This window comes from Ursus arctos, unplaced genomic scaffold (assembly GCF_023065955.2).
Source record: "Ursus arctos isolate Adak ecotype North America unplaced genomic scaffold, UrsArc2.0 scaffold_16, whole genome shotgun sequence".
NCBI lineage: Eukaryota > Metazoa > Chordata > Mammalia > Carnivora > Ursidae > Ursus > Ursus arctos.
In genome coordinates, this window is record NW_026622830.1 from 61,032,252 (window position 1) to 61,104,340 (window position 72,089).

General features: G+C 43.8%; 1 protein-coding gene and 2 long non-coding RNA genes across 3 annotated transcripts; 1 reads left to right on the plus strand and 2 right to left on the minus strand.

Annotated features, from left to right (window-relative positions):
* Window positions 1-265: 265 nt before the first annotated feature.
* Window positions 266-12,212, minus strand: NANP (N-acetylneuraminic acid phosphatase). Its single transcript, XM_026489767.4, has 2 exons — window positions 12,049-12,212; window positions 266-2,569 (listed from the first exon to the last, which is right to left on the minus strand). Exons 1-2 carry the CDS (start codon window positions 12,136-12,138, stop codon window positions 1,913-1,915), a joined length of 747 nt encoding a protein of 248 aa, XP_026345552.1. The 5' UTR covers window positions 12,139-12,212; the 3' UTR covers window positions 266-1,912.
* An 89-nt stretch (window positions 12,213-12,301) lies between these two features.
* LOC130543800 (uncharacterized) lies at window positions 12,302-38,141 on the plus strand. The gene is made up of 2 exons (XR_008959423.1): window positions 12,302-12,499; window positions 33,510-38,141. It is a non-coding gene; the product is annotated as an uncharacterized LOC130543800 (long non-coding RNA).
* On the minus strand, window positions 29,508-46,787 carry LOC130543799 (uncharacterized). The gene is made up of 3 exons (XR_008959422.1): window positions 46,702-46,787; window positions 44,603-44,704; window positions 29,508-29,746 (listed from the first exon to the last, which is right to left on the minus strand). It is a non-coding gene; the product is annotated as an uncharacterized LOC130543799 (long non-coding RNA).
* Window positions 46,788-72,089: the final 25,302 nt, after the last annotated feature.

Consider the following 72,089-nt stretch of genomic DNA (forward strand, 5'->3'; position numbering starts at 1 on the left):
TATTGCATTATTGCATATACCGAATGCAAACTGGAAGGACAAGGGAACAATCCACACACCCCCACCCCATAACTTTTGCTGAAGAACTGCTCACTTGACACCCTAGGAACTATCCTGCTGAGATTTGTCACTATGATCTAGAAGCAGTGAACCTTCTCCAGTTACCAGAGTAAATGTGACACTGCCCACATCCATCCTGTGGGACAGCTAAAAGGACAAACCCTCAGCATCGCATATCAATCTATTAGAGAGACCACACACATTATTGTTTTTCTGCCTAGATCCTCCAATTTAATAATTTTTAAATAGCTAAAATATACTCAAGGTCACATGGGCACCATACCTGGAACCATACACAAACATACCCTGTTCACAAATGTTTAGGTTCATAGCAACAACACCCTGGGACAGTCAAGGGCACAATCACAGTTTTAAAAATTACGAGTAAAAAGTAAACACAACAGGACATTTGCACAAAAGCAGAGAATCTGTTCTTGGCAATAGGCAGGAAATTACTAGCTACAGAAATAAGTCTAGGACAGGCGTACTCTAGAATCTAAGTACCATAATCATGGAATATTTCAAGGAGTCATAGCCACACATATTCTAACAAATATTTTACATTAGTAGCTTCTTATACAAAAGTTAAAAAAAAAACCTGCCAAAAATCAACCCAAATCATTATTTCTTTTTCCCTTAATTAACCATTTTACTCTAAGTTGGTGAAGACATGAGACTGTCTAGCTTAATGGCCTAGAAAAAGTTTTCTAGTTGCAAGATGCCTTAGTCATTAATTACTAAGCTCCAAGTGAACACTGAATTGGATATAGAAATTGTGAAACAGGATATATTTCCTAAAACTTGAAAAACAGGGGACGTAAGGCATATGGTTAACACCAAGAGCCACTTAAATTATATTAAAATGGCACCCTGACATTATTTCATAGCAAAACATAATTTTCTATTAGCTTTCATCATACAGGTGAAACTATTCGGTCAGTAGAGAATTTGTGGGACGGCTACATGGTTAGGTTGCACCTCTGAAGTATCCACAGAAGGAAGAGGACTGTTGGTGCTACGTGGCTTTTATTTATCCCCAGACAGGCAGTGTAGTCCCCTGAACCCCATTGTGTACCTGGGAAAAGATTGTAAAAATACTTCTGTGAGAGGTAAAGACTAATAAGAGCCTCCAAGTGCACTCTGGAGAGATGTGAAAATGTCATGGAAAAGGAGCACCACATGCTGATTTTAGCAGCTTTTTTACTGGAGAAATCTGTCATGTATACACCACAGGAAAATGACCTCTGCCCTCCAAAAAAGGTCGTGCAGAAAAACTGGATTCATAAAAGAATGTATATATTCAAAGTAGGCAAAAATACGATATATATGTTTTAAAAAAGAAAATATGCAAAATAATTTCACTATGGAATGCCTTCATTGGCATGTGATTTAGCACTTCCTATTAATCAGATCCGATTGTTCTGATAAATCTCTATTATATATGTTTTAGAATATCTATTTTAAAAAAATACCTATTTTTAAGACAGAACATAAAACCTGTATTTGTGCATCCATGTATAAGCTATCTTGCCTGTATCTTCATGGATCCAAGATGCTAAAAGATTAATAAAATAATTTTTTAAAAACCTCAAGTCACAGATTAACAGGTAATATATTCCCTCAAGCTTTCTGGATTACACTACTGAAAGTAACTTGTATTAATTAATGTACGCTCTGGATTTCCAGATATAAATACCAGTCAGTGGTTGGTTGGCTATTAAATCGTAAGTAAAATTATTCTTAGAACTGGGTCTTAATATATGGAATACCTTAACTTTTCTTAGTTCAAAACCTAAATTTGACCCTAAAATAATTTGACCCTAAAATACATAATCATGCCCTTTTATGGGCTTTAAGCTGACATACTGACTGTACAATCTATATTTTGTAAGAGAGAAGGTAACTCTAGTACAGAAGAAACTATATAATGTGGCATGGGGGATGACTTCAGTGGCATTATTCCATTTTTATTTATCCAGACTGTTGCTTTCAGCCCTGCATTGAGGCCTCCTTGTATATCGGTTTCTAGTGTGTCACCAACCATCACACAGTCCCCAGGCTGTACTCCGAGGAGATCACAGCAGTAATAAAATATGGAAGGTGCTGGTTTTTCTTCTTTCTGCTCCCCGCCTACAACGATAGCGTCAAAATAGGACTGGCAGGCACAAGCCTCGATCTTCTCCCTCTGGGTCTGTCGGTCTCCATTTGTTAATAAAAGTAGGCGGACCTCCTTCCGAAGTTCAGTGAGCATGGCTTTGACATCTTCTGCTAGTATCATATGCTGTAAACGTGTAGATTTCCACAGGAAATAACATTCTTCAGCCAATTTCCTATTGGCTGCACCACCCTTTGTTTCCTGGATTGCTTCTTCCCAGTGTAAAGTCCTTAGGTCAGTAATGCATGTACTGGAAGGATGAAAACATTCCTTGCTGAGTTTAACTTGAACTTTGTCACAAATGGTTTCAGCCTCTTCTTTGTAATGGTATTTTGATTGTAAGAGCTTTATCACCTAAATAAAGAAAAACAACTCCATTAACACACTTCAGGCCTTTTACAGTCATGCCCTGAGAGGCCATCTTCCTATAATCCCAGAGTAGAGATTCCAACTCTAAATGCCTGCCTTAAGGCAGCTCTATTACCACACCATTTCTGGGGGGAATTGGTCTCATTTTTAAAGAATATAACAGGGAAGATCTCCCAATCTTTCTACACAACTCATTCATATTTTTGACCAATTTCTATTTTAAGAAGTGTCTTCAGATACAGGTAATAAAAACCCTTCATTTGGTAGTCCACCACCTTCCATTCTGGTTATGAAGAAATAGAAATAAAACTTAGGTTTAAATTTACCAAAACATTTTAAATTCCTCACAACCATTATATAGACTCTTCCCAGAAATAACGCTGGTTCATCCAACCTTTCTTATCTACATCCATTTTACGTTTTGAAGGCCTAAACTGACCACCATATAAAATGGTACCTAATTCTGTACTTTTAAAAACATGTATTCAGGGGCGCCTGGGTGGCTCAGTCGTTGAGTGTCTGCCTTCGGCTCAGGGCGTGATCCCGGCGTTATGGGATCGAGCCCCACATCAGGCTTCTCCACTGGGAGCCTGCTTCTTCCTCTCCCACTCCCCCTGCTTGTGCTCCCTCTCTGTTGGCTGTCTCTATCTCTGTCAAATAAATAAAATTAAAAAAATAAAAAATAAAAAAACCAAACACGTATTCAGTTCTAATAGAATCAAGCATGTTCCGTGATTTCAGAAGTTTAATGACCCAGTGCTTCTTCCAAAACTAGTTTTCCAGATAAAACATTTCAAGGAGCTCTGAGTCAGCTTCCGTTACATTGGTTCTGACTCCCTCATCAGAATTACACGCTCTCTCTCTCATGCTCCCCCGACTTTTTATCTTGGCTTTTATTACATTAGGTTCTTTTCCATTTGGCCTCTTTTAACATTTACTGAGACCCTACTGGGGCAAGCACTGTGCCTAATGCTCACATATATTATTTCTGACCTTGTCCACAACTCTGCAAGGGACTCCCCTTTTTGAGATGAGGAAAAGGAAATTTAGAACTGTTAAGTAACTTGCCCAAGCTGGGATTTTATTCACACTTGCCTACTTCCAAAGCACACGTGCTTGCCTTTACACTATTGTATTAGGCAGTGGAGACTGGGTCCATTGCCCTCATGACATTATCTGGTGGGAAAAAAAAGCAGGTATGCAACCATCATAAATGCTGGGTCGAGTCCTATGACAGTCATGTAAACAACGGTGGAAATAAAATGTAAGAAGTCATTCCACAGGGTTATTGGACAAGACTCGGCAGAGGGGCTCCTGAGTGGCTCAGTCCTTAAGCGTCTGCCTTCGGCTCAGGTCATGATCCCAGAGTCCTGGGATCCAGCCCTGCATTGGGCTCCCTGCTCCACTGGGAGTCTGCTTCTTCCTCTCCCACTCCCCCTGCTTGTGTACCCTCTCTCACTGGCTGTCTCTCTCTGTCAAATAAATAAAATAAAATCTTAAAAAAAAAAAAAAAGACTTGGCAGAGAAAGTAACATTTAAACCAAGGTGTTACCAAGCCTATAAAGTGGGCATGAGAGGAGAATGAAATCATTCTAGACGGAAGGAATAGCAAGAACAAAGATACAGAGCTTGGAATTTTGAGAACTGGGAAAGGTGAGATGATTTCAAGCTGAAACGGAAGGCATGTGAGGGTGGATCCTAAAAGATGAGGGTGGAGAGCCTGTTTGCAACTGGTTAGCAAAGAGCCCTCAATCCCAGGCTGCTAAAGATGTTACCCAAGCCCCCTTGGCACACACTGTCCCCTACATGCCAATGGCTTCATACTGTAAGTGAAACTGTAATGCCAATTGGGGTTCATACGGTAAGTAACTAAGGGCTTTATCTGATCACGGGAGCAACGACGCATACAAGCTGGGGCTGAAGTACTGCCCTGGAAGCGTGTCTCAACCAATGAGGGGCAGAAATTTGTAGATCACTACCCCAGCTTTCTTATCCCTTGGGAGGGACAGCTGAAGCATGCTCCGCATGTTGTCTCCCGTAGTTCCCCAACTGCTCACACCATGAACCTACTCGTTTACTGGATTCCCTCCCTTCCTAGCATGACTCCACCGCTCCTCTACAGCGCTTGCAAGGGTCACCTCCCAAACGGACTACCTGCATTTGAAGTCCTACCTTAGGGACATCTGAGGAAGGCTGACAGTGCCAAGACAATTTTGGATCTTTGGACAGTGAGTGCAATGCACATAGCTGGGACTAAAAACTGTCTGCTATTGGAGCAAAGAGGTCAAACGAGTTAAAATGTGTTGCCCTAAACTATACAGGGAACAAGCAGTATGCTACTTATACCAGACAATTCACCTACTGAAAAGAGGAAAGATTAATAAACACATTTTTCTTCCTTCAAAGTATAAGAATCACATCAAAAGTAAATATCGTTCAGGCTATTTGTGCTCTTCAAAACAATGCAGTAGTTAAGAAAAGTCTTATTACTTTAAGAAAAATACACCATTAGGAAGAATTTGAGGGGAATGCAAAGTTAAATTTCAATGAACAAACCAAGCTTTTACAGCCTCCATGCTAATGTCACCACCTTTTCTGACAATGTCAGTTGAATTACTCTTGAGCAATGATGGAAGGTCACCTAAAGTTGTAGCAAACCTATTGCTACCTACACAGTAAAAGAACCAGGCCTCTAGAAATCCACAGGGCTTAAGCTTAAATAGGCGCTGGCTCATAGCAAACAGAAAGCTCCCAGTAAACGTCCAATTTCCTGTTACTGCAATCGGTAATTCATTTTGCATGTTCTTAAGGGCTCTGAAAAAACAGAATTAGCTCACCTTAAAGGGCAGAGTCTTGTAAAGGTATAGCATACCACTTTCAAGTTTTGAAATTTCTTCCCATTATGTTCTCTGAATTAACTTTCCCATTTTTTCACACGACTAATTACAGATTCATTTGGGATCACAAATAGCATTTAAAAAAAAGATTTTATTTATTTATTTGACAGAGAGAGTGAGCGAGCACACAAGCAGGGGAAGCAGCAGAGGGAGCCTGAGCGGGGCTCGATACCAGGACACTGGGATCATGATCTAAGCTGAAGGCAGACGCTTAACCGACTAAGCCACCCAGGCACCCCCAAGTAGCATTTTAATATTAACATATTTGGGGAAAAAGCTTATCAGCCATTTACATATTATTAAAACAGAAATAACACTTGTTGAATCATTGTTGTACACCTGAAGCTAATGTAACATTGTGTATCAACTATATTTCAATAAAAACAAAAAACACCTAACTTGAATTAGTTCATATTATTACTAGTATAAACAATCCTAACCTCTGCACTGAGAAAACAGGAATTTTGATTGAATTGGGAGTGGAGGAAAACAATCTCTAACTTGGAGGTGTGATGATATTTTGTGCAAGAGATAAGGCAGGCTTGAAAAGGATTCTGAGTACAATTAAGCCCACCAGGTACCTAGGGGCCTGAAGAAAAGGGCCCTAGGACCCTGTAGCGGGGAGGGGAAGATTAATTTGTAGATAAGGTAAACTCAAGCATACTTCAAAACTGTATTTAAAAGTCTCATCTTAACCCATACAGAAAGGAAATCCTTCTAACCTGCTCTCTGGACCCAGAATTAAAGTTACTATCATCAGTACTAGTTTTTAGCTAATTGTGATTTAAACACTCTTTGAGGGATAGTGTGGGAACTATATAATACTATAACACTATGATATTGTATGAAGTGGATGAATTCCAAATAAAACTGTGTTAAAAACACATGCTCACAGGGGCACCTGGGTGGCTCAGTTGGTTGGGCGTCTGACTCTTGATTCAGCTCAGGTTGTGACCTTGGAGTCCTGGGATGGAGCCCCATGTCAGGCTCTGTGCTCAGTGTGGGGTCTGCTTGGGATTCTCTCTCTCCCTCTGCCCCTCCCCACGCTTGCACTCACTCTCTCTAAAATAAATAAATAATAAAATCTATAAAAAAAATACATGCTCACAGAATACGACTGCCTACATACAGCCTAACAATTCAAGCAGCCCTCGCGTTATTTTTAGTCCAAGTCTTTCTTCAAACATCATTTTCTCTATGTGACCTACCTGACCAACCTATTTAAAACTGTAATTCATTCTCCTCTCCACTTTCCCAAACATACTTATAAATAAATATACATTTGATGTATTCTGTCCACGGTCAACCACTAGAAAGTAGACTCATGAATGCAGAAATCTTTTCTGCTCTGCTCACTGAGAAACCCCGAACTTCTGTGGGCAGCTTCCTCTTGGGTCGTGACCCTGAAAGAACGGCCTGAAGAGGGTAGAAAGAAATAACTTTTCCAGAAGATTAAAAAAAATTAAACGGAGATACAGAGTCAGAATATGGCTCCTTCTTCCCAAGCACAAGGCAACGACCAGACCTTTCCTCTCTTTCTCCTTCCACAAATCAGAGTATTGACGAAAGCTGGTATGTTACTTTTAAATAGGCCTGCACTTATGGATGGTGTTATATTCTTTTTTTTTTTTTTTTAAGATTTTATTTATTTGGGAGAGAGAGAGCATGAAAGAGGGAGGCGCAGAGGGAGAAGCAGGCTCCTCGCTGAACAGGGAGCCCAATGCAGGGCTCAATCCCAGGACCCCAAGATCATGACCTGAGCCACCCAGGCGCCCCAGATGGTGCTGTAATCTTATGTGATAAAGTAATCCTTGTACAGTCAAAAGCACACAACTCAATTCTGCTCGTTTAATAGAATTTTATAAAGGAGGTGGCAACAGAACCAAGTCTGAAGACCTGGATTTTTATCCATCCATCCATTATTCATTAAATATTTACCATGTGTCAAATGAATATGATCAAGATAGTTTGTTTCCTCTTAAGAAGCTATTAAGTTGCGGGCACCTGAGTTGCAAAAATTAATTGTAATATTCTTTGATAAGTATATCATAAGATACGTTGAACAAAATACAGTGTTGGTATAAGGGAGGGTGTAAAGATTAGGGAGAAATACAATCCGCCTTTTTTTCAGAAATTTCACTCTGGCAGGAACGTGGAGGATGAACTGGACACAGTAAGCTGGGAGACACCACCACGGCAATAGTCTAGGTGACAGACAAGCCCACCTTTAATTAAGATAAGGGGGAGGGGACGTGCGGGAGGGGACAGCATGGGTGACAAGGTGGACGGCACGGTTCATCAAGTGTGCACTGGAGGCTATATACTTCCCATGCATTCAATTAAACTTGGTAAGGACACTGAGGACGAATATCACCATTCACATTTTTTTTTTTTTTAAAGATTTTATTTATTCGACAGAGAGAGAGACAACCAGCGAGAGAGGGAACACAAGCAGGGGGAGTGGGAGAGGAAGAAGCAGGCCCATAGCAGAAGAGCCTGATGTGGGGCTCGATCCCAGATCGCCGGGATCACGCCCTGAGCCGAAGGCAGACGCTTCACCGCTGTGCCACCCAGGCGCCCCGACCATTCACATTTTTAAATAAGGATTTAAGATTTAGAGTGGTGAGGGAACTTATTCAGGCACTTTCAGCTACGTACTGGGAGAGTTGAGATTCAAACTCAAATGCCTGATTTTTACCCATGAACTCCAGGTTATAGCATGATTTGGCCTAAACCAAGATTTAATTGCAATATACTGGGCCTGACCTGCCAGGAACACACAAGGCAGCTAGAGAGACTGGAGGCAATACAGCACAAGGTGGTGCCCATGAGGTCAAGGTCAAGGGTATGCAAATAGAAGGGACAGTCAATAGTATGGAATGCGTCAGCAAAGTCACTAATACAGACTTAAAATGTCCATTGATTCTGGCAATTTGGGAAGTGCCTAATGACCTGGCAAGTCTATTTCATTAAATAGCACAAGGAGAAGCTATATGTCAAGGAATTAATGAATAAATAAAAGGTGGAGACATGGAGATAATGTATACAGATTTCTTTTGAAAAACATTGCCGTCAACACAAAAACAGACACACAGATCAATGGAACAGAATAGAGAATCCAGAAATGGACCCTCGACTCTATGGTCAATTAATCTTCCACAAAGCAGGAAAGAATATCCAATAGAAGGGCGCCTGGGTAGCGCAGTCGTTAGGCGTCTGCCTTCAGCTCAGGGCGTGATCCTGGCGTTCCGGGATCGAGTCCTACATCGGGCTCCTCTACTGGGAGCCTGCTTCTTCCTCTCCCACTCCCCCTGCTTGTGTTCCCTCTCTCGCTGGCTATATCTGTCAAATAAATAAATAAATAATCTTAAAAAAAAAAAAAAAGAATATCCAATAGAAAAAAGACTCTCTTCAACAAATGGTGTTGGGAAAATTGGACAGCCACATGCAGAAGAATGAAACTGGACCACTTTCTTACACCATACACAAAAATAAATTCAAAATGGATGAAAAACCTAAATGTGAGACAGGAATCCATCAAAATCCTAGAGGAGAACACGGGCAGCAACCTCTTTGACCTTAGCCTCTTTGACTTCTTGCTAGACACATCCCCAAAGGCAAGGGAAACAAAAGAAAAATGAACTACTGGGACTTCATCGAGATAAGCTTTTGTTTCAGCATGGTTATTTCATATTTTATTGGACTGATGTACATTACCATTCCTGAGATGTAAAGCTAACCTAGGACTAAGAATGTCGAATAGGAAAAGGAGAGAAGCAATCCACAAATTTGATTAAACTATTACGGTATATAAATTTTGGGGTTGGAATCGAGGGAAAAACACTGTTCAGAGCTTTGGTTTCTAACAAGAATCTCCTAAAGGCTCTAATACAAGGTCAGTTTATGGAAAAACTCTTGAATTGTACAAAACCCCATTAGGTAGGAGAAATGGGCAGGATAGAAGGACATGGGCTGTGGGGGCAGCCGGTCTGCAGCAGGGATGGCTGGGCTGGAGGCCACGGCTCAGGCCCAGGACCTAGAGGTAGGAGGCTAGAAGTCTAGAGGCAGAGTTCAGTGCATTCACCCAAAGCCCTTGCTTTCCAGTTGGTCTCTAGGGTGCTGATGCTTTCCTCAGACAAGGAAAAAGCTTTTTTTTTTTTTTTTTTTTTTAAAGATTTTACTTATTTGACACAGAGAGAGGGAGACAGCACTAAGTAGGGGGAGCAGCAGAGGGAGAAGGAGAAGCAGGCTCTCCACCGGGCAGGGAGCCCAACGCGGGGCTGGATCCCAGGACCCTGGGATCAATGACCTGACCATGACCGAAGGCAGATGTTTAACCAACTGAGCCACCCAGGCACCCCAAGATAAAAAGCTTTTGCACAGCAAAGGAAACCATTGACAAAACTAAAAGGCAACCTACAGAATGGGAGAAGATATTTGCAAATGTCTTATCAGATAAAGGGCTAGTATCCGAGATCTATAAAGAACTTACCAAACTCAACACCCCCCCCCCCCGCAAAATAATAATCCAGTTAAGAAATGGGCAGAAGACATGAACAGACTTTTCTCCAAAGAAAATGGCCAACAGACACATGAAAAAATGCTCCACACCACTTGGCATCAGGGAAATATAAATCGAAACCACAATAAGATACCACCTCACACCAGTCAGAATGGCTCAAGTTAACAAGTCAGGGAACAACAGATGTTGGCAAGGATGCTGAGAAAGGGGAACCCTCTTACACTGTTGGTGGGAATGCAAACTGGTGCAGCCACTCTGGAAGACAGTGTGGAGGTTCCTCAAAAAGTTGAAAATAGAGCTACCCTAAGACCCAGCAATTGCACTACTAGATATTTATCCAAAGGATACAACATAATGATTTGAAGGGGCATCTGCACCCCAATGTTTATAGCCGCGATGTCCATAATAGCCAAACTATGCAAAGAGCCCAGATGTCCATCAACCAATGAGCGGATCAAGAAGATGTGGTATATATGTACAATGGAGTATATTAGCCATCAAAAAGAATGAAATCTTGCCATTTGCAACAATATGGCTAGAACTAGAGGGTATTATGCTAATAAGTCAGTCAGAGAAAGACAAATAGCACATTTCACTCATAGGTGGAATTTAAGAAACAAAACAGATGAATACAGGGGAAGGGAAGGAAAAATAAGATAAAAACAGAGAGGGAGGCAAACCATAAGAGCCTCTTAACTCTAGGGAATAATCTTGAGGGTTGCTGGAGGGAAGGCAGTTGGGGGATGGGGTAATGGGTGATGGGCATGAAGAAGGGCACCTGATGTAATGAGCACTGGGTGTTATATGCAACTGATGATTCCCTGAAACCAATAACACTCCATGCTAACTAACTTGAATTTAAATTAGAAACAACAACAACAAAAAGCAAGGCCATCAAGAGAGATAGATATCATGTAGTGAAGGAAGAAGGGCTCAAGGGAGGCTTCTCTTTTATTTTTTTAAGTATGGGACAGACCTGAATATGCAGGAGTGGAATGCACCAAGAAAGAGGATGAAGATGCAGGAAGTCAAAACCTGGGGCACCTAGGTGGCTCAGTCAGGTAAGCATCAGACTCAACCTGGGCTCAGGTCTTGATCTCATGGTCTTGAGGTTGCCCTGGTCCAGCCCCACCTTCGGGCTTAAAAAAAAAAAAAAAATCCAGGGAGTCAAAACCTAACTAATGAGGCATGAAGACGTTGGGACTCCCAGGGTTGGAAGGATTAGCTTTTGAAAGTGGGTTTCTGCATCTGATAATCCTTGGTTCTCTCCCTAGAGCTGAGGCAGAAGCAAGCAAGCAGGGGTGGATTTGGGGCTTGAAGAGGTCTGATTCAGCATTTGTGGGTATGGAAAGGAGAGGATGCTGAATAATGAATGCCCCATGAAAGGAATGCTTTGTGCAAGCATGGACTGTGAATGTCACCTCAGAAATCTACGGCTCACACCCACAGCAGGAAGGCTGGAGGTCAATTTCTGCGGAGAAAATTTTCTGGAGTCAATTAAGTCCAGGCTCGCCACCGATAGTTGTGTAACTTCTTGGGTCTCTCAAAGATGTGCCGAAGACCACGCAGTGTGGAGAGGCCAACGGCGGAGAGCCTGTCGCCGCCACACTCGCCTAGCTGGTCCGAACCTGTCTTGGCAAAAAGCCACGTGACCGTGTATGTTTGTGGGCAACTCTGCCACCGTGGCAGTTTTAACGACATCCTTCCGGGTCCCACGGCCGGGAAACAACTTCTAGAACCCAGCTTCCCAGAACCTGGGCGTAGCCAGGCAGGTAACCCAAGGCGCTCGGCGTGAGGGAAGGCAGCCTTCCCAGCCAGATCCCCTTGCCCACTCGTCCTTCTTTCCCGCTCCTTCCTGCACGGGGTGGGTCTCAAAGGACGAGAAGCCAGTGCCTCCGGGATGACCCAGTCCCAAGCGCGCTGTCGATGGACTCCGCAGTGGGAAGGTCGGGGGTGGGAGGACACCAATGGGACAGGAAAGAGCGCGACACGGGTTGGGCGCGCTGACCCTGCCCAGAGGAGGACCGCGGGAGTCGGGACGTTACCTCCAACATGCCTTTTCTACTCGCCCCGGCCGTGTCGATGAGCGTGTTGTCCAGATCGAAAAAAACTGCCCGCACCCGGTTCAGCACCATCCCGCCGGCGAGCGCGTACCGCGCCAACTCGCCGCTGCCACTGCCGCCGCCGGCGCATGCGTGAAGCGGGGCCCGCGGGCTAGGAAGACGAGGGCGGAGCCGTGAGGTCACCTAACCATTCGGCGTTGCCCACGGACTCCCGCGAGATGTCTCAATCAATGTTGCAGCGTCTGAGAACAGCGAGATGCCGCGAGACTGCTGGATCGTGGTCTAATGGGTGCGATCGAGTCACGCCTTCGTCAGCGGGCGCGTGGTTATCTGAACAGCGTGAATGTGGAGGGCGATTAGTAGCGCTGTTTTCCTTCGTAGCCTCTTTCTGCTTATCTTTTTCCTCTTGCAGTCCTGATGTGAGGAGAATATCGTAAGTACCCCGGGAGGTTTTCTGCGCCATCTGCCGCCCGGGAAGGAGGCCGACAATCAGGTGGCTTTTCCGGTTAGACTGTGGATTATCCCATGGGGAGCTACCCGTGGCTCCAAAGCTCGCTGGTCCTTTGCTTGCCGTAAGCTGGGGTGTGAGTGCATGTGTCTACTGTCTTGAGTCTTCGGTTACGGAAGAAGTCATGTCGGTCGCAGGAATGCCAGTGGGGTGCAAAGGTGTAATATTTACGCTACTAGATACAGTAGCCATGTTAGAACTGGAGCCCTCACCAGTACATTTTTGAAAGATGTATGCTAGATTCCTTAAGACTTCTGTGTCGCGGCTGTTCCTGGGAAGACCGGGGACTCTGTAGGGTCTGCTGATGTTTTGTCTGCTTAGATTACTTTTCCTGAAGACTTGCATTTCCAGGTTTTGGGAGACCTCATAAATGGTTTTCAGGTGTAGCAAGGGGCTGAGGGACCTAAACAGTCTATTAATCTCCAGAAGGGCAGTAACAACTGCTTTCTACTCCAAGCGTGACAAAGATGTTGAAATTAATTTCTAAGCTTCTAAATTGTCTCTATTGGGTAACTTTACTGGAATTAGATGCGTGGTCATCAGTGACCAGAAATTTTCTAGCTGCAGATCAAATCTGCCACCAGAATTTTGTTGAATTTATGTTCAATGAATGGTTTACATTTTTAAAGTGATTGGAGGAAATCATCAGGGAAATACAGATCAAAACCACGATGAGAGACCACCTCACACCAGTCATAATGGCTCAAATTAACAAGTCAGGGAACAACAAATGTTGGCAAGGATGCTGAGAAGGGGGAACCCTTTTACACTGTTGGGAATGCAAACTGGTGCAGCCACTCTGGAAGACAGTGTGGAGGTTCCTCAAAAGTTGAAAATAGAGCTACCCTATGACCCAGCAGTTGCACTACTAGATATTTATCCAAAGGATACAAACATGATGATTTGAAGGGGCATCTGCACCCCAATGTTTATAGCAGCAGTGTCCACAATAGCCAAACTATGGAAAAATCCCAGATGTCCACTGACCCATGAATGGATCAAGAAGATGTGGTATATATGTACAATGGAGTATTAGCCATCAAAAGAATAATCTTGCCATTTGCAATGACGTGGATGGAACTAGAGGGTATTATGCTAAGCGAAATAAGTCAGAGAAAGACAAATGTCGTATGATTTCATTCATACGTGGAATTTAAGAAGGAAAACGGATGAGTATAGGGGAAGGGAAGGAAAAATAAGATAAAAAAAGAGGGAGGAAACCATAAGAGCCTTTTCACTCTAGGGAGCAAACTGAGGGTTGCCAGAGGGGAAGTGGAGGAGGGGGTATAACTGGGTGACGTGCGCAAAGCAGGGCACTTGATGTAATGAGCACTGGGTGTTATATGCAACTGATGAATCACTAAATTCTACCCCTCAAACTAATAATACAGTTTGTGTTAACTAAATTGAATTTAAAGAACTTTTTAAAAAATATTTTGTTTATTTGACAGAGAAAGAGAGCACAAGCAGGGGAAGCCGCGGGCAGAGGGAGAGGGAGAAGCAGGCTCCCCACCGAGCGGAGAGCCAACATGATGCTAAACAGCCGGCGCCATCCCAGGACCCAGGGATCATGACCCGAGCCAAAGGCAGATGCCCAACTAGGCCACCCAATGTACCCCTAAATAATTTTTTAAAACAAGGGGAAAAAAGTGATTGAAAGAAATCGAAGTTCACGACATGTGAGAATTATATGAAATGCAAACTTTAGTGTCCATAAATGTGTATATATATATATTTTAAGTAGGCTCCACACCCAGTGTGGAACCCAGAGCAGGGGCTTGAACTTTTTTTTTTAAAAGATTTTATTTATTTATTCGACAGAGATAGAGACAGCCAGCGAGAGAGGGAACACAAGCAGGGGGAGTGGGAGAGGAAGAAGCAGGCTCATAGCTGAAGAGCCTGATGTGGGGCTCCATCCCATAAGGCTGGGATCACGCCCTGAGCCCAAGGCAGACGCTTAACCGCTGTGCCACCAGGCACCCCTGGGGGCTTGAACTTCTGACCCTGAGATCAAGACCTGAGCTGATATCTAGTTAGAAGGCTAACCGGCTAGGCCACTCAGGTGCCCCATATATAGTTTTTTTTTTTTTATGGTATATATCAGTTTTACTTTTCATCTTGAAACCTTGTACATAATCCCCCCCTTTTTTTTTAATGTTTTTTTATTACATTATGTTAGTCACCATACAGTACATCCCTGGTTTCTGATGCAAGGTTTGATGATTCATTAGTTGCATATAACACCCAGTGCACCATGCAATACGTGCCCTCTTTACTACCCATCACCAGTCTATCCCATTCCCCCACCCCCCTCCCCTCTGAGGTCCTCAGTTTGTTTCTCACAGTCCATAGTCTCCCATGCTTCACTCCCCCTTCTGATTACCCCCCTTTCTTTATCCCTTTCTTCCCCTACCGATCTTCCTAGTTCTTATGTTCCATAGATGAGGGGAACCATATGATAATTGTCTTTCTGTGTTTGACTTATTTCACTTGGCATTATCTCCTCCAGGGCCGTCCATGTTGCAGCAAATGTTGAGAACTCGTTCTTTCTGATAGCTGAGTAATATTCCATTGTATATATGGACCACAGCTTCTTAATCCAGTCATCTGTTGAAGGGCATCTCGGTTCCTTCCACGACTTAGCTATTGTGGATAATGCTGCTATGAACATTGGGGTGCATATGGCCCTTCTCTTTACTATGTCTGTATCTTTGGGGTAAATACCCGGTATTGCAATGGCTGGGTCATAGGGTAGCTCAATTTTTAACTTTTTAAGGGACCTCCACACTGTTTTCCAGAGTGGCTGCATCAACCTGCATTCCCACCAACAATGTAGGAGGGATCCCCTTTCTCCACATCCTCTCCAGCAATTGCTGTTTCCTGCCTTGTTGATTTTTGCCATTCTAACTCGCGTAAGGTGGTATCTTAGTGTGGTTTTCATTTGAATTTCCCTGATGGCTAATGATTTTGAACATTTTTTCATGTGTCTATTAGCCATTTGTATGTCCTCATTGGAAAAGTGTTTGTTCATATCTTCTGCCCATTTTTTGATTTGTTTATTTGTTTCTCTTGTATTGAGTTTGAGAAATTCTTTGTAGATCTCGGATACCAGTCTTTTATCAGTACCATCATTTGCAAATATATTCTCCCATTCCGTGGGCTGCCTCTTAGTTTTTTTTATTGTTTCCTTGGCTGTGCAGAAGCTTTTTATTTTGATGAAGTCCCACAAGTTCATTTTATCTTTTGTTTCTCTTGCCTTTGGAGATGTGTCATGAAAAAGGTTGCTTTGGCCGATGTCGTAGAGGTTGTTACTTATGTTGTCCTCCAGGATTTTGATAGATTCCTGTCTCACATCGAGGTCTTTCATCCATTTGAAGTTTATCTTTGTGTATGGTGTGAGAGAGTGGTCAAGTTTCATTCTTTTGCATGTAGCTGTCCAATTTTCCCAGCACCATTTATTGAAGAGACTGTCTTTTTTCCACTGGATGTTTTTTCCTGCTTTATCAAAGATTAGTTGCCCAAAGAGCCGAGGGTCCATTTCTGGGTTCTTTATTCTGTTCCATTGGTCTATGTGTCTGTTTTTGTGCCGGTACCATGCTGTCTTTGTGATCACATCTTTGTAGTACAGCTCGAAATCCGGCATTGTGATGCCCCCAGCTTTGTTTTTCCTTTTCAATAGTTCCTTGGAGATTCGGGGTCTTTTCCGGTTCCATACAAATTTAAGGACTGTTCTAGTTCCTTGAAAAATGTCATTGGTATTTTGATCGGGATAGCATTGAAAGTGTAGATTGCTCTGGGTAGCATGGACATTTTAACTATGTTAATTCTTCCGATCCATGAGCATGGACTATTTTTCCATCTTTTTGTGTCTTCTTCAATGTCTTTCAAGAGTGATTTATAGTTTCTAGAATATAGACCCTTTACGTCTCTGGTTAAGTTAATGCCAAGGTAAAGTATGGTTTTTGGTGCTATTGTAAATGGGATGGATTCCCTAATTTCTCTTTCTTCAGTCTCATTATTCGTGTATAGAAATGCAACTGATTTCTGAGCATTGATTTTGTATCCCGCCACATTACCGAATTGCTCTATAACTTCTAGTAGTTTGGGAGTGGCTTCTTTTGGGTTTTCCATATAGAGTGTCACATCATCTGCGAAGAGAGACATTTTGACTTCTTCTTTGCCGATTTGAATACCTTTGATCCCTTTTTGTTGTCTGATTGCTGTTGCAAGGACTTCTAGTACTATGTTGAATAATAGTGGCGAGAGTGGGCATCCTTGTCGTGTTCCTGATCTTAAGGGAAAGGCTTCCAGCTTTTCCCCTTTGAGAATGATATTTGCTATAGGCTTTTCATAGATGGCTTTTATGAGCTTGAGAAATGAACCCTCTATCCCTACACTCTGAAGGGTTTTAATCAGGAAAGGATGCTGTATTTTGTCAAATGCTTTTTCTGCATCTATTGAGAGAATCATATGATTTCTGAATTTTTGTTTCTGAATAAAATCTAAGACACTGATAGATTTGTGAATGTTGGACCACCTTTGCATCCCAGGGATGAATCCCACTTGGTCATGATGGATAATCGTTTTAATGTACTGTTGGATCTATTAGCCAGGATCTTGTTGAGAATTTTGGCGTCCATATTCATTAGGGAAATCGGTCTGTCATTCTCCTTTTTGAGGGGGTCTTTGCCTGGTTTGGGGATCAAGGTAATATTGGCCTCATAGAATGAGTTTGGTAGCTTTCCTTCTGTTTCTATTTTTTGAAATAGCTTTAGGAGAATAGGTATTATTTCTTCTTTGAATGTTTGGTAGAATTCCCCAGGAAAACCGTCCGGGCCTGGGGTTTTATTTTTTGGAAGATTGTTTATCACTGACTCAATCTCTTCATAATTAATTGGCCTGTTTAAAAAATCAATTTCTGGGGTGCCTGGGTGGCACAGCGGTTAAGCGTCTGCCTTCGGCTCAGGGCATGATCTCTGCATTGTGGGATCGAGTCCCACATCAGGCTCCTCTGCTATGAGCCTGCTTCTTCCTCTCCCACTCCCCCTGCTTGTGTTCCCTCTCTTGCTGGCTGTCTATCTCTGTCAAATAAATAAATAAAATCTTTAAAAAAATCAATTTCTTCCTCTTTCAGTCTTGGTAGTTTATGGGTTTCCAGGAAGGCCTCCATCTCTTCCAGATTGCTTAATTTATTGGCATATAGATGTTGATAAAAGTTTCTAATAATCCTTTCAAATTCATTGTTGTTGGTTGTGACCTCTCCTTTTTCATTCATAATTTTATTAATTTGTGTCTTTTCTCTATTCTTTTGGATAAGTCTTGCCAGAGGTCTGTCAATGTTATTAATTCTCTCAAAGAACAAGCTTCTAGCTCTGTTGATCTGCTCTACTGTACTCCTGGTTTCTAATTCGTTAATTTCTGCTCTAATTTTGGTCAACTGCTTCCTCGTGCGTGGATTAGGCCTGTCCCTCTGTTGCTGTCCAGCTTCTTGAGGTGAGAATATAAAAACTGCATTTTAGATTTTTCTATTCTTTTGAGTGAGGCTTGGATGGCTATGTATTTTCCCTTAGGACCGCCTTTGCAGTGTCCCATAGGGTTTGGACCGTTGTGTTTTCATTCTCGTTGGTCTCCATAAATTATTTAAATTGATTTTTGATTTCCTGGTTTATCGAATCATTCCTGAGCAGGATGGTTCTTAGTCTCCAAGTGTTTCAGTTTCTTCCAAATGTTTCCTTGTGGTTGAGTTCCACTTTCAAAGCGTTGTGGTCTGAGAATATGCAGGGAATAATTTCAGTCTTTTGGTATCGGTTGAGACCTGTTTTGTGTCCCAGAACATGGTCTATTCTTGAGAATGTTCCATGGGCATTAGAATAGAATGAGTATTCTTTGGTCCTGGGGTGTAGTGTTCTGTATATATCTATGATATCCAACTCGTCGAGTATGGCATTCAAAGCCTTTGATTCTTTGCCTAGTTTTTGCAAGGGTGTTCGTTCTATTTCTGATAGTGGAGTGTTGAGGTCCCCTACTATTAATGTATTTTTATCTATATGTCTGTTTTTTCTGGTTAAGAGTTGGCTTGTGTATCTTGCTGCTCCCCTGTTGGGGGCATATATATTTATAATTGTCATATCCACTTGTTGGATACTTCCTTTAAGAATAATATAGTGCCCTTCTGCGTCTCCAACTATAGTCTTTAGTTTAAAATCCCATCTATCTGATATGAGAATTGCTACTCCAGCTTTCTTTTGAGGTCCATTTGTGTGAAAGATGGTACTCCATCCCTTTACTTTCAGTCTGAATGTATCTTTGGGTTTAAAATGAGTCTCTTGTAGACAGCAAATGGATGGGTCACGTCTTTTTATCCAATCTGCAACCCTGTGGCGTCTTATGGGAGCATTTAGGCCATTTACATTGAGCCTGATTATTGAGAGATATGATTTTAATGATGCCATGTTGCCAGTAAAGTCTTTGTTTCTATAGGTGTGACTTTGTGTTCTGTATCACTCTTGGGGGCTTTTTACCTTTATAGAACCCCCCCTTAATATCTCCTGTTGGGCTGGTTCCGTGGTTACAAAATTGGTCATTGACTGGCGATTCTGGAAGGTCTTTTTTTCTCCATCAATTCTGAATGACAGCCTTGCTGGATAAAGGATCCTTGGCTGCATGTTTTTCTCTGAAAGAGCTTTAAAAATGCCCCCCCAACCCTTTCTCCCATTCCAGATCTGTGTAGACAGGTCTGACGTAATTCTGATGCCTTTGCCTTGGTACGTGAGAAATTTCTTTGCCCTGGCCGCTTTCAATAGTGTATCCTTGGATCTAATATTTGCGAACTGCACTATGATGTGACGTGGCGTAGGTTTGTCATGCTTGATCTTGGGAGGGGTTCTCTCTGCCTCTTGGACATGAATGTTTGTTTCCCTTGCTAGATTAGGGAAGTTTTACAATTTGTTCAAATATCTCTTCTAGACCTCTGTTTTTCTTCACCCCCTCGGGGATGCCAAGGATTCTGACTTTGGATCGTCTGAGTCCGTAATCTCCCGTAACCTACATTCGTGGGTGTGGATTTTTTTAAGTCCAGCTTCTATTTTCGCTTTTTCTTCTACTAACCCATCCTCCATTCACTAATACGTTCCTCTGCCTCATTTACCCTGGCCGTCAGAGCCGCTAGTTTTGACTGCATTTGGCTCATAGAATTTTTAATTTCTGCCAGATTCACTCTCATTTCCGCCCTTAGAGATTCTATATTCTCATTAACATTTTCCTTAATACTTTTTTCAAGTCTACACATCATCTTGACCATTGTTATTCTGAATTCCACTTCTGATAATTTCATTACATCCATATCCATTAGTTCTGTGGCAGAGGCCACAGGCTCATTGTCTTTTCTTTGCTGGGGGGGACTTCTCCTTCTCGTCATTCTCATGAGGAGAGGTTGTGGGGTTGTCCAGAGCCCAAGTTACTGACCGGGACCCAGGCTGTGCACCCTTGTTTTATAGGGATCTTAGGGATGTGGGCTTTTTGATTTTTCAGCCTGCCTTCTGGGGGAGGGGCCAGCTGCGCTGATACTCAGGCAACCCTGTTTGGGTAGGGTCTCCGTGTCTCCTCAATACTTAGCGCTTGAGATGTTCATTTGTAGAGATCCAGATGTACCTTCCTGCGTCTCAGGCTGATTCCGTGGATGTTCAGGCTGGTCTGGTACCTGTCCAACTCGACTCAGGGGACCAGCTGAAAAAGGGGTCCCTTATTCCTCTGCCATCTTCAGCTCTCCCAATGCTGACATAATCCCCATGTATAGTTTTATGGGACACAACCACACTCATTCAGTTATATATCATCTTGCTGCTTTTGCCCTAAAAGCCAAGTTGAGTAGTTATACGCGAAACCATATGGCCTGCACAGCCCAGGATATTTACTATCTGGCACTTTATAGGTAAAATTTGCCCACTCCTGAAGCACATGAGTAACAGTCAAGCTGCTGGCATTCAGTAGAATTAGATCAGTTGTCTTATCTTTATGTTAGTTTTTTTCTTTTGCAGTGGCAGACTACAATTTCTGTATGTTTAGCAGCAGAATTTTACCGTTAATCTCTTTTTGATGTTGTGGAATTTAAAGATAATTTTATTCCTCAAAAACATGACTCTGGTTGCTCTGTTGATGTGCAGGGCCAGCCTATCAAGTTTGGTCATTTAGATTACCAGTCAGCTGAAATTATGAATTCATTCATTGGAGTTAACCTTTTTTTGTTGCCTGAAATGTCAGAATAAATTAGGCATAAAACTGCTTATGAGGCAGGGCACCTGGGTGGCTCCCTGGTTAAGTGTCTGTCTTTGGCTCAGGTCATGATCCTAGAGTCCCAGGATCAAGCCCCCACATTGGGCTACCTGCTCAGTGGGGAGTCTGCTTCTCCTTCTGCCCCTACCCCCATGAGAGCGCTCTTGCTCACTCTCTCTCAAATAAATAAAATCTTAAGAAAAACTGCTTGTGGGTAATGAAGCTTAGAGGATCGGAGCAGTTTTTCCCCTCTGGTGTGTATATAGAGTTTATCGACAGTCACCAATCCAAATCGGAACTCAGAGGAGATACAGTAGTCTGTATAATCCTCTCATTAGGTTGGGTGCTTGACAGGTTCCTCTGACAAGTAGTCTAAAGGCATTCCATGACCTGTCCAACTTTACTACTTAAAGAGAGGTGATGGCCAAAAACCGTATATCCTGACAACTTTAATTCCTTCTAATTACATATCTCAGGCTTTAGGGTGTTGCAGTTAAAATTTGTGAACCAGTTCTCCTGTAGCATTTTAAGATAGATGTACAGGCTCTTCATAGGTGGGCCTCAGGTACAATACTTAGTTGGTCAGCTTGACAGATTTAACACTAGTAGCTAGAGGAGGTCTTCATATTTGCAGAATGCAAGGTCTAAGTAAAAGATTGGTAATTGTGAGACTTTGGTAATTGTGCTATCAAATAAAGTGGAAACTAAACATTGCTTTTGCATTCTGCACTGTGCATAATGGCATCATCGTGCCATTGCTGTTGCCCAGCGTTGATCCTGGCCATACCTTTAGGAATCTCTGTCAGGCTCTTCCCACCCACCGCCCATGTATGAGTTCATTACAACTCCATGACCTCGGAAGAGAGGTTTGCCTTCTGGCTTAAAGTTTTGTTTTGTTTTCCCCAGAATGGGGCATTGCTATGTTGATAGGAATAAAATAGAAGCAACCAGAAGAGAATCACAGGTTCCCACTCTGTCTTCCCAGCTATCATCAGTTGTATCCATCCACACTACCTGTTATCCTTAAATGGACCATCTTCATTGCCTTCTGTGGCTAGCCTTTTCATTTGTTCCCTCTATCCCCACCCCAACTTGGGGAAATCTCCAGCATTTCTTTCCTCTTGTGCATCATCAGATCTTCCACATCTATTGAATCCACACAAGTTGGCCTCTCAGTCACAGTACTGCACTGAAAGTACTGCACTCTGCCCTCATGTCCCTGCCCTGTCAGCAGAGGGCACGTTCCAGTTGATAACGGTTCACCAGCAGTGCGCTCGGAGTATCGGAACACGGACAGTTATCATCCAGGTGCATGCACTCACATGCGTGCTTTCTCTACACGCACACACGCTCCTCCAGGGTTTACGTATATTTGGAATTCCGCAATCCTGCACTTCCTATGCTAAGTCATTCAGGAGACAATGACAGAAGTGTAAGAAAGCATCTGTCTTTCTCATAGTAAATACAGAATTGTTGTCTTAAAGCTTGGAATTGCAGTACCGAAACTGCTATTTTATTCTTTAGATTGATTCTTTAGGTTGATTTTATTCTTTTGTTAATTTCAATTCTGTATATTTTGTTAATCATTGAAATTGATTATTTAAGGATACATTATGTCTTTAACCTATGTTATCTTTTACTAGACTTCCCTCTTATTTTGTTACTGTTGGTTGGTTGGATCTAAGTCAAACATTTATTTGTCTGTGAAAAACAGAAGTTGAATTCTTTTACCTCTGTGGTCAAAATCCTGTGCATAGCAAAATGCTGGTGTGTCCCAGAGATCAGCAAGTTTTGTCATTCCTCACTTTGAAACATCGATACCCTTGACAAGAGAGGAGGTTTCACTGCCTGTGATAAGCCAGGTCCTGCCTTTCTTCAGCTTCATGCCTTTCCCTTCCTCAGCCCATCAGGTGTCCTGGCCTTGTCCTTCAGAGGTCTCCGTGTGCTGCACATAGCTCCTTCTGGTGAGCGGTTTGTATTAGCCTCTTGAGTACAGTGCCCGTCCTAGGATCCCAGAGTCTATTCCCCTACTAGGAGGAAGTGGCTACTTTTTTGCAGTTATAATTACAGTAGTTTCCTCTTATCCGTAGGATATGTTCCAAGACCTCCAGTGGATGCCTGAAACTTTGGACAGTACTGAACCATATATATACTATGTTTTTTCCTGTACATATATATCTATGATAAATTAGGCACGGTAAGAGATTAACAACAATAGCTCATAAAATAGAATAATTATAACAATATACTGTAATAAAAGTTACATAAATGTGGTGTCTCTCTCAAGTTCTCTTATTGTAGTATACTCACCCTTCTTGTGATGATAGGAGATGGAAAAATGGCCACATGATTAGATGAAGTGAGGTGAATGATGTAGGCGTTGTGATGTATAGTTAAGCTACTTTTGACCTGACGGTACTTCAGGAGGGGGATCATCTGCTTCCAGACTGTGGTTGACCATGGGTAACAAACCACGGAAAGTGAAGGTGGGGATGTATGTAATGATACGTAGCGACACACGGTGATCTGTGATTATGTACAGTTAACACTATGAGGGCAGAGACCTATGCGTTTTATTCACCATTGTATCCTCAGAACACTCTACAAAGCACAGTGTAGGTCCTCAATAAGTACATTTATTTAACTGAATTAATGGCAGTTTCACCAGCTCCCCTCAAGCCAGACGAGGACCTGACTAGAGATCCATTTCATCTTCTCTTCACCTTACTTGTGGAGAGAGACGAGCAAACTGGAGAGTACATAGGGGGAGAGGTTAAAAAGTGGAGTTGGGATAAAGAAGGGGGGGTAATCAGAAGGGGGAATGAAGCATGAGAGACTATGGACTCTGAGAAACAAACTGAGGGCTACAGAGGGGAGGGGGGTGGGGGAATGGGATGGGCTGGTGATGGGTAGTAAGGAGGGCACGTATTGCATGGTGCACTGGGTGTTATACGCAACTAATGAATCATCGAGCCTTACATCAGAAACCAGTGATGTACTGTATAGTGACTAACGTAATAAAAAAATACATATAATAAAAAAAATGGAGTTGGGGAAAGTTAAACTTTCAGAAGCTACAGTATAGAGAAAGGAGAAGAGTCTAAGAAACATACAAGCACAACGTCCTCCCATGCCAGATCACTGTGATTAGAAGAACTACCTCTTAACTTTTGTATTAGACTTCCAATATGTGTGGGTGTGTTTACCCATCTGCTTCCCCATCTAGACTGTAAACAAAGTGAGCTGTTACCTGCCACTGAAAACTCAGTGATGATGTGACCCAAACCCTAACCTGACTTAAAAAAAAATGTATGCTCGGGGCGCCTGGGTGGCACAGCGGTTGGGCGTCTGCCTTCGGCTCAGGGCGTGATCCCCGCATGATGGGATCGAGCCCCACATCAGGCTCTTCTGCTATGAGCCTGCTTCTTCCTCTCCCGCTCCCCCTGCTTGTGTTCCCTCTCTCGCTGGCTGTCTCTATCTCTGTCGAATAAATAAATAAAATCTTTAAAAAAAAAAATGTATGCTCTTGCTCAACGTCACCACCTCTATGTGCAACCACACTGACGTTCTCTGCACTTCTCCTACCTCACATTCTTGTCTCCTGCCCACAGCTGATACCCACCACTAGGGATACCTCTCTTTCCCCTTAATCCCTTCAGTTGACTACTTCCATCTCCTTCAAATCTGCACCTAGACTCCAGTAGCTGTGGGAGTCTCCTGACTGCTCCTCGTAAGCACAGAAACACACCCAGACTGTGGGTTAGGTGCCCCCCTCCCCTTACAGCGTTTGACACCCTGTCATTTATCTGCTTGTTTACTTGTTCTGTGAGTGAAGAGCTCCACCTTTAATTACTGTATCCCCCAGTCTCAGTCCAGAGCTCAAAAAACTTTTATTGAGTAAGATGAAAATTTTAAATTAAAATCTATATAACAAAGCTTAACCATTTTAGCCATTTTAAGGAGTATAGTTCTATGGTATTAAGCACATTCACATAGTTCTGCAACCATTCCTCTAACCATCTCCAAAACTTCTTGATCTTTCCTAACCCAAACTCTACGCAATGAACAAGAACTTCTCATTCCTTTCTCCCACCAGCTCCAGGCAACTACTTTTTGTCTCATGAATTCGACTAGATACCTCGTAGGAGTGGAATTGTCCAGTATTTGACCTTTTGTGACTGTCTTATTTTACTTAATGTCCTCGGGGTTCATTCATGTTGTAGCATGAGTCCAAATTTCCTTCCTTTTTAAGGCTGAATGATGTTCCATTGTATGTGTGTGCCACGTTTTCTTTATCCATTCCCCCATCAGTAGACATTTGGGCTACTTACAACTTTTGTCTGTTGTGAATAATGCTGGTATAAACACAGGTACAAAAATAACTTTTTGAGACCCTGTTTTCAATTCTTTTAGGTAGATATCCAAAGGTGGCATTGCTGGATCATATGGTAATTCTGTGTTTAATTTCTTGAGAATAACTTCACATCAGCTGTCCTGTACATCAGCTGCATGCATTTTACATCCCTTCCACCAGTGCACAAGGGTTCCAGCTTCTCCACATCCTCACCAACGCTTACTATTTTTTGCCCTTTTCCCTTTTTATTTATTTATTTATTTATTTATTTATTTCCTTATTTAAATTCAATTCAGTTAACTTATACTGTATTATTAGTTTCAGGGGTACAATTTAGTGATTGATCAGTTGCATATAATACCCAGTGCTCATTACTTCAAGTGCCCTCCTTAATGCCCATCACCCCGTTATCCCTTCCTAGCACCCACCTCCCATCCAGCAACTCACAGTTTCTTTCCTAGAGTTCAGCGTCTCTTGTGGTTTCCTCTCTATTTTCATCTTCTTTTATTTTGCCTTCCCTTGCCCTCTGTTCATCTCTTTTGTTTCTTACTTCCACATATGAGTGAAATCATATGGTATTTGTCTTTCTCTGACTGCCTGACTTCACTTAGCATGAAACCCCCTAGTTCCATCCACATCATTGCAAGTGGCAAGATTTCATTCATTGGGTTGGCTGGGTAATATTCCATTACAGAAATATATCCCACATCTTCTTCCTTTCTAAAAAATTAATTTATATTAGTTTCATTTGTCAAATTTAGTGATTCATCAGTTGCATATAACACCCAGTGCTCATTACATTCAGTGCCCTCCTTCATGCCCATCACCCAGTTATACCTTCCCCCAACCCACCTCCCCTCCAGCAAACCTTAATTTGTTCCCTAGAGTTAAGAGGCTCTTATGGATTCCCTCCCTCTAGTTTTTATCTTATTTCCCTTCCCTTCCCCTATATTCATCTGTTTTGTTTCTTAAATTCCACATAAGTGAAATCGTATGGTATTTGTCTTTCTCTGATTGACTTATTTCACTTAGCATAATACCCTCTACATTCATCCACATCATTGCAAATGGTAATATTTCATTTTTTGATGGCTGAGTAATATTCCAGTGTGTGTGTGTGTGTGTGTGTGTGTGTGTGTGTGTGTATCACTTCTTTATCCATTCATCTGTTGATGGACATGACGTCTGGGCTCTTTCTATACTTTAGCTATACTGTGGACATTGCTGCTATAAACATTGGGGTGCAGGTGCCTCTTCAAATCTGTATTGTTGTATCCTTTAGGCGAATATGTAGTGGTGCAATTGCTGGATTATAGCATAGTTCTATTTGTAACTTTTTGAGGTTACATTCCCACCAATAGTGTAAGAGGGTTCCCCTTTCTAGGCATCCTTGCCAACATCTGTTGTTCCCTGACTTGTTAACTTGAGCCATTCTGAGTGGTGTGAGGTGGTATCTCATTGTGGTTTTGATTTGTATTTCCCTGATTCCAAGGGATGTGGAGCATTTTTTCATGTGTCTGTTGGCCATTTGTATGCCTTCCTTGGAGAAATGTCTGTTCATGTCTTCTGCCCATTTCTTGACTGGATTATTATTTTTGGGGGGGAGTATTGAGTTTGATAAGTTCTTTATAGATCTTGGAGACTAGCCCTTTATCTGATAAGACATTTGCAAATATCTTCTCCCATCCTGTAGGTTGTCTTTTAGTTTTGTCAACTGTTTCCTTTGCTGTGCAAAAGCTTTTTATCTTGATGAAGTCCCGAGAGTTCATTTTTGCTTTTGTTTCCCTTGCCTTTAGAGACATGTCTAGCAAGAAGTTGCTGTGGCTGAGGTGGAAGAGGTTGCTGCCTGTGTTCTCTAGGATTTTGATGGATTCCTGTCTCACACTTAGGTCTTTCATCCATTTTGAATTTATTTTGTGTATGGTGTAAGAAAGTGGTCCAGTTTCATTCTTCTGCATGTGGCTGTCCAACTTTCCCAACACCATTTGTTGAAGAGAGTATCTTTTTTCCATTGGGTATTCTGTCCTGCTTTGTGGAAGATTAATTGACCATAGAGTCGAGGGTCCATTTCTGGATTCTCTGTTCTGTTCCATTGATCTGTGTGTCTGTTTTTGTGCCGGTACCATACTGTCTTGATGATTACAGCTTCGTAATATAGCTTGAAGTCTGGAATCATGATGCCTCCAGCTTTGTATTTCTTTTTCAATATTACTTTTGCTATTTGGGGTCTTTTCTGGTTCCATACAAGTTTTAGGATTGTTTGCTCTGGGTCTATGAAAAATGCTGATGGTATTTTGATAGGGATTGAGTTGAATGTGTAGATTGCTTTGGGTAACATAGACATTTTAACAATATTTGTTCTTCCAATGCAAGAGCATGGAACGTTTTTCCATTTCTTTGTGTCTTCCTCAATTTCTTTCAAAAGGTTCTATAATTTTCAGAGTACAGATCCTTTACCTCTTTGGTTCTGTTTATTCCTAGGTAATTTAATGGGTTTTTTGGGCAACTGTAAATGGGATCGATGCCTTCTCTTTCATCTGCCTCATTCTTAGTGTATCAAAATGCAACTGACTTCTGTGCACTGATTTTATATCCTGCCACTTTGCTGAATTCCTGTATGAGTCCTAGCAATTTTTGGGTGGAGTCTTTGGGACTTTCTCCATAGAGTACCTTGTTTGACTTCTTCTTTGCCAGTTTGGATGTCTTTTCTTTCTGTTGTCTGATTGCTGAGGCGAGGACTTCCAGTACTATGTGGAACAACAGCAGTGAGAGTGGACAGCCTTGTCATGTTCCTGACCTTACGGGAAAAGCTCTCAGATTTTCAGCGCTGAGGATGATATTTGCCATGGGTTTTTCATATGCAGCTTTTATGATGCTGAGGCATGTTCCCTCTATCCCTACACAGCAGAGAGTTTTTATCAAGAAAAGATTATGTATTTTCTTAAATGCTTTTTCTGCATCAATTGAGAGGATCATATGGTTCTTGACCTTTCTTTTATTAATGTGGTGTATCACATTGATTGATTTGTGGATGTTGAACCACGCTTGCAGCCCAGGAACAAATCCTAAATGGTCACGGTGAATTATCTTTTTAATGTACTGTTGGATCCTGTTAGCTAGTATCTTGGTGAGAATTTTTGCATCGATGTTCATCAGGAATATTGGTCTGTAATTTTCCTTTTTGGTGGGGTCTTTGGTTTGGGGATCAAGGTAGTGCTGGCCTCATAGAAAGAGTTTGGAAGTTTTCCTTCCATTTCTATTTTTTGAAACAGCTTCAGGAGAATAAGTTATTAATGCTTCTTTATATGTTTGGTTTCCGCTGGTAGGCCATCTGGTCCTGGACTCTTGTTTGTTGGGAGATTCTTAATTACTGCTTCAATTTCTTTGCTGATTATGGGTCTGTTCAGGTTTTCTATTTCTTCCTGTTTCAGTTTTGGTAGTTTATATGTTTCTGGGAATGCATCCATTTCTTCCAGATTGCCAAGTTTGTTGGCACATAATTGCTCATAGTATGTTCTTATAATTGTTTGTATTTCTTCAGTGTTGGTTGTGATCTCTCCTCTTTCGTTTGTGATTTTGAGTCTTTTTTCTTTTGGATAAGTCTGGCTAGGGTTTATCAATCTTATTCTTTCAAAGAATGAGCTCCTAGTTTTGTTGATCTGTTCTACTGTTCTTTTGATTTCTATAGCATTGATTTCTGTTCTAATCTTTGTTATTTCTCTTCTCCTACTGGCTTTAGGCTTTATTTGCTGGGTTTTTTCCCCGTCTCCTTTAGGTGTAAGGTTAGGGTGTGTATTTGAGAATTTTCTTGTTTCTTGAGAAAGACCGGTATTGCTATATACTTCCCTCTTAGGACTACCTTTGCTGCATTCCAAAGGTTCTGAACTGTCGTGTTTTCATTTTCATTTGCTTCCATGTTTTTTTTTTTTTAATTCTTTAATTTTCTGCTTGGCACCTTCATTCTTTAGTAAGATGTTCTTTAAGCTCCATGTATTTGTGGTCTTCCAAATTTTTTCTTGTGGTCGACTTTAAGTTTTACAGCATTGTGGGGGCGCCTGGGTGGCACAGCGGTTAAGCGTCTGTCTTCGGCTCAGGACGTGATCCCGGCATTATGGGATCGAGCCCCACATCAGGCTCCTCCGCTATGAGCCTGCTTCTTCCTCTCCCACTCCCCCTGCTTGTGTTCCCTCTCTCGCTGGCTGTCTCTCTGTCGAATAAATAAATAAAATCTTTTAAAAAAAAAAGAAAAAAGAAAAAAAAGTTTTACAGCATTGTGGTCTGAAAATATACAGGGAACCATCCCAGTCTTTTGGTACCTGTTGAGACCTGATTTGTGACGCAGTATGTGATCTGTTCTGGAGAATGTTCCACGTGCACTTGAGAAGAATGTGCATTCTGCTCCTTTAGGATGAAATGTCCTGAATATATCTCTAAAGTCCATCTGGTCCAGTGTGTCATCCAAAGCCCTTGTTTTTTTGATGCAAAGAGTGAGATCTTGTTGATTGTTGATCTTCTGCTTAGATCATCTGTCCATTGCTCTTTGCAAACTGAAGGGTAAGAAATCAGAGAAAGACAAACCTTATGAGACTCTTGACTCTGGGAAACAAACTGAGGGTTGCGGAAGGGGAGTTGGGTGGGCGAATGGGGTAACTGGGTGATGGGCATTAAGGAGGGCACGTGATGTAATGAGCACTGGGTATTATATGCAACTGATGAATCACTGAACTTTACCTCTGAAACATATACTATACATTAATTTAAAAAAAAAAAGCAGGTAGATAGAGCAATGGAACAGAAGAGAGAGCCCCCAAATAAATTCACACATACATGGATAAATGATCTTTGATGAGGGTGCCAAGAGTACACAATGAGGAAAGGATAGTCTCTTTAACAATCAACAGAATGAAAAGGCAGTCTATAGAATGGGAGAATCCAATTGCAAACCTTGTATCAGAAAAGAGACTAGGGGCCCTGGGTGGCTCAGTTGATTAAGCATCCAACTCTTGATTTCAGCTTAGGGCATGATCTCAGGGTTATGAGTTCAAGCCCTGCTTTGGGCTCCATACTCATTTTGGATTCTGCTTGAGATTCTCTACCTTGTCCTCTGCCCCACCTACTACTTGCTCACTTTCTCTCTAAAAAATAAAATCTTTAAAAAATAAAAAGGAGGCTAATATCCAAAATATATAAGAAACTGCTGCTAATCATTAAAAATAAAAGTGTTTAATCCAGGGGCGCCTGAATAACTCAGTTGGTTAAGCATCTGCTTTCTGCTCAGGTGATGATCCTGGAGTCTTGGAATCAAGTCCCACATCAGGCTCCCTGCTCAGCAGAGTCTTCTTCTCCCTCTGACCCTCCCTCCTCTTGTGCTTTCTCTCTCTCTCTCAAAATAAATGAATCTTTTAAAAAAGTGTTTAACCCAATATAAAAATGGGCTAAATATTTCAATAGACATTTTTCCAATGAAGAAATACAAATGGCTGACAGACATATGAAAAGCTCAGCATCATTAATCATCAGAGAAATCCAAATCAAAGGACAATATCATGTCACCTGTTAGGATGGTTTATATATACGTTGGTAAGAAAATGGAAATTTGAACATTCATATACTGTTAGTGAGAATGTAAAATGGTACAGCCATTATGGAAAACAGTACTGAGTTTCCTCAGATAATTGCAAATAGAACCACCATATGATCCAGTAATCACATATCTAGGGATACATCCAAAGGAAATGAAATCAGTAGATGACCCTAGTATTTGTTATGATAGTCACCAACTCCTGTATCATGCTGAATTCAGAGGAAATAATTTTATCTTCCATCACTATTATGTTAACTATAAATTGTAAGTGTCCTTCATCAAGTTGACAAAATCTTTCTTAATTCTTATTTTGCTGAGAGTTTTTAAAATCTTGAATGTATGTTGAATTGTCCTAAATGCTTTTTCTGTATCTGCTGAAATGATCAAGATTCTTCTTCTTCAGTCCATTGACTTGGGAATTACTGTATCAGTGTCCCATTGCTGTAACCAATTACCACAAATGTATTGCCTTCAAACCTCATAAATATACTGTCTTACACTTCTGCAGGTTAGAGTCTCATATGGGCCTCACTGGACTAAAATAAATATGTCTGTAGGGTGTTCCTTTTTGGAGGCGCTGGGAGAGAATCTGGTTCCTGGCTTTTTCTAGCTTCTAGAGGTTGTCTACACTCCCTGCTTAGTTGCCCCTTCCACCTCTAATGCCAGCAATAGCTGACTGACTTCCCCACATCCTAGTGGACTCTTCTGCTGCACTTCCACCTTTAATGACCTTGTGACCACTTGGATAATCCAGGATCATCTCCTGATTTTAATGTGAGCTGATTGGCAACCTAATTCCATCTGCAACTTTAATTCCCCTTCCCCATGAAAGGCAACATGTGGGCAGATTCCAAGGATTAGAACATGGACATTTGTGGGGGGCATCATTCTGCTAGAGCTGGTACCCAGGGCTGAGTGTCAAGGAGCAGGGACATATATGAATGCAGGAGCCCATCTCCCCATGGTGCCTAGGGAGAGAATAAGAGGGACTCAGGGTTGCCCCTTTCTGGAATCTCGGGGGGCAGAGCTCTTGAGCATCTATACATGACCTGTGCCCCTCTCATTGTGCTCCTCACTTTCTGCACAGATGAGAGCTGAACTTTTCTGGGTGGAAGATTTGTGGGGGGCCCCTCACTCGGCTCTGGTCCACTCCCTCATTCACCCAACTCACTGTTGTACTTGTCCCTCCGCCGTGCCAGGGTCTGTGGTCCAGGTGGGGTTGACTCAGCCACCCTCAGTGTCCAAGGGCCAAGGATAGATGGCCACCAGCACGTGCACTAGGGGAGCAGCTCAGCTTCAGCAACATCTGGGCTTTGTTGCCAAACTCCTGACCCCCAGATTTGCAATTGCCTCTCAGGAGAGATTCCTGGGCTCCAGGTCAGGCAGCCAGGCTTCTTGATCTCTGGGCTTCAGCCTGGAAAAGAGGCTGATTATTACTGCTTAGTGTGGGACAGTGGCTTGATGCCTACATTGTCCTCAAGGCCCACAGGGAAGTGAGATAAAAACCTGTTGGCTGTCTGTACCTTCTCACTGTCCAGAGTTATTGCTGTCATTTTGTGGGCAAGTGGCTGCTGCTGAGTTCTGGAGTAGTGTAATGGGGGCCGTCCTTTCTCCTCTGGTTCTGTGATACTGTGTGGTTGATGCACCCCCATTTCTAAGATCCTGGGTATGGTTTGCTGACCCAGCTCTCTACAATTTCTGGAGCTTTTGGTCAGATCACTCAGTTCTGCACTGGAAGTATTGGTGTGGATTATTATGTTAGTGACTGGAACCAGCTTTGCTCTGGGAAAAAAATGCAGAGTCCCTCTTCTTCCCTTGAAAGTTCTGCTTCCCTCCAATTTCCTGATACTATATGTGTACACCCAAACAACAGACCCAATCAACCCTTGGGTCCAATATCAGGCAGAGGTTAACTGGCGTGTGCCAAAGAGGGCTGGGTGGTCCCTCCCATTCCTCAGAGTGGAGCACCCACAAGATGTGCTTAGCTCTCTCTCCCTGTCCTTGAGGGCTTCCCTATTTTGTCCCCCAGTCAGGAATGATGGAGAGAGAGCAACACAGGATGAGGTGAAGGGGATCCCCCTGACTGCCACAGTGGAGAGTGGGTTGGTCTTGGCTGATCTGTCATGGTCTTTAGTCCTTCTGCTGTTCTGAATCTGGAACAAGTTCTCTCTGAGGTTGGGTTCCCTCTGGATCCCCCTCTACAGTGATCTACAATGGAGGAAGAAGCTGTGGAGGTCATTTCACTGAGTGCAAGGCTGTGGAAGAGGCTGCAGTCTTAAGAGGAGGCTCCTGGGCAGTGAAGAGACCCCCCTCTGGGAGGAGGGGATAGTGGACAGGTGGATGGGCATGCAACTCTCTCTCCAAGGTCCCCTTCTGTATGTACATCTGGCCCTAACACAGCAGGAGGAGTTGTGGGCCTGCCTTGCCACAAACCCCTGGGGTACATCAGCTGTGGGAGGCCATCAAGGGGAGGGGAAGGATCTGCATGACTTCCCTGTCCTCCCTTTGAGTGGGGTAAGTAGGTAAAATCGACTTTGGGCCCCGCAGGAAGCAGAACTTGAAGGGTCTTTCCATCACGGCCTCGTCCTCTTTCCTCGCCACTCCTCTCACTCTCTGCTCAGGTGATTTGCTGACAGTGGATTAGGGGAGGCCCTGCCACTTCCTTCTTATCATATAGACATCGTACTACCTCAGACTCACCATCCCTGTGTCTCTTTCCATTTCAGGGTCCTGGGCACAGTCTACACCGTCTCGGGAATCTCAGTGTCAGGGTCTCCTGGACAGAGAGGTGCTGTGTCTTGCACTGGGCTCGCAGTGCGTCATTGGACTTTGGCACAGGATGAATGCTGTCCTCAAAACTGTGACCCTCTGAAGCCCCCGCACTTAGCTCCCTCTGGTATTCTGGTGATGCATGCTGCTTCAGTTAGTCGTGAAAAGTCCTATTCAACGGAAAACTGAGTGTATTTAGAATGATATGTTCATTGAATAGATCGATGTAAGAAGTGACCTCTAAGGATTCATGTGTGAGTTCTTTTCTCTAGGAAATTGTCTTGATGACTCATCCCATGTCTTCCGTGATTGTAGGATTAACCATGCTTTTTTGCCTCAATTTGGACAAGTCACTTAACTCTTTTGCAGGTAGGCTGCATGCAGAGGTGACTAAACTTATTTTACAAGTTTGGACTAAATGAACAAATGCATTGACTGCTTAGGACATGTGGAAGACTCCTGAGGGTGGATCTTTAGAAAAGCCCTGAGAGACTGTGGTTAACCTGGCCGGGAGGGCAGTGACACCGCAGTGCTACTATGTATCCTACATCCTCTAGACTCCGGTAGAGACATCCAGCTGTAGCCACCCATGTTTTAAGAAAAAGTGGCAGGGAAAAAAGACAAATGTCAGACACAAAAGAAAGAACTGAGAAAATAATGCCCATAACATAGGTTGACTGGGGTTGACTGTGACAATGGAGAGAGACAGCTGTGACAAGACAAGGATCTCAGAGCTGCAGAGAGGTGCATGCCTCTCTGATCATGCTTTGCTCAGAGGACATGACCCAGTAATGTGAGACTAGGCTGTCAGTAGGCCACCAACCAACATTTAGTGAAGTGTAGCATGACAGATACATCCCAAGATCTTACATGAATACAACTTCTCTCTCTCCTCACAAATGCCCCCTTGAGGAATGACTGTTAGTCCTGTTTTCGACATGAGGAGACATCTCCTAGAAATGTTTTTTGATCCTGCTGTGTGTCATGTGGTGTGAATGGCAGAGCGAGGCATGGTGCAGACCATGCAGATTCAGATCCTGCACCCTCCCCACTGCAACGTGTTGTCCTCACTGCACTGTCTCTGGAGAATCTCTGTCCCGTTCACCAGGTGCAAGGAGGTATGTGCAGGATTACTGGTAAGAACTTCACATTCTCTCCCTCCATGGATCCTAATTATTCTTGGGAAGATATACATAAAATAACCACACAATAAAAAGGTCAACTAATAGGAGATCCCTGAAAAAGATGACCTGGGCACAGCTCTATTCAGGGAGATTTTGGGAGGTTCTCTGGAAGAGGGGCTGACTGAACCCCTATCTGGGGAATGCATTCGGGTAACTTGGGGTGCAGCCTGGGTAGTGGCTGGAGTGGGCAGTGGAGGAGGAGGTGATGCCTGCAGAAAGAACATCGTATGGATGGAATCAGGAGGCGATGAGGAAGGTTTGAGGATGAGGCGATGGGAGGTCAACGTGACTGGAGCTGTTTCGCAGTCAACAGACAACTTGTAACCAACCAAGCAAACCGCATGCTGCCTAGACACAGCTCAGTGCGGTCAACTCAAAGCCACAGTAATGCTGTCGTGAGGCTCAGACTCCACTGTGACATGAGGCCCAGCAAGAAGCCGAGTCCTTCCCAACCCGTCTGCTGCACACACATCAGTGTGATGTATGTGTCTGGAGTAGTCTCCAGGCAAACAGGATGATCAAAATCAGCTACTTCCTCTTGCCTGCTCTAGCGAGGCCTTGGGCAATTTGGAGCAATTTTACATGTTTTGTTTTTTATTTTTTGTTAAGATTTCATTTATTTATTTGACAGAGAGAGAGAGACAGCGAGAGAGGGAACACAAGCAGGAGGAGTGGGAGAGGAAGAAGCAGGCTTCCCGCCAAGCAGGGAGCCCGATGCGGGGCTCGATCCCAGGCCCCTGGGATAATGACCTGAGCTGAAGGCAGATGCTTAACGACTGAGCGACCCCGGTGCCCTGTACATATATTTTAAAGATACAGTGTGGATTTAGAATGATAGGCAGCTTTACACCATATCTTGGAATCTCTGTATATCTTCATGTTTTCTTTCTATATAGTACAAGCCTTATCAAGATAATATTTGGTAAAATATACATGGCCAAAGATAATTGATTTTATTCCCAAATAGCTTTCTCTATGACTGTGAAGATGAATTAAATAAATTTACAAGTTCAAGAAATCATACATATATTAAATATCCAAACTCTACCATTACAAAATTGTGCATATGATAAGCTTTAATTTTTTTTAAGTTGGAGGAAGAATAAAACAACAAAGCCCTGTTTAATGACCTAAATTCAACCTGAGGATCTGGTCACTATTATCCAGAGGTGCCAAGTCATATTATTCAGTATACGATTTTAAGAAAATTCCTTTATTTTTTAAAAATTTAATTCCTTTTATTTTTTAATGTTTTTTTAATTATACTATGTCACTCACCATACAGTACATCCCTGGTTTCTGATGTAAAGTTCGATGATTCATTAGTTGCGTATAACACCCAGTGCACCACGCAATACGTGCCCTCCTTACTACCCATCACCAGCCTACCCCATTCCCCCACCCCCTCCCCTCTGAAGCCCTCAGTTTGTTTCTCAGAGTCCATAGTCTCTCATGCTTCATTCCCCCTTCTGATTATCCCCCTTTCTTTATCCCTTTCTTCCCCTACCGATCTTCCTAGTTCTTATGTTCCATAGATGAGAGAAATCATATAATTGTCTTTCTGTGCTTGACTTATTTCACTTAGCATTATCTCCTCCAGTGCCGTGCATGTTGCAACAAATGTTGAGAAATCGATCTTTCTGATAGCGGAGTAATATTCCATTGTATATATGGACCACAACTTCTTAATCCAGTCATCTGTTGAAGGGCATCTCGGTTCCTTCCATGCCTTACCTATTGTGGACAATGCTGCTATGAACATTGGGGTGCATATGGCCCTTCTCTTAACTACGTCTGTGTCTTTGGGATAAATACCCAGTCGTGCAATGGCTGGGTCATAGGGTAGCTTAATTTTTAACTTTTTAAGGGACCTCCACACTGTTTTCCAGAGTGGCTGTACCAACTTGCATTCCCACCAACAATGTAGGAGGGATCCCCTTTCTCCACATCCTCTCCAGCAATTGTTGTTTCTTGCCTTGTCTATTTTTGCCATTCTAACTGGCATAAGGTGGTATCTTAGTGTGGTTTTCATTTGAATTTCCCTGATGACTGATGATTTTGAACATTTTTTCATGTGTCTTAGCCATTTGTATGTCCTCATTGGAAAAGTGTCTGTTCATATCTTCTGCCCATTTTATGATTTATTTGTTTCTCACGTAATGAGTTTGAGAAGTTCTTTGTAGATCTTAGATACCAGTCTTTTATCTGTAGCATCATTTGCAAATATATTCTCCCATTCCGTGGGCTGCCTCTTAGTTTTTTTGACTGTTTCTTTGGCTGTGCAGAAGCCTTTTATCTTGACGAAGTCCCACAAGTTCATTTTATCTTTTGTTTCTCTTGCCTTTGGAGATGTGTCATGAAAAAAGTTGCTTTGGCCGATGTCGTAGATGTTGCTAATTCTCCAGTCTGTATTCTTTGTCACGTGTGACCACTGTAGTCCCTGCTCAGCTCTATGGTGGTCAACAATTGGCCGGAGAGAGATTTCATGAACAGCCTAGAACTGAGAAGTCATTCGGTCTTTGTCGAAGGGCTTCGTGAGCATGTTGAATCGTATCTTCAAAATTCAGCTGGTAGCTGAAAACCTTCATTGTTGCTTGTGCAGAACATCCAGGTCAGGCAGGGGGAGAGCTAAGGGCCTTCTAGGGTCTCTCCTGGGTATGCTTACAGTGTTCTAGATTCGTAAGAATAAGTCAGAACTTTTCAAATCCCCTCATGGAAATCTCATTTTTTGGTGGTCCAATAAGCATGCCAACATATGCACAAAGAAGAGTCCCAGAAAAATAAAAGACAGGGAATGAAATATAAAATAAGTAAAAGATAAAATGGGTCTCTAATGAGCTCCAAGTTCCCAGACTTCTTTATTTAAAAGAAAGGGACAGTGAAGATATGTGAAGTAACAATAGCCAAAATCTCACAAAATTTCATGAGAAACATTAATAAAAATATTCAAGAAGTTCAAAAAAGTCCAAGCCGGATAAACCCACCTCATAATAAAATTGTTCAAGGCCAAAGACAAAGAGAAAATCATGAAAGCAACTAATCATTTACAAAGGCTCCTCAATTTTATGGCTAATTTTCATCAGAAACCAGAGGCCAGAAGGCAGTGGGATGACATGAAAAGTGCCAAAAGACAGAAACTGTCAACCAAGAGCTCTGCATCTAGCAGATGTCTTTCAGTAATAAAGGAGACGTTGAGACATTCCCAGATAACATTTGAGAGAACCCACTGCTTTCACAAGGCCTACAAAGAAATACTAAGGGTCCTTCAAGCTGAAATGAAAAGACAACAGAGTAACTTAATTCTACATGAAGAAATAAAGAGTTGCATAGGTTAATATACAAGAAAGTATAAATATATAAGTATGTATATGTTGGCTAATTGAATTTAAATAAAAAATATAAAAGTATGTAGGATGTGTATAATATAATTGTAAACAATGTATTATTTTCTCCTGATTTAAAAGGCACCACCTGAAGTCAATATTATAAACATGTTGACGAGCACACAGTGTATAAAGATATAATTTGTATGACCATGGCAATAAGGAGAGGGTGTGCATTGAATCTACATGAAGGTAGTTTCTATATGCCATGGAAATTAATCTGGTATTAATCCAATTAGAATGTTATAATTTAAGGTGTTAATTATAATCTGAGGGAAGCTACTAAGAATATAACCCAGAATATATAGCAAAAGAAGCACCATGGAAATGTATTCGGTACGCTAGAACATAACATAAAAAACCGGTAATGGAGGACTATTAGAAAAGAGATGACATATACAGCCAAAAAAACCAAACCAAAACAAAAAACAGATACCAATGCTAGCTGATTAGTAATTAAATATTCATGGATTATATACTCCAATTCAGAGGCAGATATTGGCAGAATGGATTTTAAAAAACCCTGTAATCTCTATTTGCTGCCTATGAGGGAGTCACGCTTTAAGTCTAAGACACAGAGAGGTTGAAAATAAAAGGAAAATAAATACTAAGCAAGTAGTAACCAAAAAAGAACTAGGCTGGCTTTGATAATATAAGACAAACTTTTATGACATTTTTCTTCTAGAAAAAAAAAAGGACATTTTATAATGACAAAAGGGCCCATCCTTCGAGGAGATTATGAACATTTTACAAGAGAACTCCAAAATACATAAAACTGACAAAAATGAAGAGAAACAGACCCCTCAACAATAACAATTGGAGACTTCAATATTCAACTTCCAATAATGAAAAGTCATTTCTTGTGATGCTCACAAGGTTGGGCAGAGTAGGGGCTGAGATCCATATTTCATGGTGCAGGTACTGAAATTTAGAGATTAAGTGACTTTCTCAGAGTTGCAGCACAACTGCAACTGAATGATGGTTCCGAGTCAGGGGATACAGACGGTTCCCTGGACATAGAGATCCCTGATCACCTGAATACGAGATCATGTCCTGGACACCTGAATTGAGCCATTTCCTCACTCCCTTGCTCATATCCTCTTGCCCCAAGGTTTCTGCAGGCAGACACCTGGTATGCCAAGGAGGTGCCTGCGCCAAGAGGATGGCTCAAATCCTGACCCAACTCCTGGCTCTGTGTTTCAATCCCTGACTCAAACTACACTGTCTTTCCTCCAAATGAAGAACAACCCCTGATGGAGTGGGGGGATCTGAGCATGTCTCCATCTCCCCTCACTTGCCCCCAGCACTTGATTCTATCTGCTGCCTTTCAGTGAGACTCCCTGGTGGTCAGGTGATCACCCTGAATGACCAGTAGTCTGCTTGCCTCCCAACTGGCTCAGAACCCAGGACATTCTAAACCAACTGCCCATGTGACAGTTGCCCAAAGAACTAGCTTCGTCTTCAACTGACCAAACTTGGATGATGAGCAGTTCATTAACTAGGAGAGGGGTCTGCCAGGCTGGACTTTTGTGGCTTAGTGGATGAAATCTACACACCTCCAGTGTCTCCCTGACTAACTATCTGACCCACCCTCTGAGCAGCCACTAAGGAAGGCATGGCTGAGAGCAGGAAGTAGCCACACTGGCCCTTGAGTATGCACCTTCCCTGCTCACTCCTTCCTTTCCAACATCCAGTGTCTTTTGTACAAACTACAGTCATTCTTCTTGAATCTAATTACTGATTTTACTCCCATGCCACCTTCAATGGAGTAGTTAGTGGGGGTGATATTTGTGGCCCTACCATGTTGTTTGGTCAGATGCCCATTTCAATGTGGCTGAACCACTGTGGGCACAGCCAGCAGAACAGTGGACAGCCAGCAGATTTTCTTAAACACAAATAGTTATATTATGAATCCCGTGTTTGAATCCCTTATGATCTTTTTCTTTTTATAACCTGAGCCACAATCCTAGAAAACATACTGAAAATAGAACTGTTGATATACAGCTGAGAGAAGACCCTGGGAGCACATTCATTCATTCCTGTGCTGCACTTCTGTTCTATGAGCGAAGAGGGGTATTATGATCTATGATGGGGCTGTGATTTTATGAGGATGAGACAATGTAGAAAGGCAGCACAGCACAGGGACGGAGAGAGAGAGAGAGCATGAAAGCTGGTGGCTGGTGGCTGGTATCAACTCATACTAGAAGACACATGTACCTGGGAAAGTTACTTAACCCCTTTGTCCTTGGTTCCCTGTTCTGCAGCATGAGGCCTATTTACTAGTATTCCCTTATGAAGCTTAATATAAGACAATCCAGATAGCACCTGAAGAAAATGACCGGTACTGCGTAAGTGCTATGTAAGTGTTCCAGCATTAACTGTCTGCAAGAATAAGCAAGAAATATAGGAGTGGCTGCCTCCAGAGAGGAAACTCGAATGGATACAGAGCAGGGGAGGGTGCAAGGTGACATTTCAGCCTTCACATGGGCATGATGCTTTACAGCTCATGGAGAGTATCTGTCATCATTTCCTGTCATTCCCCGTCATCCTCATGGGTTATGCAGGGTAGGTGCTGTGACCCCTGTTTTGTGATTCATGGCTCTAAATTGTAGAGATTTTAAATGACTTGCCTGGAGTCACAAGGCTGATGACAGATCTGAGATAGGAAAGTAGTTTCCTTGGGGACAGAGATCCCTGAACAACCCCCACCCCCTCCCCTGAGTCCTCCAGATCATGTGCTGGACTTCTGAACCAAGGGCTACCCATCCTCCATTCCCCAAATTTTCCTGCCCCAAAGTTGCTGCCAGGACATAGAAGGTGCTGGAGCCAAGAGAAGGGCACATGCCTCCACCCAAACATTTCAATCTCTGACTCAAAAGCTATGATATTTTCCTGAAAGGAAGTCCCTTAGCAGGTCGGGGGAAAATCCCTCCTCCTCCCACATCATCACACATCAGCTGCCTCAAGGCAGACCGATGGTCTGACCAGTGGTCTGCTTGACTCCTATGTGGCCCAGAGCCCAGGATTTTCCAAGCCAACTTGCACATATAACTCCTCTCTAATGAATCAGCTTGGCCTTCAAGAGCCAACCCTGGATGAACCACTAATTAATGAGGAAAGTGACCTGATGGACTGGTGCTTTGCTGGTTTAATAGATGAAGCTGACATGTCCTCCATTGTCTTCTGACCACTGATCTGAGCAATAGTCTGAGAAGGCAGAGCCTACACTCTGAGTATGCACTTTCCCGCTCCCCAAACTCTGAAGTCTCTGTAGACTCCTCACCCTTCTCTAGACCTTGCAGTTGCAGGGAGAGAGTTTCTTCCCTCTGTCACCAAATGTTCATTCCACCAACCCAATGGCATTGTCCCTTCTCACCACTGTCCCAGGCAGCACCCAAACACCCAGTAATTCTGTTCACATCAACCAATGGAAATCACTCCATGAAATCCCAGTTTCATTCCTTTATAAAAAATCTGTGGATTTATAGACTGCTGATGTTTGGTTTTGGATCTTGACATCTACATTCAGAAGAGTTAACCTGTGATTTCCCTTTACTGTGATGTCTATTGCTAGGTGGCATCCAAATTCTCCTGATCTGATGAAAGCAGTGTAGGTGTGTTCCCTCTGCATATGTTCTCTGGAAGAGGATGTCAGAGAGTGGCATCATTTCTAAAACACTTTCTAGAAATCAGAGGAAACTATCTGTGCCTGAAGTTTGCTTTGTAGAAAAAAATTGTTTTACGTTTGTTTTTTAATTGATGTTTACTTTACATGTTGTAAAGTCCCCAAATCTTAAGTGTCTAGCTTTATGGTTTCCTGTAATATAAATGCATCAGTTACCAACACCAATTTGACATACAGAACATCTCCAGGACCCTGGCAGCCTCCTATAGAAGGAGTTAATAATATCTAACTTATTAGGTTACATGAATAAAATCATCTATTCCATGTATAGTCTAGGCACAATGATTACACATAATTAGCTCAAAAATAGTGTGGCAGCAACCTTGGAAGGTAGTTATGTTGCCTGTACATATTATTACCACCACCCTGCCTCCACTTTTGTGGCCACATGCATTAGCAGTCACCCCAGTTTTTGGTTGGTTTTCCTGAAGTGCCAACAAGTTAGTTAGGGAAGCAATGGAGAACATGTGCACTCGTTTGCTTTACCATTTTCATCCCAAGCACCCTGCATTCACATTTCCTCTTCCTGTTCTTCTTTGCCCTAATTTGCTTTGTCTTTTCCTTCTTTTGAGTCCATTACAAAAAAATTTGTTAACAGCTGAAAGGAAGACAAGAATCAGGCATAACCAGAGCCACCCAGGGCAGGTAACCATTAAGTGGAGGATGCTGAGAGCAGATCCAGAATTCCTGGGGCCCCTCCAGCAGGGACCCTTGTGACTCCCAGCCCAGCTCCTGGCTGGGGCCATTCAGGGCTGCTCAGCAGGAGTCCGTGGTACAGACCCAGGGTAAGGGTCCAGAGCAACATTAAGAATGTGAATGAGGTAGGCTGCAGGGAAGTTTTATAGACATTGGTCCAAGGACCTTAAGTGCCTGTATGAGACCACATACTACAGGATGAGAATTATAAAAAGAGGGAATGGGGGAAGAGCTACAAAGAGGAGCTTATAGATAGCAAAAACAAAGTGAAAAGAGATGAAAGAGGAAATAAATTGCATGCACAGTTTTGCTCCCTGCATGTAATCCTGTGCATGGATAATTGTAGGAGTGGGGAGGAGGAAGCCTTGGGAAAGGACGGAGACAGTCAGGGTTGGGGTGAGAACTTGGACCCACTGCTCCTGGCAGGATAAAGGCCGACCTGGGGATGACTCTGTTTTCACCTCTGCAATGAGGGAATGGGTCTCTGTGATCTGCAACATATTTTTCCAGCCTTCAAATTTCATAACTGTGGCCATGAATGAACTCCTGTGTCATCTTGTCCTTAAAAGAAGGCAGTCACTATCTGCGTGCATTTCTGTGTGTGATGTTGCCTTCCTCAGTACTCATGACTCAGTACTCCCCTTCCACTTCTCTCCACTATTTAGTGTTCATCGTCCTTCTCCGTGTCAGCCTCTACCAGCCATATTATTTTAAAATATGGGAACACTGGAAGAATGATCATGGGTACACTGCCACCTTCCCTCATCAATCAATTGATCAATTAACCAATCCATCCAAACCCAGGGGGCACCTGTAATGGGACTGGAGTTTTGTTGGGCCCTATGGGAGAGAATGGCAATGAGTTCCACATACTACCTGTCCTGTGCCTGGGGTAATTGCAGTTACTTGAAGATCGTTCTCAAAAAATCCCATAGGTTTCCTAGCCCCCTAGAGAGCATGAACATGAAATTAGAAGTAAGCTAACTTGTCTAAATTCCCTTAGTCTATAAGTGGGGCAACAGGGGCTCTACAGCTGATGCGATCACATAAACACACAGTACCTGCCAGAGTTTGCCCTGAACCTTGGAAGGACTGGGAGGGTGGGTTTTAGGCAGGCCTGGGGTAGGCATGACCAAGGTGTGGGGGGCAGGGCCAATGTGTGGCTGAGGCAGTGGGTTCTGAGAGGAGCACTGACTCCCTGCCCTGCTGCCCAGAGAGAGGTCGTGTCCTGTGGTCGATGCCAGGTGACCGGGTCAGCAGGGCTGTAAAAGCGAGTGTGTGAAATAGGCCCAGCAGCTCCTCATACAGTCCTCTAGAATCCCTGCCGGCCATGGAGGGTCTCCAGGGCAGCTGCACATGGGCCTCTTTCAGATGGAAGCACATTCACAGTTCAGACTTGGGTGAGGTATGGAGGTTGGGATGAGCTAAAGCACATTGGAGCATATGCATAATTCCAGAGGAAAGATTCTTCAACTTACCTAGCTATGGAAGTGGCCTTTAAGGAGGAGCAAACAGGACAGGAACATAATGTTACTAGTCCTGTACGTTAAAAGGGAGAGAGTTGACCTCTCATCTACCTCCTGGCTCATGCTGGAACTTTGTATCCAGATTCAAGTGTCTGTTGGGTCGCACCAGATTACATCCATCAAAGTTAATAACAAGAAAGATACCAAAATCCCAAGAGGTGCTAATGAAACAGAACCTAAGCTTTGACATGTGGCAGTGGGAAAGAGAAGGAAGTACAGGTTTCATGGGAAAGAATTTTTAAATAGGAAAGCAAAAATGATTACAAACACAGCACACCTGATGCCTATGGACTCAATTCCTCTTACTAATATGTCATTAAAATCTGAAATGAACAAATTAGACTTGTACATATATTTCTCTACCCTTTCTGCTTTCTTATCCACCTTCCTCAGTCTTCAGAGCAGCAGGTGCAACCTAACTGTACCAGGAACCCTCTTGCATTGCTTCCTACCTGAGTGTTGTTCCCTACCTGGAGAGTCATCCTCCTCACTACTGGAATCTTGAATGCTCTCTACAAGAAAATCTATAGAAACACAAATATTATATATAGAAACACATAAATTAGAGGGGCTCACCCTTTCCTCCTCCTCTAGTTGAGGTTGTGTGGGTCATACAGCATCAACCTGATATTTCCTGTGGGTTCTCAGAAGTTCTCTATACTTGGTGGAGTCAGAGCCCTTCAACAAGAATTGATCACAGTTACAAAACTTCGAATGAGAGAGAGATGCTGAATGAATCACCTTTCACACTCTCAGTTCTACAGGCACATTGCAGCTCTTACTTCCAAACTTACCACCTGAGATTCAAATTATTATGGGCACATTTGAAATGTGGCTAGTGTGACTGAGCAATGTGATGTTATTTTAATTCACTGAATGTTGGTGTAAAATTAATTATAAGCAGACACATGTGGCTAGAGGCTAGCACCCTGGAGAGCACAGTTGTAGAATCCAAAGATGAAAAAGAGGTCACTTCCCCTCCCCTGGTTGTATCTTGGTTGTAGTTTGCTGGCCTGATCTGATCATTCATGTATAGGTATTTCTGGGCTCATGCACACATGACAGGCACAACTTAAGACTCTGGGACACTAAACAGTAAGGTCAAACCACCAGGTCCTAGAGGAAGCGACCTACAGAAATCCCAATGTCACTGTATAGAAACAAACAAACAAATCTAAAATATATATGGAACCACAAAGGACCCCTAATAACCAAAACAATCTTGAGAATGAAGAACAAAGATGGAGTCACCACACTTCCTGACGTTAAAGCATATTACAAAGCTACGGTAATCAAACAGAATGGTACTAGCATAAAAACAGGCTGATAGCAGAGAGCCCCCAAATAAACTCACACGTACATAGATAAATGATCTTTGACAAGGGTGCCAAGATTGCACAATGGGGAAAGTAAAGGAGGCATGGAATGAACACTGACACTCCCTAACCCAGCTGTTTAGGAGATTTGCAACAAGGGTGATGGGCACCAAGCTAAAAGCCAAATTTTACTTTAAATTCCTATGTACCACTGTATCTTGGGTATGTACTTACAGGATTTGAGCATTTCTCATGGTATGGTAATGTCATAAATTACATTAAATTATCTTCCTGATTCTTATCTGCTCTGGGCCATGTACAAGCAAGGACCTCAGCTATGACAGATGTTGGTCTGCACTGTCCTGCATGGGGCCTCTTACCTGTCAGAATCAGTGGACTGACCAGGAGCATGTGGACTTTCTATGTGAGTTTCACTCTAATGACTATGCCAGAGCTGGCTGTTAAATCCATCTATAGTTGTTCTGGGTTATGTGACCATTGAGGCCACCTTATAACGTTGTCAGTGTTTGGGACATGTGTACACTTTAGTACTTTGGGAGTGTACACGGATGCTGAAACCCCCCTGCTCTGTGACTAACGATCCCGTAGCTGAGTGATAAGTGCAGATCAGTAGCACAGAGCATCAGCAACGGGGATACAGGCCTAGGTCCACACTTTGACTTTCCTCCTTAGGAGGTCAAGACCTGGGACAGTCTTTTCTGCTCTATCTCCATCTGAGGAAGGGAATATTAAACAAACTTCCAGGCACAGTTGTGGTGACGGAGGAATTCGGGATTGTATGTGAAGTGTTCAGTGGTGAGGAGATTATTTTGCAAAGTTGACACTTGCATTGTTCTGTGTAAGTGGGAAATACCTCCTGAGGAAACACACACATACTCAATACACTCACATTTACATTTACACCACATAGACACCCCTTAGCCCTCACACATAAACCACACAACCTAAATGACCTAGTTGTTCTGGGGCCTGTAGAACATGGTCATAGTTCTTTACTGGACAGTTGGTTTCTCCCACTACACACTCAAGCTTCATTCCTAGCAAGAACCCAGAATCAGGGTGGCTCTCCAGACCAAAGCAGACAAGAAAGCCCCACCTTTTTCATCACGTAGATTATTTCTCAATGAGTGATTATTAAAAAAATGGAATGCTTTTATTTCCTGTTGAATTCATCTGCAATTAAAAAATGCAAAACACTATGAGGATGGCATCACCCTAAACACTGTTGGTACAAGGTTTTTGTTCTCTTTAAGAAACCTGATGGGCCAGTGGTTGAGTCAGGGGCCCCAAAACAAAGAAATGAAGCAAGGTTTCTATTTTGGATGAAGTCAAGCTTACCTGGGGGAGAGATGGGACCCCTTTCTCTGCCTTGTCACTGGAAAGGTCCTCCAATGGATACTCCAGGGGGCCTGGGGGACATGGAGTAACTGTCAGGACACTGATGGTACTGCTCAGAAATTACTCAGGGAGCTCTGATTGATGTGGACATGGGACAAGAGGGTATGGATGTGATTAAGAGGCAAGGTGAGCTGCTGATGTTCCATCCTCCTTGCTGTATGAATGAAAGCAAAAGAGAGGAGCAGGAAGGGAGTGAAAAACAGAGCTTTTGGCTTTCTAGCTAAGTGGAATCTAATTTATGTGAAATAATCCATCTAAACAGGGCAAACACTCAAAGATACAGACATAGTGAAGAGAAGGGCCATATGCACCGCAATGTTCATAGCAGCATTGTCCACAATAGCTAAATCGTGGAAGAAGCCGAGATGCCCTTCAACAGATGACTGGATTAAGAAGATGTCCATAAATTCAAATCAAAACCACACTGAGATACCACTTTACGCCAGTTAGAATGGCAAAAATAGACAAGGCAAGAAACAACAATTGTTGAAGAGGATGTAGAGAAAGGGAATCCCTCCTACATTGTTGGTGGGAATGCAAGTTGGTACAGCCACTCTGGAAAACAGTGTGGAGGTCCCTTAAAAAGTTAAAAATTGAGCTACCCTATGATCCAGCCATTGCACTACTGGGTGTTTACCCCAAAGATACAGACGTAGTGAAGAGAAGGGCCATATGCACCCCAATGTTCATAGCAGCATTGTCCACAATAGCTAAATCATGGAAGGAGCCGAGATACCCTTCAACAGATGACTGGATTAAGAAGTTGTGGTCCATATATACAATGAAATATTACTCAGGTATCAGAAAGAATGAATTCTCAACATTTGCTGCAACATGGACAGCACTGGAGGAGATAATGCTAAGTGAAATAAGTCAAGCAGAGAAAGAATTATCATATGATTTCTCTCATCTATGGAACATAAGAACTAGGAAGATCAGTAGGGGAAGAAAGGGATAAAGAAGGGGGGTAATCAGAAGGGGGAATGAAACATGAGAGACTATGGACTCTGAGAAACAAACTGAGGGCCTCAGAGGGGAGGGGGGTGGGGCAATGGGATAGACCAGTGATGGGTAGTAAGGAGGGCACGTATTGCATGGTGCACTGGGTGTTATACGCAACTAATGAATCATCGAACTTTACATCGGAAACCGGGGATGTACTGTATGGTGACTAACAATATAATAAAAAATCATAAAAAAAAAAGAAGATGTCCATATATACAATGGAATATTACTCAGCTATCAAAAAGAACAATTTCTCAACATTTGCTGCAACATGGACAGCACTGGAGGAGATAATGCTAAGTGAAATAAGTCAAGCAGAGAAAGACAATTATCATACGGTTTCTCTTATCTATGGAACATAAGAACTAGGAAAATCGGTAGGAGAAGAAAGGGATAAAGGGAGTAAACAGAAGGGGGAATGAAGCATGAGAGACTATGGACTCTGAGAAACAAACTGAGGGCTTCAGAGGGGAGGGGGTGGGGGAATGGGATAGGCTGGTGATGGGTAGTAAGGAGGGCACGTATTGCATGGTGCACTGGGTGTTATACGCAACTAATGAATCATTGAACTTTACATAAAAAACCAGGGATGTACTGCATGGTGACTAACATAATGTAATAAAAAATATTATTAAAATAAAAAATAAAATAAACAGGACAAACACTAAAATGTGTGCTATGTTTCAGTGATAGAGTCTCATGACTCCTCCTGGCTGTTTTGAAATCCAGTCAAATTCCCACTGTTTCACATGTTGCAGGACCATTTCAGCTTCCATGTCTTCATATATGCAGCTACTGTATTCATCATCTATTCTATTGAATTTTTTACTTTTTTTTACTGTCATGAAATTATATATATATATATATATATATTTTATCCTCCTAATCATTTGTAAGTGTACACTAAATGGCACTAATTACATTCACAATGCTGTGTACTCATCACTATAATTTATACCCCAAACCTTTTCATCATATCCCACATAACCTCTGAAAAAACCATGAAAAACAATCCACCTTCTCCCCTGCTTCTATCCCATGGTAATCTCTACTTTCTGTCTCTGTGATTTTGCCTGTTCTGGGTACCTCATCTATGTGGATTCATACATATATGCCTTTCTGTGCCTGCTTATTTCAGAAAGCATATTATTTTTTCAAGGTGCATCCATGTTTTAGCATATTTTAAAATTAACTCCTTTTTATGGCCAAATGGTCTTCTATCGTGTGTATGTATCACATTTTATTTATCTGTTCATCACTTGATGGATTTTTGGGTTGTTTCCTTTTTTGGCTAATGTGAATAAGGGTGCTCTGAACATTGATGTACAAATTCCTGTATGATACTGTAATGATGATACATGACATTATGCATTTGTCAAAACCCAAATGTCAAAGCACAAAGAGTGAATCTTAATGAAAACTATGAACTTTAATTAATAAAATGTATTGATGTTGTTTTGCTAATTGTAACAAATATGCCACACTCATAAGATATTAATAGGGAAAATGCGGATGGGGGATGAGGCTTTCTATATTATTTGCTCAATGTTTATGTTAATCTAAACCTATTCTCAATAATTCTACTAATTTTTAAAAATCCGGAAACACTTTCAGGGAGAGATCTATTATCAGTTAATTTTCAAAAATCAGCTAAATTTAAAAAAATTAGCTAGCGACATTGTTTATTATGAAATGTGAATCTAATTTTGAGTTAGAAATCCATTTTGATGGGGCGCCTGGGTGGCGCAGTCGTTAAGTGTCTGCCTTCGGCTCAGGGCATGATCCAGGCGTTCTGGGATCAAGCCCCACATCGGGCTCCTCCACTGGGAGCCTGCTTCTTCGTCTCCCACTCCCCTGGCTTGTGTTCCCTCTCTCACTGGCTGTCTTTCTCTGTCAAATAAATAAATAAAATATTTAAAAAAAAAAGATCCATTTTGACTTCTATAGTTTTAGTATGATCAATTGATGTAATAAATTTAAATTTGCACACATAAAATGAAGGAAAATGTGCCTTAGCATATTTATAGTTTTCACTTAAATATAGGACACTAAATACAATACAATAATTATTCTTGAATCAACTTAATGAGTAAATTTCCACAGTACCTTCATCTAGGTCGTTTATAGGGTGCACCCTCTTGTGTGGCCAAAAGCAGATTTCTGAACTGCTGACTGGGGCTGGAAGTTGGTATTCTCAACCTCACATGGATGTTTCTTCTTACATCCTTAATGCAAGATCCTGGAAAGTGTATTACAATAGAACTACTGGAATCTTGCAGGCAGAAGATCACAGGGAAATTAGTGATAATTTAATCATAGTTTAACCTTCTGCTCCCTTTATTCACCAGCTGCCCAGCAGAGCCTCTTGAATCAAAGTCAGACTTCAGAATATGTTGCAGTTTGCTGTGCACTTAAAAAACACCCAAAGACAAGTTTTGTGGGCAAATACCTTTATTTAGTTGAGATATTATAAGAAACAGCAAAGCACAGTGACCACACCTGATGGCCTGGTTCAAATCCCATTTAAAAGCTATACATACCTAAGAGAGTTATGAAGAGCCCTCTGTGACTCCGTTCACTGAGAAATAGAAATGTTAATGTGGCCTACTAATTAGTGTTCTGTTTTGAGGTCAAAAGTGATTTACTCTAAGTAAAGCCTTAAAAGAAGTAAAGGACTGATGCTAGATAATTGCTCTTAAGTGTTCAATTACTGGATGACTACAAGAATAAGGTAGACACCTGGTAGTAGCTGAATCCAGAGGGGAATTGGATGGTCCTACAGCAAGGGAGGATGGAAGCTTACTCTTCAGCCTTTACATGGGAATGATTCTTTACAGTTACGGAGAATATGTATTATTGTCTCTTGTGATCCCCACACCAGCCCTCTTGGGATGGAGGCAATGCAGGGGCTGTACCCCATATTTTATAGTAGAGGGCACTGAAATTGAGAGAGATGAAGTGACATGCCCCAAGTCATCACATTGATGAGTGATGGATCTGGGACAGGAATGTAGTTGGTTCCCTGGGGGAGAGAAATCCTGGACCACCTGAGTCCTTCCAAAGGCCCCTCCCTGAGAAAAATGCCCTGGACTCCAGAACAAAAAGCTACCCTCACTTTCTTCCTCAAGTCCTCCTGCCCCAAGGATTCTATGGGAGAGAGTTGATGCCCTAAAGATGGTGTCTGAGTTGAGAAAAATTCAATTCCTAATTCAACCTCCTGCCTCTGTGTTTCAATCCCTGACCCAAATTATTATGCAGAAACCTCCAAACCAGAGAAAGTCCAAATGTAACCATCTTCCACAGCCCTTGGTGAGGCAGACAGAAGTTAATGAAATAATCACAAAAGTAAATATAAATTTCCATGGGAAGGTGCAGGTAAGAAGGCAGAAGAGTAAGAGACCTTGTTTCATCTCGTCCCTTGAATTTAGCTGGGTATCTATCAAACACTTCTGAACACCCATGAATTCAGCCTGAGATGTAAGAAAATATATTTGGGACTCTACAAGTAGAAAAGTGACTGCTTTTTGCAAGGTAGGAGGTGCAGAGATGTGAATCTGCATGGAGATATCAGAAGATAAACAGAAGGGGGAGGGAGCCTCCATAAGCTGGCTACTAGAAAGTGATATACCCCAGAAAGCAAAATTGGAACCCTTAGAAATCTACTCCAGTGAGAGACATCCTTTTCTGAAAGGGGCTCAGGAGATGAAAACGGCAGAATTCTAGGTGGGTCATTGTGGTCTCAGGATCCCAGGAGTCACAGAACGAATGGTGGTGCCTGAACCGGTAGAGGGCCCAACCAGTGAAGCGGGGAAACTGGTTATGGTCAGCGAGCCCAGGAGGGGACTCTCAGCTCAAGTCTACATAAACTGAGCAGGGCCGGTCGGGTGACTTCTCTCTGCCAGAGCACTATGAAGGACTGGAATGTGCAGGCTGTTTACCATCCCCCAGGAGGGGCAAAACAGTTGTGCACACAACCAGGCAAGAGCTTTCAGGATGGGAGCCCCAGAAAGGACAGTAGGGAGACCCCCAGCCATACCCTGGGAGCAGTGGAACTTGGTACATACATGAGCCTGCAACCACTCTCTGTCCCAAGGCACACAAAGGGCAGTGATGTGGGTCCCTTGGACTTCCTCCAGGAGGATTACAGTGGACACGCACTGCAAGAGTCTGGAGTTTGGCACATAAAAATGAAGACTTTGTCCCAGAGGTTTTATTGAAGAGGGGGGACTGCAATCTGTTGGCTCTGGGCTGGAGATCTGGGCATGGCCATTTTTATTCAGATCCTCTAAGAAGGCACAGAAAACCTCCAGGGGAAAAAAGCCACAGAGAGGACCAGATATCCTGAGTCCAGCCCCCTGGCAAGGGGTGATACAACTCCTCCCAGGCAAAGACACCTGAGAAACAGCACAGCAGACCCCACCCCCAGAAGACCTGACTGAAGAACAGATGGACTACAGCTTTATGGAATCCACAAGACTGTAAAACTCCAGCACCAGGGAAAAATAATATATTGAGCTCCAGGTGTTTTTTCATGATTCATTTATCTTCCAGTGTAAAAATTTTTCATTTCTTTTTTTACCGTTTTTTTTCATTTCACCTAGTTTATATTACCAACTTATGTTTTTAAGTTGCATTTTTAACTTCTGTTTTTTACATCCACATTTTATAGATATATGCTTCATTTTAGCCCTTTTCTCACTCTATCCAATTTTATTTATAAATAAGTTTTGCTTTCTTTGCAATTTTGGGATGTAGTGTCTTCAAACACACAGACCATGGGGCGCCTGGGTAGCACAGTCATTAAGCATCTGCCTTTGGCTCAGGGCGTGATCCCGGCGTTCTGGGATCGAGCCCCACATCGGGCTCCTCCGCTGGGAGCCTGCTTCTTCCTCTCCCACTCCCCTGCTGTGTTCCCTCTCTCGCTGACTCTCTGTCACATAAATAAATAAAATCTTAAAAAAAAAACCACAGACCAAAATGCACTCAGGAACAAATGGATCACCCTGCTTTGTCCACCCTGTGAGATTATAGTCTCCCTTCAACCCCCCCCCCCTTTGTAATTTTGTTTTGTTTTGGTTTTGTTTGTTTTTCTGTAGTGGTTTCTGACCACTTTGGATTTGTCTAGGGTGTATTGTACTTGGGTTGTGGAGGATATTTTGGACTCTGCTCACTCGCTCACCCATTCTTCTCTGGGAAAAATGACTAGAAGGAGGAATTCACAACAAAATAAAGAACCAGAGACAATGTTCTCTGCCACAGAGCTAACTGATATGGATATAAGTAAGATACCAGAGATGGAATTCAGGATAGCAATTATAAAGTTAATAGCTGGGTTTGAAAAAAGAATAAATGACAGTAGAGAATCTCTAAGGACAGATATAAGATCTAATCAGGCCAAACTTAAAACTGCTGGTGAGATGCAGTCTAAATTGGATGCTCTAAAAGTTAGGGTCAATGAGGCAGAAGAGAGAATACATGAGCTAGAGAACAGACTGATGGAAAGGAAGGAAGTTGGGAAAGGGAGAGAAAGACACCTCAGCCCATGAAGAAGGGCTTAGAGATGATGCACTGAAAAGAATCAATGTCAGAATCTTTGGGATGGAAGAGGGGATAGAAAGAGAGAGAGGGATAGAAAGTATATTTGAGCAAATCATGGCTGAGAACCTCCCTAATCTGGGGAAAGAAACAAGCATTCACATCCGAGAGGCAGAAAGGACCCCTCCCAAAATCAATAAAAATAGATCAACACCCTGACAAATAATACTAAAGCTTGCAAATTTTAGAGAAAAAGAAATTATCCTGAGAGTAGCTCAAGACAGGATGTTCCTTATGTATGGAGGGAGGAACATCAGAATAACCTCAGACCTATCCACAGAAACCTGGAAGGCCAGAAAGAGCTGCCATGATATATTCAGGGTGCTAAATAAGAAAAATATGAGCCAAGAATACTTTAACAAGCAGGGCATCATTCAGACTGGAAGGAGAGATAAAGAGCTCTCAGGACAGACAGAAACGGAAAGAATATGTGACCACCAAGCCAGCCTTGCAAGATACATTAAGGGGGATACTGTAAGCAAAGAGAGACCTGGATTTCCAGAGTAACATAGACCAAAAGTAACAGAGACAATCTACAGAAACAAGGACTCTGTAGGCAATACAATGGTACTAAATTCATATCTTTCAATAGTTACTCTGAATGTAAATGGGCTGAATGCTCCAATCAAAAGACACAGGGTATTATATTGCTTAAAAAGGAAGACCCATGCATATGCTGTCTATAAGAGACTCATTTTAGACCTAAAGACACCTCCAGAGTGAAAGTGAAGGGATGGAGAACAATTTACCAGGCTAATGGACCTCAGAAGAAATCTAGGGTAGCAATCCTCATTTCAGACAAATTAGATTTTAAGCCAAAGACTGTAGTAAGAGATGACCCACTATATCATACTTAAAAAGTCCTTCCAACAAGAACTAACAATTATAAATATCTATGCCCCCAACATGGGAGCAGCCAATTATATAAACCAATTACTAACTAAAGTAAAGAAACATATTGATAGCAATAATAGTAGGGGAATTCAACACCCCGCTCATAGCAATGTACAGATAATTGAAGCAGAAGACCAACAAAGAAACATGGGTTTTGAATGACACACTGGAACAGATGGACTTCACAGATATATACAGAACATTCCATCCTAAAACAAGAGAACATTTATTCTTCTCTAGTGCACATGGAACTTCCTCCAGAATAGATCACATACTGGGTCACGAATCAGGTCTCAACCGGTACCAAAAGATTGAGATTATTCCCTGCATATTTTAAGACCACAACGCTTTAAAATTGGAACTCAACCACAAGAAGAAATTTGGAAGGAACTCAAACCCTTAGCGGTTAAGGAGCATCCTGCTAAAGAATGAATGGTTCAACCAGGAAATTAAAGAAGAACTTGAAAAATTCATGGAAGCTAATGAGAATGAAAACACATCAATTCAAAACCTCTGGGATATAGCAAATGTAGTCCTAAGGAGAAACACATAGTAATACAAGCCTCTCTCAAAAAATTAGAAAAGTCTCAAATGCACAAGCTAATCTTACACCTAAAGAACCTGGAGAAAGAGCAATAAATTAAGCCTAAACCAAGAGGAGAAGAGAAATAATAAAGATTAGGGCAGAAATCAATGAAATAGAAACCAGAAGAATGGTAGAACAGATCAACAAAACTAGAGTGGGTTCTCTGAAAGAATTAGTAAGATTGATAAACCTCTGGCCAGGCTTATACAAAAAGAGAGAGAGAAATGAAGAAAGAAAATACCCAAATTAATAAAATCATGAAAGAAAGGGGGAGCGATCATGACTAATACAAAGGAAATAGAGTTGTTAGAACATATGAGCAACTTTATGCTAACAAATTAGGTAATCTGGAAGAAATGGATGGATTCCCGAATACTTACAAACTACCAAGACTGAAACAGAAAGAAATAGACAATCTGAACAGACCAATAACCAGCAAGAAATTGAAGCAGTAATCAAAAACCTCCCAAAAAAACAGAGTCCAGGGCCAGGTGGCTTCCCAGGGGAATTCTGCCAAACATTTAAAGAAGAAATAACACCTATTCTCCGAAGCTGTTTCAAAAAACAGAAATGGAAGGAAAACTTCCAAACTCATTCTATGAGGCCAGCATTACCTTGACCCCAAAACCAGATAAAGACCCCACCAGAAAGGAGAATTACAGACCAATATCCCTGAGGAACATGGATGCAAAAATTCTCACCAAAATACTAGCCAATAAGATCCAACAGTACATTAAAAGGATTATTCACCATGACCAAGTGGGATTTATTCCTGGGCTGCAAGGGCAGTTCAACATCCACAAATCAATCAATGTGCTACACTACATTAATAAACCTCAACTCTATGGTCAATTAATCTTTGACAAAGCAGGAAAAGAATATCCAATGGAAAAAAGACAGGCTCTTCAACAAATGGCGTTGGGAAAATTGGACAGCCACATGCAGAAGAATGAAACTGGACCATTTCCTTACACCATACACAAAAATAAACTCAAAATGGATGAAAGACCTGAGTGTGAGACAGGAATCCATCAAAATCCTTGAGGAGATCACAGGCAGCAATCCCTCTACCTCGGCCGCAACAACTTCTTCCTAGACACATTGCTAGAAGGAAGGGAAACAAAAGCAAAAATGAATGATTGGGACTTCATCAAGATAAAAAGCTTTTGCACAGCAAGAGAAATAGTCAACAAAACCAAAATAAAATGGACATAATGGGAGAAGATATTTGCAAATGCCATATCAGATAAAGGGCTAGTATCCAAAATCTATAAAGAACTTATCAAACTCAACACCCAAAGAACAAATAATCCAATCAAGAAACAGGCAGAAGACATGAACAGATACTTCTGCAAAGAAGACATCCAAATGGCCAACAGACACATGAAAAAGTGCTCCACATCACTGGGCAGCAGAGAAATACAAATCAAAAGCACAATGAGATACCACTTCACACCAGTCAGAATGGCTAAAATTAACAAGTCAGGAAATGACAGACATTGGCAAGGATGTGGGGAAAGGGAAACCCTCCTATGCTGTTCGTGGGAATGCAAGCTGGTGCAGCCACTCTGGAAAACAGTATGGAGAGTCCTCAAAAAGTAAAAAATTGAGCTACCCTATGACCCAGCAATTGCACTATTGGGTATTTACCCCAAAGATACAAATGTAGTGACCCAAAGGAGCACCAGCACCCTGATGTTTATAGCAGCAATGTCCACAATAGCCAAACTATGGAAAGAGCCCAGATGTCCATCAATAGATGAATAGATAAAGAAGATGTCGTACACACACACACACACACACACACACACACACACACACACTGGAATATTATGCAGCCATCAAAAAATGAAATCTTGCCATTTGCAATGATGTGGATGAAACTAGAGGGTATTATGCTGAGTGAAATAAGTCAATCAGAGAAAGACAATTATCATATGATCTCACTGTTATGTGGAATTTGAGAAACAAGATGAAACCAGAGAGGGAGACAAACCATTAGTGACTCAGTCTCAGAAAACAAACTGAGGGTTGCTGGAGTGGAGGGGGTGGGGGCGATTGAGTGGCTGGGTGATGGACATTGGGGAGGGTATGTGTTGTGGTGAGCACTGTGTATTGTGTAAGACTGATGAATCACAGACCTGTACCCCTGAAACAAATAATACATTATATGTTAATCATAACATAGTAAACAAGTAAATAAAAAAAACAGTCAAAGTAATTATTGATCAGAAGGGGGAATGAAGCATGGGAGACTATGGACTCCGAGAAACAAACTGAGGGCTTCAGAGGGGAGGGGTTGGGGGAATGGAATAGGCTGGTGATGGGTAGTAAGGAGTGCACGTATTGCATGGTGCACTGGGGGTTATACGCAACTAATGAGTCATCGAATTTTACATCAAAAACCAGGGATGTATTGTATGGTGACTAACATAATAAAATATATTTAATAAGAGTTATTATTGATAACACTGTATTTATTGCCATTTGATTACTCTGGTCATCTCTTTGGTGTCATTTCCTTGATGAAATCCCCTGAATCTTCCCCTCTCATTCATCATCTTTCAAAGCTCCTGACAGGAAAAGTTCATACACCCCATGACATAACCTAAGCACAAGACTGTTGAAAAGAGCAGAGCTATCTCATGGTCTCTAGGATCTAAGGAGTCAACCTCAGTTAGCAATTTCGGACAAGCCAGTGTAAGCATGTGAACTGAGACGGAATGTGTAAACTGGTGAATGTTTGAGACCATGGACTTCAGAACAACATGGACTTAAAATCACCTTGACCTGCAAGGAGAGAGGGGTTTTTCTGGTCAAGGATATGGACAATTATCCTGGCACAAGAGAACCAATCCCTGATCCATCAGGTCCCAGCCAGGGAAAAGTGGCTACCATGTATCTGACCAAGAGGCTGGGGCCTTGAGGGAATTTCTGCCTTAAAAAGAACTGCGTAAGGAAATGCAGGAAAGCTGAAAATCCTAGCTCATAGGTCAGCATAGATGTGAATAGAACCAGGCTTAGCTGTGGCCTTAAAGTACACCTCCCATCTTTTCCCCATACACAAAACAAGCAGGAATAGGAATCCAGAGATTATTGACAAGGATCCCAGAAGGATTCCAGTCTTAGTAAATGGTGAACCTGGAGCCCCTAGAGGGAGACTGAGGATGGCAAGTCCTTCCTGCCCTCAGTCTATTTGCAAATTACTTTCCTCTGGCTTTGTCCCTTCCACATGCAGGATTTGATCTCTTTACATGTTTTTCCCCACTTAGTGCTGGTGCAATTCCATAGATTGAACTAGAAAACTACAAGTTCTTGATACTGGGTCAAAACAAAAACAAAACAAAAACACCACGTCAACAAAGGAAGCAGGAAATAGTCCTCCTTCCTTTAGAGTGGAAAAAAGCAGCTCCTGTCCTGGGCAGGAAGTAGTTCTGGGGAGTGTGACTCTTAAAGACTCCCACTTTCAGTGGCTGTTGCTATTTCTGTGAAAGTACCTTCAACCTCTAAATCTCAGGAGTTCTGAGGGGCTGCCTTTGCTGTTTGCCCAAATTCATTGTACTGAAATGAACCTGTCCTCTGAGTAAAGGGGATTTGGGGTTACCCTCCAGTAGCTAGGGAGGAGGACTGGCTCTTCTCCTTCCTCCCACATACAATAGCTGATGACGCTTTAAGATTCCTCAGTTCAGGAATGAATCTTTTACGTTACTGTAGGAAGTAAAAGAACCAAACCACACTCTCGGGCTCAAAAAGAAAAAAGGGCTTTAATATAATAATATTTGAATTTACCATTTACTATTTAAGAGAATAAATATTGCCCCCCGTCAAATAACTAAATAGATGGGAGGAAGGGGTGTGGAGCATATGGGGCGCATGCACCACAAATCCCCAGCTGCTGAGGAATCCCTGCAGGGCCACTGGACACTTGCTCAGCCCTGAGGTTGACTGCGGCCAGTTCTTCTCCTTCTTGAGTGCTGCTGACCAGCTAGGACTGGGGCTCCAGCTGGCAGGACAGGGTGTAGCTAAGGACAGAGGGACACCTGTGAGTTGCCCAGGAGCTTCCATTCAAGAGTCCCTGCCACTGCTTGCCCACAGCTGGAGTCTGGTGCCCTGGCAACAAGGCCTGAGGCTGCCCAGGGAAGAAGGATCCCAGGAGTGGCCAGCAGAAAGAGTCCACCCCCACCCTCATCGACCCAGCTCCTGATGGGCCTCACCTCTCAGCCTCGCTGAGCGGCTCCATAGCCTGGAACCAGGCCCGAAAAGGATCCTCAGGCTCTAGGGTGTAATTCTCGGCAGCCACCTGGAACAGCATGATGTCTGTCATGACTTGGTATTCCTGAGCCGAGAGAAAAGCACAGGATGCATAGGGAGCCTGGGCGGGGCGGGGGGGGGTGGGAAGCTGCAGGGCCTGGTGAGGTTTGAGCAGTGGGAGAGGGGAACTGCCCAGGTCCTGGCACACATGACCACCCTCCTTCCTGCAAATTCATCCAATCCCAACCTGTTCTCAGAGGTGGGTATAAATAGCCCTTCCTTCGGGAAGCTATCCTTGATGCCATTCCTCTATCCCTACTTACTAACTGGATGGGTCTTCCACTTCTTTATTATCAAACTATCCCAGCAAATGTGAGACGGAGGGGATGGAGCCAAGGAATGTTATTCCCAGGGACATCTCTGATACCCACTCCCAACCCTTTCCTACAGGAAGTGACACATATGCTCACCTTATTCTTTTTCTGGTAGTTGATCTCACATCACTGGAAAGCAGAGAGCCAAAGTCCATCAGAAAGAGCTCCCTGGTTATTACTAGTACCTTACACCCACACCTTCTAATGCTGCGCTAAGGCTAAGACACATTCGAGGGCTCTGCATACACTGATAATGGGACTGGGATACAGGCAAGGCTCTGGGGTCCAGAGAAAGGACATGGGACAGATGGACTCGCTACAGGTTGGGACCCTGCAGCACCACCCTCTCAGAAGACAGTAGGGGAAGCCGAAGCCTCAGGCAGGAAGGGGCTGCTGCGGTTACTGAGGTGCTTGCTGACGTGGAGGGTCCTGACTTCATTCTCCCCCCATGGGCAAACTCACCGGGGGAGGCTAAGGTCCACTCAGACAGACCTCATGCAGCTTTGCCTTCAGGAAGCTCTGCTGCTTCACCAGTCTTCGGCACCGGGAGCCGTGTCCTAACTGCAGCCACACCTCGCTCATCCCTGAGATGGGCAACAGCCCCCAGGCTCACAGGGGCAGCTGTGAGGCTGTCATGAGGGGAGGTTTGCCGAGTCCTGAGAGCTCAGGGCTCAGTACAGGGGCGCTCTGCTCCCAAACCTCTGGATTCTGGTCCCTCCCCCACAATCCTCAGGCTCACCCACCTCCAGATAGTCCTCCATGGCGGTATCCAACATCACCAGCTCAGTGAGGAAAGTGCCAAGGAAGGGCACGACACCCTGTGTCATGAGGGGGAGGGTTGGGATGAGTCCCTGCTCTCTGGTGCCCACAGGGACTCTCCCCTGAAAACGCTCTAGCCTCCTGGCCCACCCCAGGGGCTCACGTGGAGCAGCCTAGGACCCTTAGCAGTCTCCCCACGGGTTCCCTTTCCCCTCCCCCTCCCAGAACATCAGACTCCTCCTCATCACCTTCAGGGCCTGCTTTTCAAAAATGCCAGGGAATGGAGCACTAGGTCGGTCCCTCCCCGCCCGCAAAACCCATTCTCTATGGACCTTTCTAGACCCTCCTCCTGGTCCTTTTGAAATAAGAATTGTAGAAGCTGTGGCCCCAGGAACCGCAGCTGGAGTGGGAAGGCCCCCCCTTCCTGATCTTTCCTTTTTGGGAGGCTTCCAGCCCTCAGGGAGGAGCCCTCCTCCTCTGACTTTGGAGGCCCTGGGCCTCAGGCACACTCACCTTCTTCTGCATCCTCTTCTGGGCTCCCCGGAGGGCCATCACCAGGGTGGCAAATCTATTGGATGGTCGCTCCTGCAGGGACAAGGACAAGTTCCTTGAGACCATCATACCCTCAGGCCACTTGCCCCCACCATCTTGGACTTCAGAACCTAGACATCTGACCTAACTCATACTGATCCTGAGGCCCCATTATCCAGAAGCAGGCCGTGAGTGATTCCAGAACAATCTCACTCCAACATTCACTCCATGTGTGATCTTGAGCTTGCAGCCTGGCCTCCCCGAGCCTGTTTTCTAATCGGGAAATGTGACAACTCCACCTATCTCCCATGGTCTCCTGAGGACTCAGGGTCCTATTACTCTCATCATTGTTGTGGCCCTCAACCCAGCCCAACCCCATCACTGAGCACAGGTCTGTCCTCTGGGCTCTCCAGGTTTGTAGAGGCCCCCACCTGGACCAGCTGTGGACACAGAGGGAGAGGGTGTCTAGGCTAGGGAGTTTGCTTGGACACCACCTGCTTGTCCCCCCACTGCCAATGGCATCATCACCTAGGCTGTCGCCACATTCATGCCAAAGGCTTCCCCTCCCCAAGAAATGCTTCAGACCATTCCCGACTTCATCCTCGCAGGACCCTGTTCCCTCCCACCCCTCCTCTCTTTCCAGACTTGCACCTTCCAGGCTACCTTGATGAGCAGGTTCTTGCCCTGTGCGGTGTCCTTGCTGCACAGCTTTTGAAAGATCCTCAATGGCTTCCTGAAGAGAGGCAAGGGAGGCAGGATCAATGGACGAATAATGTGGCAGGGTTGAGTGCGAGTGCCTTTTCTTTGAGAACCCCAAAGTGTCAACCTGCCTGGTTGAGGGTTTCTTCTGGGATCCTCTGAGCACTAAGGTCTTTGTAGGACATGGGAGGGAGCTCTCATGTGGCTCATCCTTGGCCTCCCTTCCCATATTCATTGAGAAATGCTCTTTGGGTCAATTTGGGGTTCAAATGGGCAGAGAGCTTAGTGGCTGTCAAGGAAACACGTGAAGAGATTTAATGCAGCTCAGCCCCGTGTGGGACATTTGGGAAAACTGATTTCTAAAGCGGGAGGCATGGTGGCCTCTTCACCAGGGAGGCTGAGAGACCCACCCACCAGCCCAGGTCCTGTGGTCGGGGTTTGCTGCCTCCCAGAAGGTCCAAGCTGCCTGAGGGGGAAGAGGACAAGCCTCTGGGAGCTCCCTCGTCCATCCTGGTCCCTCCATGGAGAGAGGCCTACTCACCTGGAAACCTTCTCCCACGTGTTCTTGAGGCGGTGAATTGAGACACTCTGCAGAGCCGAGACGATGGCATGTAAGGAGGAGTAGTTCCTCAGGGTTTGACAGGCCTGGGGAGGGAAGAGAATGGGCTGTCACTGGGGAGCCGGCACCTGATTGGCTCTCAAGCTTCAGTCCCCCTCAGGGGAAAGCGCTCCTGCCGGAGGAAGCCGCTGTCCAGGGACCTGCCGAAGGGCACACGTGAGGCCCAGAGGAGGAGGAGGATTTTACCTCACTCCAAGGAAGGAGCCAGGCAGAAACCGAGCATCTCAGCATGGGGCCGTGCAAGGCGAGGTCAGCATGCCCCTGGACAGAAGAGCCTAGGGACTGCACAGTCCCTAGGGCAAAGACCAGGGCCTTCCACCCTGACACCTGATCAAGGGAAGAGCAGTGCCCGAGACTCAGGAGAGCACCTCGGCTGGGCTTCCCGTTGCATACCTTGGCCACCTTGATCCAGTGCTCCACCACCATGGCCCTGTCCCAGGCTGTCATGCTTGGGTTGCCAAGGCAGGTGGTGATGACACACTTGGCCACACTGTTGAACTGGGCGACAGTGGCCCGGACTGTGGGTGCCAGGTGCTCACTGCCAGGCTTATTGCGCTTGGACCAGACGGAGCCCAGGCACTGATGGGGCAGCAGCTTCTTGAACAGCTCCTAGAGAACAGGGGGAACTTGGTTCACCCAGCCATTTCCCATGCAAGACTCATGTCCTACGTAGGGGTCACAGGTCAGAGCTGGACCTCAGGGAGCTGAGAATCTGGCCTGAGCCTGGCTGGAGACCGTGGATTTCATTCCATTGTTTTTCCCTGAGGGAACCCAGTACACAATGACCCAGGAGCAAACAGAGCAAGGGAAGGAAGGAGGGCATGGACACCCTGATCATGCTCAGGAACTCCCAGCTCCAGGTGGCACTGCAAGGTGATCCTCCCAAGGGGGCTTCTTCCCCTCCAAATGGTCATCCCCATGGTCCTTCTCCCCTTTCAGATGCACATTCTCACACGGGAGCTGCAACCACACGTTTTTCCATCTTTCCTGTCCTCAGGACACATCAGATGCCTAATAAATGCTGAGAGTATTCATCCTCCAAGGCAGATGAGTGGGTGACCCATGGACTTGACTGAACACAGGGAGCTGCCCTCCTCCAACCACGGGACCAGGGCCTGCCCATTGGTCTCTCCGTTCTGGCTCATTTCTTCTCCCTAGTACCTCTGTATCAGTGCTTATCAGGGTCTCTCGCTATAGTCCACAGCTGGACAGTGAAAGCTTGGGTCTAAGCGCCTTGATGGGTTGACAGGGTTGGGAAGTGGTGGAGCTGAGATTTGGTCCCAGACCATAGGAGTCCACATCAGAGAAAGGCAGGTGTGGGGCAGGTGAGAGCAGAAGGAAGGCCTGCCCCTGGCCCACCCTGAGAGCCCAGCTGCTCACCGCATCCATATATGTCAGTTGCTCTGCCACCAGCCTGGGAGGGAAGTCCAGGAGGTCGGGTTTCTCCTCACCCAGCTGGTTCTTTGGGGAGACACAGCAGTCGCAGGAAGCCTCTGGGGCCGCGGTGGGCTCTGTGGCTGTTGTTAGAGCTGGAGTGAAACTTCCCAGCAAAAAGGGTGGTCCAGCTGACTGCAGCTCAGCACCCGGCACACATGCAGAAGATAGGAGCACGGGTTGCAGTTCTGGAACAGCTGACGGAGGGGAGGCTGGCTCTGACACTGCAGGTGACAGTTGACACGGAGCGGGGGTCGCCTCTAGCTCTATAGGAGGCCCTGTTCCTGGCTCTGCAGCTGGAAGGAGCCCTGGAGCTGGCACTGGGGCAGGAGACAGAGAAAGGTTCATTCACATCACTGATGTTCCATATGCCTTTGCAAAACCAGGACAGATCCCATGGCCTTGAAAGGAATACCCAGCCCATGAACCCCATGCCAGTTAGCCTTCCCAGCTTGCCATCCCCCTTACCCTCCACCTCTGCCTCAGTGAGTGCCAGAAGTTCCCACTACATCAGGAGAATGGGGACTTGGTTTGTCAGGTCCCAGGCATGCCACTTCAGAACCATGGCCCCATGCACATAGGCCCCCTTGACCTCGACACGGTCACAGTCCAGGGACTGAGAGATAGCCTGCAAATTCTGGTCAGGCCAAGTACCCAAGATGGGAGACAGGGTGCTGGGGAGAGTCATATGTGGAGCAGAGTCAGAGGCCTGGCCTTGCATTGCACATGCTACTCCCACAGCACCGTTCTTTCTGTGTGGGTCCCAGAGGATGGCCCCAGCCCACTTCCCACCCCTCTCTAGCTGCCCTCGTAGTGGAAGGCCTGGTCCTCCAGAAAACCTGAATGAGTCTGGTTTTTCCACTTCTCCTCTCCTCTACCTGGCCATGGGCCTGGTCTACTCTATCCTCCATGCAGACCAGTATCAAGGCTCAGGTTGGAGGCAGATTTGTGAGTTATCATCTCAGCACACCCTCGGTTCTTGGCCCTGGTTGGGGTGGTCAGCAGGGAGGGGCAGGCAGAGCAAGTTGGGACCGTCAAAGGGATGGGTGTTTCAGGCACCCACTGAGCCCAGACTGTGCTCTGCCGCCCAGAGGGCCCGGGACCCCATCCATAGCCTTCTTTGACTCATTTGCTTCTTCACACAAAGCCCCCCAGATGAAGCCCACCCATTGCAAATCAAGAGATCGGTGAGATCCCGGGTTCGGCAACTGCCTCCCCAGCCACAACCCCTGTAGTCCCCCACCCTGCTCTGTGGAGGCAGCCAGCCCTGCTTCTGGACCCAACCCCCTCTCCCAGTTTTACTTGATCATTTCATCTGTCCTATGGTCCAGCTCTAGGTGGATCCTTTCATAGCTAGAGGAGGCTACGAAGATGTCACATCTAACAACCATTGGACATGTGTGCTTAGGGTGTGCAGAGTGCCTATCTGACCCTCTGACTAGAACTGAGACCCAGACACTGTATCTCCTCTCTCCATTCACATTCTTAGGCTTAATATACATTCCTTTTTTTTTTTAAGATTTTATTTATTTAACAGAGAGAGACAGCCAGTGAGAGAGGGAACACAAGCGGGGGAGTGGGAGAGGAAGAAGCAGGCTCCCAGCGGAGAAGCCTGATGTGGGGCTCGATCCCAGAATGCCAGGATCACGCCCTGAGCCGAAGGCAGACGCTTAACGACTGCGCCACCCAGGCGCCCCTTAATATACATTCTTGAACGACTACTTCCCAGCCCGCACTTTCCAAATCCTGAGTGGCCCGTGGGCTGGTCTGCCTGTTCCCAGTGTGCCCCTGAGCTGCTCACATAAAGGACAACTACCAGAACCATCTAGATGGAATCTCAGAAGTCCTTTGCACGTAGGAAAACTGCCTGCTTTGCATTTCCCTTCGTCAACCCAGAAGGGCCACCAGCCTGTGAGGGTTGCACTTGAGAGCTTCTTGACCGGAGAGAGAGAACTATTAAGCAAGAAGATGCCCAGCACGTCCAGGGGCCCTTTCTACAGAGCCAAGCACCAGAGTAGCCCGTGCCATGTTTCCTCCCATGATTTCCTACAGTAACTGTATGAGGTTCATCCTCTTAACCACCCCACTTTTCAGAAGAGGAAAGGGAAGGTCAGAGAGGGGTAGTGCCATTCCCGAGATGTACACCCAGTAGATGGGAGGCTCACCCTGTGCTGTGCATGGGGTGGGCACTCACCTATTGAACTGCTGGCCCAGAACCTGAGTGGCTGAAGTGAACATCTCGTACATGCAAAAGATCATTGAGGTGGTTGAGATGCTTCCATCTGGGAAGGATGGTACCAGGGACTGTACGAAATGCTCCATTGTGCCTTCTCTGAGCCTCAGCATCATGTGGGCCTCATCTAGGGACAGGGATGATTCCTTTTCCCACCAGGTAGAGAAGAGGGGTGTGGGGGGGGCAATGTAGTCAGCTTCAACACCACGAACCACCAGGATGATCAGGGTCTGGTGCTCAGACCAGAGAGTCCCATCCCTTCGGGAACTTGTGCAAGAAAAGGGACTTGAGGGCCCACCCAGAAAAAGGCTCTAGGTTTGAAGGTACAATTGCCTTTAGGGGTGAAATGAGAAAGCATTGGTCACTTCAACACATCTTGTTAGCTGAGCCACCACAGCCTTTTTCTCTCTGAATAGGCTTTATTAAGAACTGTATGCCTTTGAGTCATCAGTCAACATCCCTACTGCAGACAGGAGAAAGCAGAGGCTTAGCATCTCCAACGCTGCTCGAGATCATAGACGTTGGGCCTGAGAACTGTCCAGAGCATGGAATGCATGGCATTTCCCTATGCTGCTGCAGCCTGGTCTGTTCCTAAGGTGGGGAGAAAGGTTCAGGGGAAATCCACCTTCCTCGGCAGGCCCCAGGGGAGCCAGTTGTTTCTAGTGTGGGTTCTGGCCTTGCCGTGATCATCTGTGGGCCCTGAGATTGGACATCGATCTGGACCTGTTCTCACCCCAGACCAGCATTGGATGTTGTTGTGGGCCGAGGCACCTGCTGCTTGTCAAGGGAGATGGAGTAGCTGAGCCTTTGGAGCAAGCAGCTCCTCAAAGATGTCCTGGATTGAACTCTGAAAAGACAAAGTCCACTACCTGGGCCAGGAGGCATCAGAGGCCTTCCACCCAATCTGTGGTTGAAAGGCTGAATCGCTGTGGCAGACAACCTCCCGCATGGAGGTCCAAAAAGACATATGAGGACACAGCTTGTGACCTGGGGGACATACAATGATTTGATGTATTCTGAGAGGTGATACATTACAGAGGAACATATAGAATGGCTTCATCCCACCGTTCCTTTTATGTTCAATCACCCTGTGTGGGGTGAGGATTCATAAGGCCTTGGACACGTTCTCCAAGGACAGTGGAGCTGGGTTCTACACAGGATACCTGGGTGAGTAGGGAAAATAATAAAAACAGTACAAAGACACTCATGGCTTCAGGAAAAGTAAACTAAAACACAATGAAACAAAATAACCTACTCCCCTAAACTGCAAAAAAACATTAATTATATTCTCTACCATTCCCATATATGTGAAGAGTCTTCCTACCTTATCCCATAGCTGGTGGTGGAGGTGTAGATGTTGGGATTACTTTGTGGTTGGGCCTGAGGGACACTCATGTGGAAACACTATAGGAGGGCCCCAGGTTTGCCCCCATATTTGTGTGGGGGCCCTGGGTGTGTGGAACCCTCTTCCCATTCTCACCTCAGAGCAGCACTGATCCTGGGTGGCCTGGTGCACCTGCCACTTGTCTAGGGAGTTGGAGTAGTTGAAGTCCCAGACCAGCTCTTCGATGACCTCCTGGGTGAAGCTCTGAAAATGCAGTAGCCCATAGACATGGGGTCAAGAGACATTAGTGTCCTCCCGGGACATTGCCATAAGGGGCCACCCTCATTAGAAATCCTGTTCTCCAGTTGAGGCAAAGAGGGGCAGCTGAAAAGACATCGAGCAAGGAGGTAGCCGGATGAAACTCTAGAGCTTGTGATTAACATCAAGGTAGTTGACCTTGGTCCCCAGTGCTCAGCTTCTCATCCTGCCTGCTATGACCTGGGGTGTGAACATGAAAGATGTGCCAGGCTTCCAACACCTGGCAGCTTCCTTCTGCCCAGGAAGGGCATCCTTCCTCTGTCCCCTCCTCTACACACACATACACATACACACACACACACACACACACACACACACACACACACACTTAGTGAGGGGCAAGAGGTGTGGGCCTGCTGAAGTAGGATCACTGTTGTTGCCTGCTCTCTAGTGGGCTGCCCTGAGCTGCCTTGTGTTACCTGTTGGTGTCTCCTGCCACATAACCAGAAGCTTCGGAGAAGAAGGCTGAGCTGATGTCTACAGTGACATAAAAGTCTCTCACTCTGGACTTTCTTGGGCCCAAAGCCCCTGAAAGTAGGAATACAACAACAGAACATCTTGTTCTCTTGAACATCTCCAGTCAAGTGAGCTGGAAAGCAGGCTTTCTTTTGAATGTATGTGCCTGGTTACCGAGTTCTAAGTTCAGTTGGGGCCTATCACCAAGGAAGTGAGGTCGCTTCTTCAAGATTCCAGGACCTTGGCCTCTGCCGTTTCTTGGCAATGAACTGTTTACTTTTCTACCCCATGTCATCTCCTTAACTGGACACAATGAGCCAAAAATGCCATAGCCACAACTCTCTGGAAATGTAACCAGGGTCTGAGGTTTCAGGAGACAGAGCTGAATTCAGACCTTTTTTCTTTGTTTTCCCAGTTCTGAGTCCTAAATCATTGTGTCGCTCACATATTCCCCACTTTCCCAAGCTGCTTAGTGGGGATCAGGCTAGAATCCACTTCTTAGAGACATCAACAGGTGTATGTGGATAATGTAACATGGGTGGGGTGGTCCCCTGTGTATCTGAAGCACAATTTTCAGGATGGAAGAATTACAAGAAGGGGTGGGACTTGGCATGGAGGGCCGCTCAACAGAGGCCTGGGTTCCAACAATGTAATATTGGAACACTTTCCCACTTGGCCTTGTTTAAATGTGGGCACTATGATGGGGTGGAAATGAACGAAGAAGCAGATATTGTTGTCCTCTATAGTTAAACTGTTCAATTGTTTCCCATTATATTTAGAATGAGACCCAGTTGCCTCATTTTTGTCTATGAGGGGCACAGCCTTCACAGTGGCTCCTACCGATCCAGACTTGTGGTATAGGCATCACTCTCTAACCATTAGGTGGTTAGTTACCGGCTTCTGACCAATAGGTTGCAGCCAATGTGATGAAATGTGATGTCTAAGTTTCAATTGCAAAGAGTTTCTAACTTCCTAGTTACTTTTCTTGTGTTCTGCGTCTCACTCCCTTTCCCTTTTTCTTCTTGATCTCTGAACCAAAAATCGAGCACAGATATTTTGAGCTGCCATGTGTAGAAACACACATGGCAGAGAACTTGGCCTGTGCCAAGGCCAGAATACACACAGGAACTCAGATTCTGAGTCCAAACAGCTTCCCGAATCATGTGAGCCAACTTGGGAGAAAATCCTCTGCCAGTCTAGCCTCAGTCACTGCTGCAGCCTCTGACACACCTTGAGCCTGCGGAACTATGCTTATTTGTGCCTGGACTCCTCACCCACAAAAACTGTGAGAAATTAAATATATATACATTTTAAGATTGAGAGTATTGGGGCAATGCAGTAACATAGGAACAATAGATAAGTAACAGTCTCCCAGGCCTCAGCACCTCTCCCTGCCTTCCTCCCTCCCCTCTGCTCTCCTCCTAGTGTCCCTCCAGCCACGAGGGCTGCCTTTTTCACCTCCTCTGGCCAAACCAGCTCTGTTAGTGAGTGTCTGCAACAGCGGTCCCTTCTTTCTGACACACTGCACACAGACTTGTGCAGGTCTAGCTCCCTTTTGTCAATCTGTTTTCAGCAATGTCACCCTCAGTGAGGCCTTTCATATTTTCCTATCCAATGACTCCCCAGCCTTCCTTCATTACATACTTCAGTCGTCGTATATAGCACTTGCTCTTTTCTTTCACGTCTTTGGTTTGTGCTTTGTCCACTCTAGACTGTGAGCCCCTAAAAGCAGGGAGCTCTTGGTATTTTCAGCTCTCCTCATGGGTCCACCAAGGTACCTGGCATAGGGGAGTGCTTAGTGTATAGTTACTGAATGAATAACTGAGAAGATCTTGGAGCCCACCTCCCCTTTTAACAAGCTAAACTGTAGGGAGAAGTGCAACTAAAAGTTTCAAGCTGTTTCTGGGCAAGGGGACAACCACAATGGCTTCTGCCTGACTCTTCCTGCTCCAGTATCTCCAGCAGAACTGATTAGGCACCATGGACAAGGAAGCACCCTGCATCATGTTCTCTGTCTCTAGTGGTACAGCCCCAGGCAGGCACACCACCAAAGAAAGGGGTGCTTTTATTTGGGTGTCCTCAAGGAAGTGGCTTTCCAGAGTCAGAGTGGCAAAGGAACAGGATCTCCAGGCTCCAAGAGCAGAATAAAGGACCAGAGAAACCTCCCTTTCCTCCTTTTTCTGTCCACTCCCATGGTGTCCTCTTTACTATTCCAGCACCCTCACCTCAGCCAAAAGAGTGCTTCTGCACCCACCCTTGTATGTCCAAACGAGGACCCTGAAGGTCTAATGGAGACTGGTCTTGCCCCTGGACCCCAGAGACAGTGCTCAGTGCTCTGGCACTTTCCCAGAGAACATAAACAAATGATAAACCGGTATGCGCAAGCCCAAAGCGCAATGACCTATCACATCAATTGGAATAGCTATCATAACAAAGACAAGAGATAACAAATGCTGGTGAGGATGTGGAGAAAAGGAGCCCTATGCACACTAGCACTGTCACCGTGCAAAACAGTATGGAGCGTCCTCAAAAAACTGAAAACAGAACTACCGTATGATCCAGCAGCTCCATGTCTGGGAACATTCCATAGAAAACAAAGGAATATGTCTAAGAAATACCTGCACTTCCATGTTCAAGAAGCTTTATTTACCATAGCTGAGACAAGGAAAACATCAGTGCCCATTAGTGGTGAATGGATAAAGAAGTGTTACCTACATAATGGAATATTAATCAGCCATAAGAAAAGGAAATCCTGCTAAGTGTGATAACAGTTTTGGACTTAGAGGCATTATGCCAAGTGAAACAAGTGAGACAGAGAAAGGCAAACACTATATATGTGTAGGTATAGATATATATAGGGAGATAGATACTATATAGATGATAGATACATAGACATTTTCCCCTTTTATGTGGAATCTAAAACAAAGAAAAGAAAAGGCAGAAAACTAATTCAGAAGAACAGATCAGATTAAAGTAACAAGAAACAGAGGGGAGGGTGGGGGCAGGGATTGAGTGAATGGTGAAAAGGTACAAACTTCCAGTTTTAAGATAAATAACAGGGATTTACAGTACAACATGATGACTGCAGTTGATACCGCTCTATGGTTTGAGAGGTGTTAAGAGAGTAAATTCTGAGAGTTCTTATCACATAATACCTTACACATACACAGTGTGTCAATTATATACAGTGATCAATTATATCAATAAAACTGGGGCAAAAAATATTTTAATATTCATAATGGGCATCAGGAAAGTTGACTTAGTAAAAATAATGACACAAGCAAAACGTAAAACAGCAGAACCCATAGTCAGTAGACTATGATATGGATAAAAAATCCAAGCCATTTGCATAAAAAATTTGATTCTGATTTTTAAAATCAGTGAATTAAAATTAAAGTAGATAAAATAGAATTTTAAATTATGCTATATTTTAAAAAATTGATCAAGGAAAAAAATGTCTTATTAAATTAACTCTGAAAATACCTTTTTTGAAAAAATTTTCATGTTTTGGAAAATTCTGATTTTAAGCTTTTAAGTGGGCACAGAGTGAGAACATTTTGTTGGATCAAAGTTGTCTCAAGGAAAATGGGTGAGATAAAATATCAGCACCAAAATGGCAAGACTAAATTGTCCTGTGTTCATTTCTCTGTATCTGCGGTTTTTAAAGAAAAAATATTTTTATTGATTTACAATACACATAATCAAAAATCTACTATCTACCATCTACAAATCTACCATTTATAGGTTTATATTTCATTAAGTATATTAAGTTCATGGAATACATTTTAAATGTATTAAATGCATTAATACCCTTTCTACAACCTCCCTCTAACCCAACTTCGCATCTCATTTCATCTTGTGAAACTAAAACTCTACACCATAAATCAGAAACTTACCATTACCGCCTCATTCCAGCTCTTGGCAACACTATTCTACTTTCTGTCTTTATGAATCTACTTTGGGTAGGTCCCAAAAGTGGAGTCAAAGCTTGCATTTTTATGAATGCACTTAATGTAAAAGTTCACCCATGTTGTGGCATATGTCAGTGTTTTCTTCCTCTTCTGAGATATTATTCATTCTTATTCCATCGTGTGTATAAACAACATCTGTTTCTCCTTGGACAGATAGTGGATTGTTTTCATGGTTTAGTTATTATGACTAATGATGGCATGAAAACGTATGTTCAGACAGATCTTCAAGACCATGGTGTCAATTAATTTGGGTATATACCCCAAAAGTAGAATTACTGG

Bases quoted from the DNA above. Each gene is read 5' to 3' on its own strand.
- NANP (XM_026489767.4), bottom strand. From the start codon at position 12,138: ATGGTGCTGAACCGGGTGCGGGCAGTTTTTTTCGATCTGGACAACACG. The intron at 2,570-12,048 runs GTAACGTCCCGA...TTCTTTATTTAG, and splicing joins GTAGAAAAGGCATGTTGGAG to GTGATAAAGCTCTTACAATC.